The 72,089-nt window shown below is 32.7% G+C and overlaps 3 protein-coding genes and 1 long non-coding RNA gene across 12 annotated transcripts; all 4 read right to left on the reverse strand.

The window, feature by feature from the left end:
• Positions 1-4,941: 4,941 nt before the first annotated feature.
• On the reverse strand, positions 4,942-7,521 carry LOC107910061 (uncharacterized). 2 transcript variants are annotated; one of them, XR_001687459.2, is made up of 3 exons: positions 7,508-7,521; positions 6,305-6,382; positions 4,942-5,294 (listed from the first exon to the last, which is right to left on the reverse strand). It is a non-coding gene; the product is annotated as an uncharacterized lncRNA (long non-coding RNA). The 2 variants fall into 2 exon arrangements; XR_005917242.1 differs by lacking the exon at positions 7,508-7,521 and having other exon boundaries at positions 6,305-6,549.
• Positions 7,522-12,591: 5,070 nt separating this feature from the next.
• LOC107910068 (ubiquitin-conjugating enzyme E2 10) lies at positions 12,592-15,549 on the reverse strand. Its single transcript, XM_016837815.2, has 5 exons — positions 15,387-15,549; positions 15,186-15,265; positions 14,328-14,455; positions 13,190-13,294; positions 12,592-12,910 (listed from the first exon to the last, which is right to left on the reverse strand). Exons 2-5 carry the CDS (start codon positions 15,253-15,255, stop codon positions 12,767-12,769), a joined length of 447 nt encoding a protein of 148 aa, XP_016693304.1. The 5' UTR covers positions 15,256-15,265; positions 15,387-15,549; the 3' UTR covers positions 12,592-12,766.
• An 8,088-nt stretch (positions 15,550-23,637) lies between these two features.
• LOC107910076 (putative glucose-6-phosphate 1-epimerase) lies at positions 23,638-26,068 on the reverse strand. 2 transcript variants are annotated; one of them, XM_016837834.2, is made up of 8 exons: positions 25,725-26,068; positions 25,143-25,643; positions 25,012-25,068; positions 24,765-24,928; positions 24,530-24,664; positions 24,323-24,425; positions 24,158-24,257; positions 23,638-24,052 (listed from the first exon to the last, which is right to left on the reverse strand). In XM_016837834.2, exons 2-8 carry the CDS (start codon positions 25,308-25,310, stop codon positions 23,883-23,885), a joined length of 897 nt encoding a protein of 298 aa, XP_016693323.2. In that variant the 5' UTR covers positions 25,311-25,643; positions 25,725-26,068; the 3' UTR covers positions 23,638-23,882. The 2 variants fall into 2 exon arrangements, with proteins under 2 accessions (XP_016693323.2, XP_016693330.2); XM_016837841.2 differs by having other exon boundaries at positions 25,012-25,056; positions 25,143-25,925.
• Positions 26,069-27,787: 1,719 nt separating this feature from the next.
• LOC107910096 (ACD11 homolog protein) lies at positions 27,788-31,678 on the reverse strand. Of its 7 annotated transcripts, XR_005917244.1 has the most exons (8): positions 31,170-31,678; positions 30,898-31,070; positions 30,709-30,777; positions 29,406-29,470; positions 28,793-28,885; positions 28,582-28,658; positions 28,398-28,470; positions 27,788-28,153 (listed from the first exon to the last, which is right to left on the reverse strand). XR_005917244.1 is itself a non-coding variant. In XM_041099261.1 (7 exons), the coding sequence occupies exons 1-5, from the start codon at positions 31,172-31,174 to the stop codon at positions 28,860-28,862; spliced, it is 351 nt and encodes a 116-aa protein (XP_040955195.1). In that variant the 5' UTR covers positions 31,175-31,678; the 3' UTR covers positions 27,788-28,153; positions 28,582-28,658; positions 28,793-28,859. The 7 variants fall into 7 exon arrangements, 2 of the variants coding, with proteins under 2 accessions (XP_040955195.1, XP_040955196.1); XR_005917245.1 differs by lacking the exon at positions 29,406-29,470; XR_005917247.1 differs by having other exon boundaries at positions 28,793-29,470.
• Positions 31,679-72,089: the final 40,411 nt, after the last annotated feature.

Raw genomic sequence — 72,089 nt, forward strand, 5'->3', positions numbered from 1 at the left:
TGTAATTAAGCTAATCTTACAGACCATTTGCAGAAAATTGAACACAGAACAATATGACATATTGGGCAATCAGTTCATTTTCAGTTTATAACATTGGCAACAATTGAACACAAAACAAATTGACACCTAAGAAACCAGTTAAAACAATTATAGAAATGCAAATTACAGTCAAACAATTACAGCAAAACAATCAAACTAATACCTTATACTAAATTTTAAATTCATGACAAACAATTCATTCTCTCATTATTTTTACAACCATTTTAGCCATATCAAACTTCTGCTAAATATAAGTTACAACTATTTGATTAACATGTATGTGAAAATTTTGGAAATTAACTTATGCTAAATCAATTTAACCATTTAAAGAAGTCATTAAAGTAGAACCAGATACAAGTGATTGACAGGAGATATTTGACATAGCTGACTTGTGTTGAAATAGAAATACATTTTCATGAAAAGTAACATGACGAGAAATGTATATTGTACTTGAAGAATCACAAAATCGATACCTTTTGTGGATTGGAGAGTAACCAAGAAATGTGCAAGGTGTGGAACGAAATTGAAGCTTGTTAACATTATAAGGCCGAAGATTAGGGAAACACAAGCAACCAAAAATTCTAATAAAATAGTAGTCTGGTTTGACATTAAACAATTTTTCATAGGGGGAGACATATCTTAAGAGAGCAGAAGTTAACCTGTTTATCAGATACACCACACTACTAAAAGCTTTATTCTATTATGTCAATGGCATGGAAGCATGCTCAAGTATTGAGAGGCCAGAAAAAACAATATGTCGATGCTTTTGCTCAACCAACCTATTTTGCTCAAAGGTATAAGAACATGTTAGCCGATGTATAATCCATTATTGTGTCAGATACGAATTCAACGCTTAAAACTCACTTCTACCATCTGTTTGAAGAACTTTAAGCTTGTACCTAAGCACTCTTTCAACTTGTCTATGAAACTGAGAAAACACAGTGAACACCTCGGACTTCATCTTCAAAAAATAAAGCCAAGTGTATCTAGTGTAGGTATCAGTAAACGCAACATAGTACTTAAACCCATTCAAACCAATTGGAGCAGGACCCCAAACATCAGCAACCACTAGTTGTAGTGGAGCATTGTACTTAGATAAAGATGAAGAAAATGGTAATTTGTGTTATTTTCCCAAGTGGTATACTACAATGCCTTGACGCCTTTTGAAGTATAGTATTACAAGGGTGGCCTAGTCTAGAATGCCACACATTCAAAGGAAAAAACCTAGTAACAACATAACACTATGGAGAATTAGCAGCTTCAGGAGTATTAACAGTACTGTTTAAATGCAACCTGTAAAGTCCATTATGAACGAATCCAAGAAGAAGCACCTTTCGAGTCTTAGATCACGAACCTGACATTAAGTGGATAGGAACTCAAACAATACCTGATTGTCCTTAGTAAATTTGGACACAGACAACAAGTTTTTGGTTATACCAGAACAAGCAATAAAGACCTCATAAACAATGGTCGAAAACGCATAATCAGAGATGATTGACCAGTTGAAAGAATAGGTAAAGTAGAACTATTGCCAACAAACACCTTACCTGGACCATTGTAGGGTACGCTTTCTCCTATTGAGGCAGTTGAATGTGTGAGGTGATAAGTTGCACCAGAATCAGGGTACCAGGCATTATCACCAACAGTTTTCGGTATGGCAATGTATGCTTGAGGATTGGAACTTAAAACATGAGCTGGAGAAGTAGGAGTATTTACAGACAATGGCATTCCATTAAATGGATTTGACCAAGAAGTTGTCAAAGGAGCTGAAGTTTGTGAGAATACCCAGCTACCATGCAAGTTTGGAACAGACACTGGAGAGGGTGCAACAACCATAGGTGGACTGAAGGAAGGCACAAATGACGGTACTGATACCTCATTACCAAACCACAAATATTAGCTTGCGGAGGAGGCCAATAACTAACACTTTTGTAGTTTGCATCAAAGCTATAATAACATCAATCAACAAGGTGACTAGTTTTCCCACACAACTAACACTGGATACGCGATGAGCAACCACGACCACGAAGTGCTCTAGTAGTTGAGGAAGGGCGATAGGCAAGAGGTTCTATGTTATCAACATTTGTCGCAACTTGTTGATGAGTAACAACATTGGTTGACACAGGAACATCAACCACTAGAACTTGTTGTCTTGCTTCAGCATCAAGAAGCATAGTTGTTACACCATGAACACTGTAGGGTATTTGGCTTGTCGTGATAAATGTGATAATAGACTCGTAGTCAAGAGAAAGACTGTTGAAAATGGTAGTGACATGCTCATGTTCACTAATAAGCTCTCCACAACTTGCAAGATTATCAGACTAACTCTTAATTTTCATTAAGATTTCCTTCATCGAAAGATCTCCTTTGCATTGAGAATGAAGGGAACGTCTATAGGACATCAATTGAGATATGGTTTACTACCATAATGATTAGCAAGAGCATTCCAGATTTGAGCACTAGAATCCATACCAATAAGATGAGGAAGAACACCCTGACTAACAGAAGACAAAAGCCATGAAGCAAGGGCACTGTCTTGCTGTTTATAGCGAACAAAATCAGGATTCTCTTGAGGCACAGCATCAGCATCGGAGACAAACTGCGAAGGAGGAACCGCCTGAATATCAAGAAACAGTTGTAGCTTATGAGTCTTGACAACAAGAAGCACCTGCTGACGCCATAATAGGTAATTGAGATCGTTGAGAAGAATATTGATCTTCTTGACTGAAAACCCATTATCAAATACAACTACTGATGTAGCAAATGGGCTAGGAGAGGCCATGACAGAGATCACAGGTACTCAGAGGATCAACTCCGCGTGGAAAAAGACATATGATACCATGTTAACCTATAGCAAAGAATCATAAAAATGAAAGAACCAAGAATAGTATCCGCATTGAAAGCAATATTGTTGAAAACAAAGCTTATCTCAAATGAATACAACAAGGGTTTTTATACAAACAAAACCAACTGATAGTAGTAATTGTTTTAACTAAACCTTAACAAAACTTGAACAAACTCAACAGCTCTACTAATCTAATACTCTAACAAGACTTTTTTAAAAATTTTACTTTTAAACAAACTTATTCTATCCCAAAAGTTTCTTCCTCGCAATCTTACAAATCTATTATCGTTCATAAACTTAAATATATTTTTAAGTTGTTTATATTTCATCAATAATTTTTATTTAATATGAATATTACAAATATATTATCTTTCATAAATATAAGTATATTTTTAATTGTTTATATCTTTAAAATCTTATTTCATCAATAATTTTAATTAATATATAATTATTTAAATAATAAAAATTATATAAAATACACGAATGATTTATGCATAGCGTGGGATAAAAAACTAATATACATTTAAAAGCAATGTTAGTATATACTAACAGTGAATTCGATAATTTCATGTGTTAAAACTTTTAATTATATGTATATATAAATTTATACATGCAGATAGAGGGTATCCAAGGGACTTTGTCCCTCTGATTAAATGGACACATTGTTTTTTTTAGCCCTTGTCAAAAATTAAAATTTTAGTTTAACTTTTAATTAAATGAAAAAAAGTAATAATTTAATTTAACATAAATTTCTTTTCTTTAGTCCCTCGAATTTTATAATACCTTCTCTTAAACAAAATTTCTATACATAAAAAAAAGGGTTTTCTATATTTTTTAAAACAAGATGACATTGATTCACTATAAATAAATAGATTTATATATAAAATATCATATATCTTATTTTCATTTTATGAAGTCGATGGGGTTTGATTTAGACTTGTTGGTTGGTGATGTAGGCTAGTCTAAGCTTTTCTATTCTGGAAATTAAATAGGTGTTCATTCAAAAGATTATGCTTGGTGGGTTTTCACAAAAACGACACAATTACAGTATATAGATGATATATATAATATTAAAATATGATAACAGTAAGTAATACACCTGTATATATATATTTTTGAATTACACGCTATATTTATATAAATATATTAAAATCTATTATTATGAATAATTAATATACAAATTTTATATTAAATATAAAAGTCTGTAAACACAAAATATACAAATACAATAAAAATGCTTTAAAAAAAATACAAGAGTTATGTTATATATAGTCACAGATATTAGTATTATTATCGAATGAATTATGATTACTACCTAGCAAAATAGTTTGTAAAAGGAAAAAAAGAGAGAGAGAGACAATTCTCCAATCATTTGCCGTTTTGTTTCCATTTTCCACTTTGGATTATCTCTCAACTATTAGAGCACGTTTGGTTCGCTGTATTGGATTAGAGGTGTATTGGATTAGAGGTGTAATGGAATAGAGGTGTAATAGCAAATCAACTGTTTGGTTGAATGTAATGGAATAGAGGCGTAATAGTAATCCTGTGTTTGGTTGAATGTAATAGAGGTGTAATAGCATAATGGAAAAAACTAAAATGACTAAAATACCCTTAGCAGAAATTTGTTTAGGTAAATGATTATTGTTATTGTTATTAAATTTTAATAAGATTATTAATATCAATAATAAATAATTTAATCATATTTTAACATAATTATTATTAAATATATTTTAATTAAAATATATAATTTAATAAAATTCTTAATAATCAATATTCTTATATTAATTTTTCATTTAATTTAGAGAAATTTAAATATTGTTTGCAATATTAGTACGATAATAATATTGATTTTGTGCCTTTGAAACCATTTTCTAACATTAGTCCATTGTTTTTAATATTAAACAATACTTTATGTTATAAACAATATTTTTAAATATAAAGTAAATTACGGTCAAGATTATTAAATTATTAGTAAATTTACTTTTTAATTACTCTATTTAAAAAAAATTATAAAATGATGATCTTAAAATAGGGCAGTAATTGAATGAACAATCCAATGAACCAAACATGATCCTCAATTCCTTCAAGTATGTTTTCAAATCAAAATTAAGAGTATATCTATTTTGTTGACAAATCTAAACTAAGCTTTTTCTAATGATTGGATCGAAAGGGTGAAGAACCCCAATAAACAAGAACAAGTATAACTATTGTTTTCTATGTCAGTGTGATCTTCTAATGCAATCCTATAACTAGGAAGAACCGCATATAATTGGTCGGATTGCGGCTTTGAGATCATCGTAAAATCTTTGCTCCGAAAATCTGCTAGCTCTTCTCCTTGCTGCTGTAGCTATCTTGAGTCTTTCAGACTCGGGCATCTTCACGATTTTCAGGACTGCATCTGCATCTGCATCTGCATCAATTTCAACCCCATAGTGTGGCATTGAAAGGGTTCTGAGCATGTTAACAGACTGATTTGATTATTGATGCAAGAACAAAAATGATAAGAATCGGGTTGAAAAATAGGTAGTATAATCCATGAACAAGCAACAGAATGTGAATCCCATGCTGCGAAATGTAATAAGACCATGTTTTTGCATGGGATAAGCAAACCAGATAGCATATACCCAAACCTTAAGACACTAACATTGCAACAAAGGATAATTATCTAGGCCTATTGAACAGAGGTTTGATTCTACAAGAATGAACATGGTGCAACTTTACGACAAAAACTTGATTGCGATTTCAAGCTGCATATAAAGCAAGCAAAGAAGCAGAATTGGGTTCTAACTGACCATAGTGCAGTGTCATAGTGAACATGTAGAAAGCTTCATAGCTTCTAACTTCATCCGAGTTCGAAAATTAACAGCCTATTGAAAAAAACATGCCTAATATGCCACAAAAGTGAGAACCCTATAGGCCTAGACTAAGGTCATGCAACTGAAAGCTGCAATAGAAGAAGCTGAAACCTATACTAGATGATAAGATAAAACCGATATACGATTTGTACGAGCAACGGTGTAAACAAGTCATCAAGTGAAAGCATTACAAATTGTTCTCTATCAGCAAACATGAAAACTTGCTCTAATGAAAACATTGTTGCAAACGGTTTAAACACGAAAATAGAATCTTCGTCGCAACCCCATGGTACAAATATGTTTCAAACAAAACCAAATAGTAAATGGGGAACAGATTCTGTCTTACAATGAACATGTAAGGCATATATTGAATCGACGTAAACGACATAATGTTGAATTATGATACAATATAACAAAGGATAAGAAAAACAAAGGATAACCAAAGTAACATGAATACAAACAAGAAAAATAGAAGCAATTCATTCAAACTTGTGCTTTAAAATTGTAGTGCACACTCAGCTTAATAAAGGAAAAAAAAGAAAAGGGAAAATCTTGAAAATAATACCTTTTCCTTTCTGATAAGCTTGCAACCTTCAATAGGATCAAAACCAGGAGGCAGATTTCCTCTTGGGATTGGCTCTATCTGCAAAATATAAAAGAGGAAGATGATGTAAATATTGACAATAAATTTTAGCTGCATTTGAAAAAGAGGAGACATCCAAGGAGATCTAAACAGGTTTTATAGTCAATTACATTTTGTTTTTCTTCTTTTGCTGCCCTATATTAGTTTATCTGTCTATATAGGGACACCTTTTCATTGACTTAAAGTAACAAAACTCTCATGCGCTAAGGCTGAAGATTGGTGAAATTTAAGATCCCTTTGATATAGTATTTAATTAGTTTAACAGTAAATGAAATAGACTTGATAGGATTTGCTTTTTGTGCAAACCTCTTTAATATTAAACGTGCCTATCCATAGCTTGATTCATTTTGCAGCCAAAGCCAAGCTATCATTCAATTAGAGAGCTCTATGGGAGAAACAAAACAAAAAACTTAAAGAATGCAATATTTCAACACAAATCCTCATGAGCATATACCCAAAGGTTACTCTAAGAATCTGCCCTGCTCTGTCCTCATAAGTCAAACTTTCCTTTTTCTTTTATTTCTTCAATTCAATAGCAGGAGAGGACCATGGTCATATTAATACTTGCCTTTGGAAATCATATTTTTAAATGACAACAGAAGCAGCAACAAAACTACTCAAATAATAGGGCACTTTACCTTACGTTAAGGCCCTAGATTTAAATTATACTTAAAAGATAAAAGATATTAGCATAAACCATGCACATGGTGACAAATGGAAATAACTTAGCATAAAAGAAGAAAGCTTCTTTGCATATTCATCTATGCTAGTTGATCAAATGGAAATAGTTTAGCATGTCAGAGGACCTAACATTCTTTAGGGCCTAAGATGAAACTTAAATGATATATGACTATGCATGCCAGGACTTTTAACATTCTTTCTCCTTTTATGTTACTAAAACCTTGTCCCTCAGAGAATTTTGCTCTTTTGATCAGGTGATGAAAAGCTAATTAGATCAGTCTCAGCCTTTAGAAGACAATTCTAACTCAATTTCAAACAATGGAATGCACTAAATCTAAATTTTAAACTAAATAAATTAAAAACACAAAAATTTAGGATAATCGGGAAACATAGATAAACATCTGAAGCGTAGAAATTAAAGGAAAGGAGAAAAGGTATTCTCACTGGTAGTAGAGGCGTAGGCGGCGGTGCTGGAAGGTCAAATATGTGAAAGTGATGAAATTTTTGGGTCCTGATAAAATGAAGAGCAAAAACGTATGAGAAGATGGAGCTGAGGGCAAAAATCGATTTTAAGTTCCCAAACGTAAGAGGGAAAAATCAATGAAGAAGAGAAGTAAAAAGATTACCTCTGCAATCAATGGAAGGGAAACGTCGGAGAGGATGAAGCTTGATGAGGGCAAAAAAAGATTACCTCCCTTCCCGCTACTGTTTCTCAGTCGCTGCAAGAACTGGAAGAATGGTGAAGCCCTTTGGCTGTCAGCATACCTTTGGCCGGAAGAAGATGAAGGCGAATCGATTTGGCTGGAAGAAGATGTGAAAACGTGAAGGTGAATCGATTTGGCTTGATTTGAGGATATGAAATCGATGAGAATTTTTTTGGGAGAAGAAGGCAGGCTATTTTGGTCTCAAAATTAAAGAAGAAAACGATGAATAGCCATTACAAACTAAAACCCAGGAATCCCTATTACAGCTGCTGAGGGAATAGGTAAGGAATAGCAAAACCTCCGATTCGGTAAACGGTGAACCAAACGACGTATTGGGTGGGGCCACCGAATCGGGGTGTAATGGATTAGCCATTACACCCAACCAAACATGGTGTTAATGTTTAGACAGACATTGGGACATGCAATTATATACACATATACATATATGTTTTGCTTTTCATACATTTTATTTGTGGTGTTAATATTCATTGATTTTAGCATATTAATAGTCAAAGATTACGGCTTCATTGTTCAGCTATTAAATTTGATTAACAGCAACCACCAATTAATTAAAGTTTGTCTAATCTTCCCAACATTACCTTCCAACCTTAACCTTTTACTCACTTTTGTCTTCTCAATATCCAAGTTTGTCCCTAACCTTTATCTTAAATTTTCACAAGTGATTTTTTAAATTTAAAAGAAGAAAGTCTGGAAAGTAATGTAAATTTTGCAAATTCGAAATAATTAAAAAAGAAAAAGGAGGTTGAGAATTGATGTCTAGAAAAGAGTGTTTTGAAAATTCAGAGAAAAAAGAAGATTAGAAGAAGAAGAAATCAAAGCATGCATGTTTTGGTAATTGCCAAAAATTAGAGAAACAAAACATTAGCATACAAAGCACAAAAGCTGTTAGCTTTCTCGGACATTGTCCCGTTTGCAAGCTGCTGTACCTTAATTATTAAGTCTTAAAGGAACCAACTCACGTAAAAACATGCACACAACAACATCAAATTCGACAATGGTCTTGCTCTCCCCCCCAACCCCAAAATATACATATTAAAATGTGTTCATAGTATTGCTTGTGAAAAGAAAAAGGAAAAAAAAATCACCATCAAAATATAATATATAAAATAGTATATGTAATTTTCATCAACGCAAGTGTAAATAAAAAAAAAAAAAAGATGTTTGATGTTGAAGGGAGAAGTCAAAGGAGCATCCATATTTAACATCATCCCCTAGATGTCAATTTAGCTTTGAGCCCACAAATATGAGAGAAACCCCATCATTGTTTTGGATCCATTTGAGACTTCCATATTCCATTTCATCTTTTATTTTTATTTATATGTACTATGACCTAGATTTTAATGCTATATATGAAACTCATATTGTATAAGCTCAATAAGAGATAAATATTATATTAATATTGTTATTTTTTTACTCTCACCCTTTTTTGGTTGTCTTTTCTTTTATTATATATAATTATTTCCCTTGGTTGTGGTTATATATATATATACATATTAATGGGTTTTATGATTTTTTAATTATGTATCATAAGGCCTGGAATTGTTTTATATACATTTGCTAGGCGAACTTAATATGACACCAAAGTTTTTGTACCTTATGTATTAAATATTCAAATGTAAATATGATCATGTGAATTGATAATTTATTCAAGTGATGAAACGTGTGCCTTATATTTGGTTAATTTCAAGTATTTATGTAAGATGCATTAAGGTAAAATCATGTTCTAGTGTAAGTAATAAGTTGTTTAGCTCAATTGGTTGTACGTGTTTGCATGCATTAAAGAATCCTCTTGCATTATTTTTAGTTTAAACGGATGATTTGAATTCTATTTTTTTCCAAAATGAAACTAAAATTAATTATGAATATCAATTCGCATTAAAACCAACTTTGTTTTCCATAAAAAAAAAAAGTGTAACTTTATTGAGTTAGGAAAACCATAGTAAGTAGTGGATCCTCCGAGTACTTGAAAAGTGGGGTTGATTTACCTCAAATTTAGGGTTTAGGTAAAGAGACAGGGACACTAAGAATTTATGTTGAAAACGGTTAGGTTCAACCTGTTCAGTTTCTCACTCTAATTAATACTCTTTTCCTTCTTTCTTCGGACAACCATAAATGCAACATAATTAGAAAGCAAAAAAAAAAAAATGCATATTCCCATGAAAGTTTTTAGTTGGAAGAGTAACTAATATATTAATTACTGCCATTAATAAATAAATAATTCTAAAATTGAAGCATTTTTAAACAAAAAGAAAAAAGAAAATTCACTAGCTTTAAATGTACGTAAAATTTGAGGAATATTTGCCTCAACGCGTTTTTTTATTTAGAGGGGAAAACTTTGGCATCAATCAACATCAAATTATCTATTATGATTGCCAAATAGACAGATAGGTCACATTCATGATCCATGCCCCATCACATTCCCATCTTTCAACTTATAAATGGAAAAAAAACATGGGATGGTTACTTGAAAAGATGACTCCAACATGCCACCCAAATTAAGCAACACCCATATATATATATCTTCCCATTAAATTTTTTTTAAATAAACGAAAATCAATTATTGGTTGAAATGAGAATGAAACTCAAAAGCATGATTAGAGAATCATTTAAGATAAGAACCAAAATCTTTTTAGATTTAAAAAAAAAACCCTTTGCACAGACCGTACTTACTTCCACCTCAGCAAAACCTGACATATCGACATGCCACGTACCATAACTGAGATATTAGAGTGGATTTGTCACTCATGTCGGCATTAAAAGACAAGGTTATGTTTTAGGTACATTAATGGAGTGATTAATTTAGGGGTTGGGGAGACCTTATTTTCAGGGTCTTACCCCTTTCCAACTCCTTTTGCCTGCTACACCTTACCCGATATTATTTTTTTTCAAAGAAAATGGAGAAAAACCAGTGTGAAAGATATTTAAAAGATGCATGCAATTTGTATAAAATTTCCATTATTTTAGTAATGAGTTTTGATTAAATAAATATAGTAATCGAAATGAAATGTTGTTAAGCATAAAAAGATAGATCACACTGCCCCATATAAAAATAACATATATTCAACTCACAAATTAGCTTTAATTTGCTTTTTTTTCTTCTTCTCTCTTTTCATTTTCATTTATAGGGAACCAAAAAGAAATATAATAATCATAATCATAAAGTAATAAAAATGCAGTATTGATGCAGGGGTAGTGCATGGTTTGATCCCTTACTTTCCGGGTTACCAACGTCTCTTGCCTTTATCATCTTCCTTTTGTTTCTTTCTTTCTCAATAACTATTCAAATTTTACCCCCTTTCTTTTTCCTTCTAATGCTTGGTTTTTCCTTGACCAATCAAGATTTAGAAAAATATATTATTTTCATGTTTAATGAGTAAATCAAAACATATAAATAACAATGATACATGTATATAAAATAGTAATCATATAAAATCCATTAACGGGTTAAATTATTAAATTAGAAAATAAATGTGAAGATGAAGATAGGTTGGACACTAAATATACAAGTTGAAAGGGTTGGGTGGGAAGTGGCCCTAGCTACTTCTTTTTAATAGTCGGCAGTAAGTTGTCAATGTTAAATCTAGTTTTATAACTTTACTACCCACACACCTTTTCGAAAGGCTTTAGAGGCAGACACCCACTTGAAAAATAAATAAATGAAACTGAGAAGTTGAAGCTCAGCTGTTCAAGTGGGATTTTGTGGGCATCGATTTTCAGGTTTAGAGGGATGGCCTTGTTTTATTTATTTATTTATTTTTCCTTAGGATTTGCAACAATATAATGCCCATATTTCAAGCGGCAACTTTTTTGTCATTTTATGCGGGAAACATGAATTAGAAAGAGAGTAAAGTTGAACGATGTTTATTCATCCACATGTCTCTCAGTTTTCATTTATGTACAAATGCATTGAATTTGGATTGTTTTTTCTTTTGAAAAAAAAAAAAGGAGAATTCACGACTCTCAGTTATCAAATTTAAAGTGCAAAGTACTTTTTATTATTATCTATTTTTGGTGTCCGCGTTTTCTGAAAAGAATGCAAAGCCTATCGAGATACATTACTTCCCCCAGCTAAATTCACTTTGATGGCAGAAGAACCAGAAGGGAAAAAGAGAAAGCCAACGACCACAGTTAATGCTAAAACCAAAAGGGAAATTTACTGCACCCAATTAATCAATCTTCCATAGCCTTCTCCATTTGTTTTTCCCACCACCACCAAATGTTATGTTAAAACAATGCATCTTAAACCCGGGCAGTAAAACCCAGTCCCGGTATAAATGAGCTCGTCCAGAAAGGGAAAAAGTTCCCCAAAAAAAGGGTAAAAAGATAAACACAACTCACTTCAAATGGTAAAGTAATTACATCTTTCATACAATATAAAGACTAAATTGAGGTAACACGAAACCCAACTCCATTCTTATATGTGAACCTACCGGTTTGCCACGTCGCAATTGCAGTAGCATCTAATAATTACATGAACATAAAGGAGCGCATGCGTTAAGCAAACATACTGGCTGGGCTAGCCATGCAATGGGCTGAACCAACCAAATGGAAGCCCATCAGAATTAACTTCTGCTGTCCAACAGAATGTTATTTTGTCAATTTGGGAATCCATCCATTCCAGCTTGGACAAGTCTTGTTAACCACAATAATATTGCCAAAAAGGTAAATAGTTTAAACTGCCTTGCTTTCAACACTACGCCATCCCTACCGGTGCTTCTGGGTTGATGCCAAAATTATAGCACCAGAACCTGATTAGTTCGTTTTCCGAATGAAAAATCAAAGTAAGACTGAAAACAATGAGTATTAAGAAAAGGGGATTTAAGTTTTGAAACATAATTTTCATACAAACAACTAACAAGAAAATTGTGTTTTTAAGGAGGGCTAGGTCCAGTATGTAAAGAGGAGACAAATCACACAATTAATTTAAAGACCAAAGTCACAGGGAATGAAGCCCTCCTATTACATACGTAGTAGCACTTTAACCCATAGCATATTTTTGGGTCCAGCTCCGAGCGGTTGTCTCATACTTGTTCCTATCCGTCTTGTACATGTGGGCAATCTCCGGCACCAAAGGGTCATCAGGATTTGGATCCGTCAGGAGTGAGCAGATTGACAGCAACACCTAGAATCAAAATAGATAAAATAAGAACATATCCCCACACCTTACACCGGTAAAGTTACATAACAGAAAAAATCTTATTGTAGACCAGAGTCACTGGATGGTGCAAACAACTTGGCCAGTAGATGAAACGCTAAATTTTAAAGGCTTGCTTTTAACCTTCTGATTTTAAACTGGTGCAATTTTTTAACGGCTTTACGAAGAATGGTTGACAGATAACGTTCAAATTAAAAGAGGTGTATACTTCAAGACAATTAGGACTTAGGAATATCGAACAATAACCTTGGATATGGTGAGGGCAGGGCTCCACTGTTCCTTTAAAATATCAAGGCAAATGCTACCGTTGCTGTTAATATTAGGGTGAAATACCTTTGTCCTGAATGCAACCTGAATGAAAGCAAAAATACAAAAGGCTAAAAGGAATAGTAAAAGAAGGGGAAAAGATTAGCTGAACAAAACTACTAGAGAAACTTGTTGGTCATGAATCAATGGTAAACAAGCATGTATATAGGCCATTACAGAGGAAAAAAGCATTAAGTATCTACACCACATTGGTTACTACTATTAAATAAAAATTTCTATCTGAAAATAAACTTTATGCTATTCTATCATTAACGAATGAGAACGATTACCATTCTCATATTAAGGTTATAATTTTGTTATCATAGCATCCATTGACAGTATTTTTGTTTAACCAAGAAAGCAAATTATAGAAAACCCGAGGAGCTATTACTAAATATCTACATATATGTAATAGACATGGCTTACCTGATACTGTTTACAAATGCAAAAATAACAATAGATCACATAAACTTTGGCACTGAAAACCACCTAACAATAGCCTTCCACTCAAACAAACCGTTAGACACACAGCATGCATAGATGCCCTAGGAGATTAAAGAATTTGTGTAACAGAATAAGCAAATAAAAACTAAAAGGAAATCAAGTAGAATTAGTGTTTACTCATTTCAATGCCAAGCAATGTTCGCACAAGTCACTTGCCCTGTCAGGACAACTTGTTGGCATAGTATTTGCAGTAAGGAATTAGCTAAATAATATGAAGGCTCTAAACAGTTATGTTAATGCATATTCCTCAACATTGAAATGTAAATTGGAAAAAGGTAGGGAAATTCACCACATTGTAACAACAGCAGTATTGGATTTCTGAGGAGATAATAGTCGTGTCTACAACACTTTATAGATGGTTAAAAAAGCAAAATTAACATGTTGAAATAATGAACTTGTAGTATACGGAGTGCTATGCAATTTTCTTGAAAAAACTTAAGACACAAAGTGGTATGTTTTAAAAGCAAAAGACAAGTCAAATGCAGATAAATATACAGTCAATAAAGGTAAAAGTACACAATATACAATAAAGTAAGAAACAAATGAGAATTAGATTGTTAAGACAATCAAGTACCTTGGGTGGTTTAAATGGATAATCCGGAGGGAAATGAATGGTGACTAGAAACACCCCACCGGCATACGGGCTATCTGGAGGACCCATAATAGTTGCTTGCCAATGAAACATGTCTTCAGCAACAGGGCCTTAATCAATAATAAAAAGACGTAAAATAATAGTTTGATGGAATAACCAATCAGGAAGTAACCTAATGAAAATATTTTCCTCAAATCAAATACTAATCTTTTTTCATATTTTCCTTTGAGAAAAATATAAGATGTTGCACTCCTAAATGATTTTAGTACCTTTAACAGAAATTACGAGTTTCTATCTGCAATAGATGACAATAGCATTACATGGTAATCATATGAATATTCATACAACTTCAGCTATACAGCAACAATTTCTTATGACCACATATCAACTTAAGAAAAGGATATCCATAGCAACCAATGAGTATAATAAGACGTGAAAAAGAAAAATAAAAGTTTTGACAATATTGCGTCAAACAGAATCCAATGATGAAAACCTAAAAATTGAAAATGAAGAAAATAAAAAGACGAAACATACAGCAATTTCAATCAATGAAACTATCAAGGTCAAACCTCAAAACCAAACCCCCTAATAATAAGTATAGATCCTTTATTCACAGCTCAAAATTCAATTGTACGGCAATAATGATCCCATCTCATGATTTACAAAGACAGGATGCAGGTAACCGGAAAAAAGGGCAAAATTTAAGAGAACAATAAAAAGAGAGAGAGAGAGAGAGAGAGAATATAATGGAAACAAGACTATAATGACTATGAGAAAGATCACAAGAAAAAAAAAACAAATCGGGGCAGGGAATAGATGAAAAGAGAGATGAAATTGAACCAGCGCTGCAAGAGGTAGGAGGATCTTTCTGGAGATCCTTGAGCTCCTTCAATATCCGCTTTGAAGCCATCACCTAAACCCTAAAAAAGAAAAAACAGATTTTTGTTTCTTATAGGAAAAAAAATCAAATCCAAGCTAGATCGCCCTTAACTTCAACAAAGATAAGACGAAATAATTTTAAATTTAAGAAGAAAAAGATACCTGAGAGATCCTCCCGTCCCGCTATTGTTTGTTAGTCGCTGCAAATAGCGGAAGAATAGTAAAGCATAGAAAAAAAAAACCCAGAGTTAAATAGAGAGATCCACGAAAATGAGTTGTGAATAATTAAATAAAAAAGAAATGGGCTGTACTTGTCAATTTCTCATTGGCTGGCTATCTTCGTGGACCTCATCCAATTATATATTATTAAGAGATTTTCCTCTTCTGGACACAAATAATTTAGGCTTATAAACTAATTCTGTATATAATTAGATTTTATCATTTTTCGTCTTTAATTTCAGTATTCTTTTTTACTTCTTGTGAGATGGTTTTAACCAAATCCAACAAAACAATGCAATTGGGCCTCAAGTTCATTGGCAATTGTTTTATATACCTTCCAATTTGCTATAAATATAAACAAAGTTTTACTAATGTTATGTTCCCATTTATGTTATCTTCTTCATGAACTTATGTTGATGCAATTATAGGTGAAGTGCCTAGCACCCATACCAGAACATGCTAAACTATATAGCCTTTGATGGCAAGCTTTTGATTCAATTTTTTTTCTCTACAAAATAACTTCATTGTTAAGTACAACTTTTGTGACGTCCATATGTAAATACGATGCTGACACAATTACTTTTTTTTTTTGTATAACAATAAATCCCAACTTATACTCTTTTAAATTTTTTGTAAAGGAATTTTAATATCACCGGTCAACTACTATTGAGACATTTGATTATTGTTGTGACTTGGCATGTTAAGAAGCTTGATAATCCACACTTTGTTGATGGGTGGGTGGCTTTGGTGTTGGGATCCTTTCGATTCAATGCGAAACGTTTATCATGCATCAAGATTGATGCAATCTCCTCAGAGTATAATTTTGGGTAAGCTCATAATCTGCAATAATTTGCTTTGTAACCGGACATGTAATGTTCTTTCCTGAAAACAACTATTTCTCAATGCTCTCCCAATTGAAACTGTAATTAAATGGGTACGATGAAATCTATTTCATCCATTTTAGAGGCCAAGATCAAAGAACTTGGTCTATGTTGATAATTTGCTACCAGAGGAAGACCTTATTCATCATTACAAAATCGTTTGTTGGTCTCTTATTAAATATTTGTTTCATAGCATGCATACATGATACAGTATCATTATACAAATTCTTTTATAACATATGTTCGGAGGCAAGTCATGTACATGAACCTATATCTCCAGTCTCTAATTTTGCACTATGCAATTTTCTCTTATTCCTTTTTAAAAAAAAAAAAAATCTTAAGAAGTTTAAAAAATATTTTCGATACATTTTTTAGTAACGTGTTTCTTCAATATATATTATGAAAGTTTGTTCAATATATTTGTGATAATGTCATGACCAAATTATCATTTGGAGAGTAGTTCAGACTTTGCTAGGTGATCGACTTGGCATTACTAATGGAGGATACTGTGTCTCCTAAGTTTGCTTTTCCTTACGGCCTAGCTTTCTATTTTTGTATAAAAAAAACAATATGTAAATATTATAAATTCTATTAAATATATAATTAAAAATCTCGGCGTGGAATGTGGTTATTATACTAGTATATAATAGTTGTATAGTTTTCATTTAAGTGCATGAAGCTTGAATCAAGCAAGGCATGAGATATAGCATGTGTTGGTAACTTTGATGTACCTTTCTTTATCAATTGCAATGAAATTGGAAAGTGAAAAACTTGGTTCGGTTGGGCTTAGGCCTTGGGCTTCACTCGCATTTTCTTGGACGACATTATTATTGTTCATTCTCTAATGCCTTGAGATATTTAATGAAAACTAGTTCATTGAGAAGGCGGACATTGTGGAATATTCTAATGATAGAAAATTGGTTGTTTCTCAACAAGATTTGAATTTATAAAGGATGGTGGATAATGAACAACATGAGAATCTCTTCCACACATGATGCATGATTCACAAAAAGGTGTGTCATGCTATCATTGATGAAAAGAGTTATGCAAATGTAGCCTCCACTACATTGGTGGAGAAATTGAACTTGTCTATTACAAATCACCCATGACATTATAAACTTAATTGGTTGAATAACTAAGGAGAAGTGAAGGTAACAAAATAAGTTCATGTGCCTTTTTAAATTGGGCGAACATATAAACATGAAGTCCTATGTGATATGGCTCCTATGAATGCTAGCCATCTTCTCTTAAGAAGGCCATGGTAGTACAATCAAATTGTCACACATAGAAATGTTAAAGGTTAGGTGCCATGGCAATTATGGGTAATAAATTAGAATTTTTTTTTGTTTAAACAAGTTCTAGTGTAAATTAATGAATTTGATGGATTGCTTGGCAAATAGTTAGATTTCAATTGTTAGTCTCGTTACATTAGAACTGAGTTTTCTTTAGTGGGAAACATTATGATGAGGAACATTAAATTTAATGTTGATGAATTGGTTTTGGTAAATGAGTGTGAGAAGGTTATATAGAGTGAGGCGTTATTCTCCTATGCTCATTCTCTCATTTTATGTATTCATTTTCTTTCTTTCATCTTCTTCTTTAGTTTGTTTTATGAGAGAGAAGAGTTAAGAAGTAATCTGCATGGAGGGAGAGAATAATGCATCAACTTAAATGATTGAGGATTTAGTAAATTGACAATCTTTCTAAGCTTTTTTATATCTTTTGATTAAAGAAAATGGAAGAAAAATTGAGGATTTCAGTTTAATTCATCGACTTTCTACGAAGATGTTTAGGGTTGCAGCTAACCTTTAAAATCTCTCCAGATACAAATGAATTATGGGGTTTTTTTTTTACATATGAATGCCTTCATTTTGATCTTGATATGGCTATTATGCTTAGCTAACCGAGATAGATGAGGCTCAAGTGATAAGGAAAAGCTAAGCAGATGTAATCAATACTAGCTTTCAGGTATTTTGCTGGTGAGTTCTTGAACTCAATTTCTCATTGGTTATTTTATTTGTTTCAGTACTGTGCTGTTTAGGTATGTTGGACTTTGCATTTTACTGATGATGGGGAATTATTCTATGGCAGGATGTTGCTGTATTGTTGATGCATGTTTAGTGTTGAGATGTAAATGCATGTTCGGTTGTAAATATAAGTTGGATGTTTTGTTGAGCTATTGCTAGTAAAGCCCTATCAAATATGATATTGTTGAATGGTCAATTAGGTGATATGTATGGTATTATTTGCCTTGTGTTACTAAATAACATGATTAGCTGAATGCTTGTTATATGTCAATTGTGTAAATAAATGATATTCAGAGTATGGAGGGATGAATGGTGGATGAAAGATGAAGAAAAGTAATGTTGTGAACTTTGTGCCACGTGTTATCTAGCTTTGCGTAGGTTTGGGCTGATCATACGGAAAACGTATATGCATGATACTTTGGTTTTGTAGAGGTTCGGTTGGATTGTACTAAGATATATACGCACTTGTATATGATAACCCTACGTGGATTCTTCCAAGTATGAGACTCTGCGGAGTCCAAGGTTTAAAGCCTCATGTATGTAAGCAAGTTCCATGGCCATGGGCACACGCAAGATACGATAGTTCGCTGGACCTATCTCATGATTCAAGATACGACAATCCGCAGGACCTACCTCATGATTCAAGATACAACAGTCCGCTGGACCTATCTTATGATACATGTTACGACAGTCCGCTGGATTTGTTCTCTAAGCTTCATAGTAAAGTTATACGTGTTATTTCTCCATGGGAAAGTCCGCGGAACAGTTCATGTATATGAATTCGCATCTATATGTAAATTTTCATCTATGGATCCACACGCATGAGTCTTTAATATATGAGTTCGTATCCATGAATCTTCTACATGAATCCATATGTATGATAGTCCACTGGATTTATCTTTATGATTCAAGCTATGACAGTCTGCTAATCTTATATTCATGTTTCAAGTTTAAGAGTTCAAAGAGACTATCTTTCGCAAGAGTCAGTACGAACTATTAACTAAGCAAGAGATCACATGGGCTTGTCCCCATGTTCAAGCTACCAGAGTTGGTATAAATTATTTTTCTCAATCCAAAAATTGCAAAGATTTTTTTTCATGTAGGAGCTGTTAAGGACTATCTTTAAATCGAGAGTCCGCAGTGACTATCCACCAAACAAGAGTCTAGTGGTGACTATCATTTAAGAATGAGTTCACACGTAACAACTTACATATATGAATCGGTGATTATGATTTCGCATGTAAAGGTTCTTAAGTATGGTCTGCAAGTATGTATTCGCCAAGCTCAAATCCACGTATATAAGACTTTATATGTAAATCTGCATGTATAAATTCTCCAAGTGTGAATCTCCATGCATAAGTTTTTTAGAGTCAATCTGTCGTTTGCTAATCCAAAATGAAAAAAATTGCTAAGGTAATTCACATATGTTCTGCTGACAAAAGAGGTAATAATCCATATTGTATGAAATTAGTGCAAATGGGTAAGCAAAATCATGCTGCATTGTAGCTTATAACACAAACGATAAAAATGGAAGATTGTGAAAATGCAAAAACTGTATAAATTTTCAAGTTGAGCCAATGCAAAGGAGGACAAGAGCACGCCTCGAAGATGTGCAAACTACACTTGTGCAAGTGACGTCAAACATGAGATCAAACCCTTGAAGTTCTAATTTATAGATTTATAAACGATGTATTTTATTAGTAACTCACTAAGTTCATTTGAACTTAGCCTTTGTTATGTTTTCTAGATATGATGGTTTATATAAAGACCTAAAGAGGGATCAAGCTAGAATTCGTTCTAGCTTAGACGGACTTGTGTTTTTATTTGTAACATGCATATAATGGGGTGACCTAGAGGTCAAACCTTAAGGTATAAATTTTTGTAACTACGTATGAACCTGCTATATTATATTCTATGATGAGTAATATTTAAATATAGTAAAGCCATTATTGTCAATCTTTTCGTAAGTTCGCATGTTAATAACTTCAACTACGAATTTGTATCTGTAATGTTTTAGTTTGGCGGAATAGCTAGTGAAACATGATAAGATTGTTGCAGATAATATTCGAATTAAGTTAAGTATGATTATAAAATGCTTAGTTGGTTGTCTTAGTCATGTTAGTCGTACAATTTAGTTGTAAATTGTTCAAGTTAGTTATGTAAGTACAATGCGACATCTTGTAACCGGACACATCGACCAGGTCGGGTACAGGGTGTTACATAAAAGGCTTCTGTGATAGGTTCAAAAACACCTACTTCTTTACTAAGGATGGCATAAAGATTGTTCTAGCTCCTTTTAGCACGAAACAAGTGGAAAATGATCAGATGGCCATTAAGAAGGAAAAGAAATCCATGTTGGTAACATAAAGCGGGATAGGAAGAAGTTTGATGATATCCAACCCAAATCTTATGCCAGTATTGAAGGAATCCATGCTAAAAGAGGAGAGTTCTTTGCGTTTACTGTTTTAAAATCAAATTGAAGAGTTTCCTGAAAAACTACCTTGACATTTCAACAATTTAAGCAATTGAAATTCATCAACACAAACATGGCATCCTTTGGTATTCTTCATTTTTATACACAATTCGTCAATTCAAACAATAGGTTAGGCCATTTACATATCATGAACTTATAATACACTATTCACATTTACAATAATTCATTTACTAACATATACTCAATAAATCATATTCAATTTACTAGTATGTGAAATTTCGTTATTGATCAATCATTTCAACCATCACATTTTCGTTTTAATATCGTTTTCACTCGGAGAACTAAAGTAAATTGAATTTGGATACCGGGCTTGTATGCTCACAAGATTTGACATATTTGGGATGCTCACACGAGCTTTAGATAATCTGCAACACATGCTGGATCTCAAGCCATCGTATTAATCTCTGATCAAACACTCGATTTCCTTTTTGGGACCCTAATGGCATGTCTTTCGTATCCTAATCATTTACTAAGTTCACACTAGCACCATTACAATATTCAAATCATTTCAATCCCTGTAATGCCATCATTTACATATCATTTTTCCATATAAACATTTCATTTCCATTCAATACATCATATCTATTTATGATAGCCATATCATTCGGTCTTTTGATGTCATTATTTATCTATTCCTATAGATTTTATAAATTATATTATAATTATATATATACTACAATACAAATTGCATAAAAAATGAATAGAGATGGGAAAATCGCATAAAATGCTTCTATTCTAGAACAAAAAAACAATATAACCCCTTTTTTATTTATATTCCATACACTATCCAGAAAAAAAAAGAAGAATTTGTATTTCATACTTTACGATTTAGTCCTTCATATGCCAAAATTAACAAAATTACATTTAACCTAAACTAATTAACATTATAACATAATTCAAACATAGAATAAAACAATACTATAAATTCTATATGAACTTACCTAACAAAACAACAAACAATTTAATCATTAAGGACCAATAAACAATTTTGCTTTTTTCCCCGATTATCTTCAATTTGGTTCAAGTCTCGATCTAAACAATAATTCAGTTCAATTTATTAATTCTAATCATCTTATATTATCCTATCATATACATATGTCAGTTTAATTTCACTTTTTGAATGTTACCTAAAAATTTTCATTTTATTCAATTTAGTCTTTAAAATCGAAATTGTCATAACTTTTGAATTTGAGCATGGATTTTAAAACTAATCTCAATTACATCCTTTTAAAACCCTCTATTATGTATAATTTCTGAAATTTAACATCAATTTCAAAATTTATGCACTTTAGCCCCTATGTACAAAAACTAACAATTAAACTTTAAAAGTAGTCCTTTTTCATTTCTAAGATTAAAATCTAACAAATTAATGCCAATTTCATCAAGTGTTCAACAATGACAACTTTTGAAAACCTTAACAGTTTTACAAATTGATGTATGAGCTAGCTAAATCAAGCTCACATGACCTCAAAAATATAAAAATTACAACAAAAAGACTAAATTGACATACCATGCAAAAGTGCGGAATGTTTGAAGCTTTATCAATCTTCCTAGGTTTCTTGATTTTGTTTTTGGTGGAAGAAAGAAAGATGAACAACAATGTTTCTTTCTTTTCACTTTTATTTACTTTAATATATATTTTATACATTATAATATTTTAATTGAGGTTTTAATATTATTTATAATTAAAATCACACTTACTGTCCATTATATTCTGAAATGGCCTAATTGGTTGAATTTCTATATAAGTCCCTAACTTTTTGGTCAATTATAAATCTATAATTATGAACTTTTACAATTTAGTCCTTATAGCATAATTAACTATCTATTTGAAAAAATTAAAAAAACCAAACTTTAATATATTTTTATACTGACTTCATAAATATTAATTAAAATCACCATTCCAAAATAACCGTTTCTGACACCACTAAAAAACAAATTGCTACAGGGTAAATTTGTAAATTGTTATTAAATTTTTAGGAAAGTATTTAATGAACCAAATGTGGTAATACAACTTTTCAAGGATTTTAATTAATACTTTTCAATGTACATCAAATATTGTAAAGTAATTTTTTCATCAATCAGATTACATTAAAATTATAACGTAAAATAACACCAACCGCTAGCTAAGACTAAACCTAAACCAACAAAAGCTATCTATCTGCCTAACCTAATCCCAACCTTGTGCCTAGCTACACATTGATGGTTACATTAAATTGTTTTGATTGGTCATTTTTACTAATTCCGTTTCATATTGAATTAACTTTTTATCGTAAAAAACTGAATATCAAATATGCTTTTACTTATTATACTATTCCTAACATTAGGAATGTCCTTGTATACTTTTATTTTAGGAATTCTCTTCATTTATTTTTTATTAAAAAATTCAGGTAATTAAAAATTTTCTATTAAAATATTTGGTGCAACATAATGAATTAAATTAATAAATATGTAATAAAAAAAGACATTATAACAAACCTAAATTAAAATAATTAATTTGTTAAGAATTCTTAAAAAATCACCTCAGTCCTTTAATTACAATAAATTATTTAGATTAACTAATGTGATTATAAAATTAAAATACTAAATTATATTAGAATTAAAATATAAAATTAAATTCGAATTTTAAATATAAAAACTAAAATTTGAAAATAAAAGATACGTATTTGGACATTTTTCATACAAGGCTTTTATATAGAATATAAATTTTGGTTAGCAGTCGATTTCAATTCAGTTGCCGAAGGCACAAGCCCAGTTGGCCGATAATCCACAGTTCCTAATATTGGAATAGCTTAGCTTGCAATTGATTTTTATTACGGAGAAACACTAGAACATATCTCCATTTGCAGGACTAGAGATTTTCATGACCCAATACTTGGGGTACAGTGATTATTATTTGCAGTATAAATAATTGAAGAGGAATTCAATTGACAGATACGTGTAAAGATGTGCCGTGGGGGACTTTATTTGTATTATTTGCTGTCATTTCTTTAGAAGCTGGTGCATGATATGGGATTAAAACATGATGAGCAGTGGTTCAACTTGAAGGGACAACCGAGAGCTCCAAGCGGCCTGTCCATTCCTCACCTGGTTTCAAGGTGATTGGTTTTTCAACTGCTGCCCCATTGACACAAAGCATCTCCTTGTATTCTTCATCCCCAAAATCAACCATGGTTTTCGATTTCTTTTCCCATGGATTCCAAACCCCTGAACAAACAAATAAAGTGGATCGACTTGAATCTGCAGTGAATTCATCTTCAAATGGCTTGGTGTTATGCTATGAAATATTGAAGAGTACAAGAGCTTAATTACCAACATCTGGAAGGCCTTGTTTCTGTATTAGAAAGGTCCGTTTTCTTTCATGATCGAAGATGGCAATGGTATCTCTAGAGCCAAGATAAACTCTGTCCACCTGCAAATCAATCAAGGCTTAAGCATCTACTACCTGTTTCAGCTCTAAAAAAGTGAAAGGTTTACCTCAGATTCGAATGTCAAGGCATCTCCTTGTTCTGTGAACCGTTCCCTTTGGCATAGGTTGTCAAGATAGTCAAGAGTTTCCAATCCCTCTACCCTAACTTCACTGTTTATCAGTAAAAGATAAGATATCCATTATTGACCATAAGATGAAATTGTCGGTGCAGTAATGTTGAGAGAATTCGCCATATATACCACTACATTCTTTACCTGATATCAGAGATGGAGAAATATGTGAGATAAGCAATTGAGAAACTAAAAGGCTTGTAATTGATATTCCTGATGCGTGACATCAAGCTTAGATTCCCATCTGCTGTCAAAGATATCCGAAGACGAAACTCGAAACTGGAAATGATAAAAAAAAAAAAACCAACTCCGTCATTAATCTTCCAGTAAATTTCAATTGATAAATGCTATAAGGATCCATGGCAGATTACGACATCACCTGTTTGGCCAAATCTTCAAATCGTCTTCTGATGGCTTCAACAGCAAGTCAGTATAGGCCTTCTCACTTGGATCATTTGGATGCAATGGTGGTGGATTGTCATCAATGATCCAAATCCTGTTCCTGGCAAACCCATGTTGCTCCAGCGATCCTCGCTGACCAAACTAACAAAATTGGAACATAACCCATCAACCAGGTGCATATCAACTCCATGCGTATAAGCATGGAAATATCGAAGCATAAATACCTGTGGGAAGCATATAGGTATTCCTCCTCGCACTGCGTATGGTGGCTTGAAGATTGCCTACAGTACATGGAACCAAAAGTTCATTGACTATGGCTTGTATATATCATCTACAACTTTAGAACTGACGTTACCTTAGTACTTGCGAATAGCAACTCTTCTCCTCGGTCAGTCCGCCATGAAAGGACCTGTCCTCCGTACAAGCTGACCCTTGCTGATGCCCCTCGAGGATTCCTAAGCACAACCTGATGGATTCCATTTCTATCTTTGGTGACTTCAACTGCTGGCCCCGATTGATTCATGGTGACAAACGCAGCAAGGACATCACAGAAGCAGATACATAGATCTCGGTCTCTCTGTCTCTGTCTCTGTTTTCTTGAGGTAAATAAAAGGCTGAATTATAACAATCAGTGAAGCAGTTACACTTGTTGTGACAAACCAAATTTTCACGTGATGTGAAATATAAACCCCAGCTACCAATTCAACTATCTTTATCTCTCTTGGCCACTAAATCTGCCAACAAGATAAAAATCCTAGTCTAGAAACAGAGTTCCGGATGACAAAGCTGTCTTAAACTTCAAAGAACCAACCGGCAAAGTAGTTCCAAAATCGAAACCAAATAAATGTTGAAGCGCCTGTTTATCAAACGAGAACGTTTATGGCAGAAACGGTTTTAATGAGTTGAGGAAAAAATTGTCTGCAAATGAGAGTCTGACCTTTTCGTTGAAGTAACGGAACGATTGAAGGGTCAGAGATAATTAGATAATCCTCATATGGGATAATGCTTAGGAAGGCGACTGACCAATTAGTCAAGAGAATTACGCAAAAAAAATAAGCAACAAGGAGAAACTTTTGGCTTGGAGCGGTGCTGGCTACCGCACATGATGTAAACTCTAATGTCTTAACATGCGACCTGAAATTCAACTGAACTAACGACCTGCTGAAAGTTAAATACTACAAATTAACAGAATTAAAAATGGATTTGTCAAATAATCTTTCTTTTTAGGATTGTTAATTCTGGTTCTGTGGGAGTAACTTCCCACTATCACTTTAACATTTGGTTTTAGGAATTTCATTTAAGATTTTAGTATTTCAATTGGATTTCGAAGTTTTTACTTCTTTGTAGACTTTAGGGGAATGCTACATGTGTACCAATTATACCTTTCAATTTTTATAATTTAATTTTTTGGACCATTTGAAAATGGATTTCCAACAACAGCAACATTATGGATCTCTCCAAGAAAGATCTATTGATAAATAGAAGTTAAAAGAATCCTCGCCCCTGGGCGAAGCCAGAATAATTTTTTAGGGGTCGAATGAAATTTTAATTTTTTAGGGTTTATATCTTTATAATTTTTAAAGCATTAAATTAAATTTTTATAATTTTAGGGGGCCAAAGTGCAATTTTACCTTTACTAATTTAAAATTTAAAAAAAAAATTAAAAGGCCTAAATGACAATTTTTCATTTTAGTGGAGGGCCTAGAATCACTTTCGCTCGCTCCAACCTTGCATGGAAGATGCTTCTAAGAAACAAAAAACAATTTTTGAACAAAAGAAAACTCGAAAAGAGTAATTTTATTTAATCAAATAATCATGGCTGCCTAAGCCAGTCGAGACTCTAAAAAACTTAAAATAATCTAAAAACACTCTAAATTTTGTAATAATTAGATCCCTAAAATATAAGATCTAAGGATAAATTATCAATATACAACTAATACTAATGAAGCACATGGTTAATTTGTACTTTTATTTAAATTCTTAATTAAGTTAGTGTCATGCATCAACTAGATACCAACTCAATTGGAAATCGTTAAAAGCTCATTATTTTTATAAAGTATTAACTATTAACATAAATTTTTTTATTTTTTATATTTTATATTAAATATCACTATTATAAGATTTGAACTTGAAACATCAAAATTTTTAAAGCTTTAACTTAATCATTTCAACCAGAGCATCATTTGTTATTTTTATAAACTTTTATAAATGTATATTTTACATAAGTGTTTCTTTCACATTATGAATGTACCATAATCTAGTTACCATTGTAGCATTAATAAAAACAAATGTATGCCAAATGATAGGTAAAATACTTGATTGGGCTTACAATCATGTTTAAAAACTTATCCAAAGCCTTTAACTTGAAAAACCCATGAATTCATTTAAAAATTTCTTGCGTTGTCTTCATTAAAACAACTATAACTTGAGCTTTCAAAGTGCATTGCAAAGCTACGAGACAACTCTAGATCCATAAAAAGATAACTCACACTACTCCAAAACAGGCTTTTAGCGAACGCCGCTATTGAACGCGTCACTAACTTTTGCGGCGTTTTTAGAAATAAACGCCGCTATAGACCATGACCTTTAGCGGCACTTTTCCCACAAACACCGCTAAAGACCATGACCTTTAGCGGCATTTTTCCACAAACGCCGATATAGACCATGACCTTTAGCAGCGCTTTTCCCACAAACGCAGCTAAAGGCTATGACCTTTAGCGGCGCTTTTGTCAGAAATGTCGCTAAAGACCATGACCTTCAGTAACGATTTTTTATCACAAACGCCGCTATAGAACAAACTTTTAGCGACACTTCTCGCAAAAACGCCGCTAAAAACATATCATGCAAAAAAAATATTTTAATCAAATAATATTTATTTTTATGATAAATATTATATTATGTTTTGTTTTTTAAATTTAAACTTTAAATATACTTTTTAAGGATAAATAAAAAAATATTACTTAAATTAAATTTTCTATGAAAATGATAAAAGAAGGCAAATAAATGAAGCTTAAATAATAATAAAAATTAAAAATTGTAAACCTCGAAATTTAGGTAAAATCAACACCAATGCAATGCAAGCCATTTTTGAGTCTAATACAAGTGAAGAAACTAAGATCCTAAGAAGAGAATCCTATTTTACTAACAGTAGTAAATGCAACTGACAAGAAATATCCATACTTTGTCCAGTATTTATATCGAAAAATCAGATCAGAAGAAGCAATCTCTTTGCACACCATTTCAATTCCTAGTAAGGCCTTCGAAAGTAGTTGATGAAAGCCGGCATACACATCCGATCAATCAGCTTTCAGTTTCAGAATTTCCTTGGCGGTCTTTAAACAAAAATAGGGCATAGGGCATGTGTTCCTACATAAGCACGGAAAAATCCAACTCATTTCAAAGACAAATAACTAGATATCGTGTTTGAAACGAATGAATGTGCATGTAGGAGTATCTCCAATATGTACTTCTGCCTTTTGTTATATATTTAGGCAGATAGACAATAGATTTTACATCCCAACAACTACTGCCCTGAGTACTAGAGTTTAATCATAGAAAAATCAAAATAAAACATGAACTACAAGGATAAAAAATTGTTCCATGGACTTACCTGCTCAAAACAAAGACTTAAGCCTCTGCTATAGAAGTTGATATATTTTAACATAAACATGCCACGATCAAACCTGTGATTAAATTCCAAATCTTCTAACATTCAAACTACGTAATGACCTTTGGATCAATCAATTAAATGCATCGAAATAATATGAAATCTGAAGAGAAAAAAAAGATCATACCAGTGCTCTCAGCACATTAGGATCTCTTCCTTTTAGTGAATCAAGATATTGGAACTTCTGATCTTTCTTATTGATAACTGCAAAACACCAATGTACGTCTTTGTGTATAAGGACAAATATCTGAGCAAAATGGAATAATCGATACAAGGAAGAATAAATATATCATGCAAAACAAATGATTGATTCAAAGTGTTAAGATAAATATACTTACTTTATCACAGTCCAATAGGCAGTAACCCAGCTTCCTTTGTGAAGTCCATCTTTTGACAGCTCTATAATTATAGCCACTCTCCAGATTCACTAACTGAGCATCATAATTTAGAAACGAAAAAGTAGTTTAGAAAATGATAATTACAAAGACTTACATGAACAAGCAAAGTAAAGTATGGGAAAACTGAAGGTAGAAGCAAGCAACTACCTTTTTATAGAAGAAGGTATTGAAGAAATGGCATAAGAACATTATGTAAACATGACAGATTTCAGAAAAAAATGTACATTTTGCTTGCTTGGTATAATGTACATTATTTTCAATAAATAAATAAATAAATGGGGCTAAAAGTATGAATGAAGTTATGAAGCTAAAGGATTGTAAAATGTTCTATTTGGTATAATGTGCATAGTCAACACAGTTAGCAGTTTAACTTTTATGATTTCCATAGTCAACACAGTTAGCAGTTTAACTTTTATGATTTCCAAACACATTTTCCCTTCCTTTTTTCTTACTATGTAAACCCTAACCATGCAGTCTCTGGATATATTCAAGATACTACACTTCTTAAAGCAAAATTTTCAAGATATAATACACTTCTATTTGACAAACAAACCTAGCATATACTGACTAAGAAGTTTTGGTTTGTCTTCTGTTGAAAATGTAACTTCATGCATGGGCCTGCATCAGCACCAAAGAATGTAAATTTCACCATCCAAATGGATAGAAAGTATATATAAAGCTTCACCAAAAATGACAGAAGCATCGGTATGTGAATGGTAAAGCAGGAAGATGAAAACTAAATAAGAAATGGGCATATGCAACATGATTATAGGTAAGAAATGGGCATATAGATGGAAATCACCTATCCATCTCATTTTCATTAATCATGATTCACGATTTAAAAAGCCAACGCATATGCAACATGATTACAGGTAAGAAATGGGCATATAGATGTGTTGTAGTACAATTAGCAGTCATACAGTACAATTATCAATAAACAAGTATTGAAATATTACACGATTAAAATAACCAATGTACAGCCATTTTCATAAAGTGTTCCCAGGTAATTTAGACTTCTTTTACATGTTAACAATTAAAAAGATAAAAAAAAATAAATAAGAGGGTAAGTTAAAAAGTGGGGGTCCAATTAAAGAGATTGTCCTACAGTACCCATTTTCGAAAATATTAGTCTAATCTAGTAAACTCAAAAAGAACAAGTTTGCCTTTTTCACTCGTATGCACATCTATTCCGCCTCTAAAAGGATACAAGAAGTCAAAAAACTATAAAGGATACAAGGGTTAGGAAATTTCAAGTTCAAAACTCCAAATTTCAAAAATTTCTTGATCCAAAGCTACCAAAAATCAGAAATAATAGAAGTACTTATAAGCTACACCATAAAACGTGAGATAAACAGAAAACACATGTAACCCTAAGAAAACCTAGAAATTAAATAAAACTTATATAATAAATTCCTATAAAATTCCAAGTCTTCAAACTTCTTTTTACTATGCTTTATTAAGAAGTAATATTGCTAAGTACAAGGGCTAAATAAATCATTGAACATTCCAATTGGCCAAGTAGATTTTACACCAAAGGAAGGTAAACCATTGCAATCACAATTCACAAGTAAAACATAGACAACAATAAAAGAAATTCCAATTTTTTCTATTACAATTTCAGACAATTTCTTTACATGATAAACAAGAATGCTAAATCAAAACATAGCATCTATGATAAATTAAAATGTATTTTTCAATCTTCAGATCATATATATAGGTTAGTAAAGGATGGGTTTCATTTCAGTTATAGATTATCAGTTAAATTTATTCTTTTCTGCCTTTTTAAGAAACAGTTTCAGCAAAAGTTGTTCTCTTGATGGAAGTGTATGCATTCCAGCAGAAACAACAGTCCTTACCGCCCATGTGTGATACGGTGCAATACTTGAGCATAAGCTGTTGAAGCTGCGTTTCTCAATGAGTAATCCCTACAACAACAACAACAAAAAGAGGTAACAAGCACTTAGAGATGCTCACATTCAAGGATAATACCAAGATTCCCTCGAGAGAAAAATAAAGAGTTAAAGATGGAAGGGCATATAATGTACTTGGATGACAAAAATTGTTCAAATAAAGCTCGTACGAGGTCAAGACCCTGTCTAACACGACGCAGATCACGCGAAGGGCTTTTCTGTTTTTTCACTGTCCCATTACCTATATCTACATCAACTATATTTTCTAAAGTGGCAAACCTCTTTGATGCTTCCACAAGATTACCTACCTGATTTAAACCATCCATCCATCATCAATTAATAAATTAAAGTTTCAGTGATTGGTTCGAAATAGAGAGGGGGAAATCAAATAAACCTTGGTGACGTACTCCATCTCCGCGAATTTGAAGGCGAGACCGAGGGAGTTAAAAAGAATAAAAACCAAAGAATAAGCATCACAGAATTTATCCAACAGAAACCCTTCATCCTTGGTTCCACACTGCGATAACTCTTCAAACGCCTGCAATATTTGGAGTTGAAATTTGAAGTTGGAGGAAGAGACAAAAAACCCTTGTGAGTTTGGGTTTGCTGGTTTGTTTTCAAAAAAAAAAGATCTTGGGGCATGGAAAAGAGAGTGAAGAAGCCATTTTTATTGTGGTTTAAGGCAAACCCAGAACTGGCTTCAGCTCTCTATATATAAACAAGAAGGAAAGAAAGATATAAAAAGAAGAAGAAGAAGAAGAAGAAGAAGAAGAAGAAGGGGGCGATGAAATTTAAGAAATGGGAGAGAAATCTGAGGAAAAAGCAAAGAAAAAAAAACCCAAAGAAGGCATGATTTTAGGGGTTGCTCAGTAAGAATTAGGTGTTTTGAGGATACCGATTTCTCTTTAGGGGAAAATTTTAGGGGTTTCAGGGGGGAAATTTGCGATAAAACCACCTGATTTTTTTAAAAATAAAATATCTTTCTGGCGTATTTTATAAAAACGCCGCTATTGCTTATCTTTTGCGGCGTTTTTCATAAAACGTCACAAAAAATTATTTCATTTTAAATAAAACGATACCGTTTTGCTTTGCTAAAAATCCTTTATTTTGTTGCTAAAAATTATTAATTAAGTAATTTTATAAAATATTTATTATTACTATTTTTTATAAATTAGATTTTTATAAAAAAACCAAGTATTCTCAAAGTAAATATCATATATTTTAATAAGAAAATAAATGATTAAATGATTGTAATTAATTATTAACTTAGAATTATCCAATATAAATAATCAATCTCTCACATATCAAATTTCTATTAAAGATTGAGTCGTTAATCAAGATTTTAAATTATTCTTTTCTGATCTAATCTCCATTTTATTAGAGATATTTTTTTCTAACTAAAATATAACTATTATTTTGCTAGATGTTCGACGTGGAATGATTTTAGTTTTTGTATTTCATTTTTATTTGTTATAATTTGGTCCTATCTAAAATAGATAGTTGCCTATTCATATTAATATGTTACTTTATTTATTTATTTATCAAAATTTTTAAATCTAATATTTAAATATATCAAATAGTTTAGATTAAATATTTTTAAATATAAAAGCATTAATTGATTGTATAAAATTTCAGCATTTAACCAATCTCAAGTAAACTTTAAATCCTAAACCATTTAATATATATAAACTTTATCTATTATATCTTAAATAATTTAACTATAATCATAATTTTAATATATTAAAATTAATATTATTTCTTTTACAATTATATAAGAAATTACTTAATATATAAATTAAAAAATACTAATTAATCTAAACCCTAAACCCCTAACCCCTATTCTCTAAACCCTAAACCCTAAAACATAAATAATAAACCCTAAACCCCTAACACTTAACCTCTAACTCCTAACCCTTAAACTATAAATCATAATCTCTAAACCCATAATCCACAAGCCTTAAAATGGTAACACCTAAACCTTAAACTCTAAACTATATACCCTAAACCCAAAACCCTAAACTATAGTGATAATTAATTCAATATTTTAAAATTAATACTATCTCTTTTACGATTATATAAGAAATTATTTAGTATATAGATTAAAAAACAATCAGTAATGCACCAAAAAAACTTTAAAATTATTTTAAATAATAGTATTTTAATTTTTTTCATTTTTAACAAATATTTTTCTATATTTTTTATTTCAAATTATTTCTACGTGTCATTATTTTTTTCTAAAGATTTTAAATATTCAATTAAAAATAAATTAAATTTTAATTAATATAAATAAACTAATTAAATAGTAAATAGATAGAAAAGATGGTTTTTCCGGCGCTTTTTAAAAAACGCCGCTAAAAATAGAGCATTAGCGGCGCTTATTGGAAAACGCCGCTAAAGCCCTGAGCATTAGCGGCGCTTCTTAAAAAATGCCGCTAAAACCCCAAGCACTAGTGGCACTTTTCAAAAAATGCCGCTAAAGCCCCAAAAGCTCAGAAAACGGCTTCGTGGGGCTTAGGTTTTTTGCGGCGCTTCTTGGAAAACGCCACTAATGTTCTATTTTTAGAGGCATTTTTCAAAAAGCGCCGCTAATGCTCGATTTTTAGCGGCATTTATTGTCCAAACGCCGCTAAAAATGCCCCTAAAAGCCTGTTTTGGTGTAGTGTCAACTAAGAAATGCCTAGATCTTATCCAAAAAAATGTTGCAAGTTTGTTGATGTTCCAAACTTGAAAAATAATATATTTGGTGAATTTAATTTAATAAATTTCATGCCATCTACACATGTATCACCAACTCAATCAAGGACTTAGTATAGATTATAATTGTTGGTTGAAATTTTCTTAGCATTTTCCTATTATATTAGATTTTGCAAGTTGTATTACCTTAATTTTTGTGTGTGAAAAGAGTAGGCTTACTAGTAGTATCCTAAAGAAACACATGAATTCATTTGTTATTTCATGAGACATCATCCACAAGGAATCTTCAAGCCATAAGGATTGGTGTCTCATAGAGTACTCGTTTATATGCCATGCTTGAAGTTCATTTCATTACATAATTTTAGGAATGACAAAATCCGAATCGCCCGATGGATTCCGAACCAATCCGCTTCGAATGGATCAGATCTTTTCTTTTGAAAAGTGGAGTGGATTCTTTCTTTTGGATAGTGGGTATGGAGTGGTTATGGTAATTGCTTGTCCCACCTCGACCTGCTCCGCTATATGAAATTATTATTTTATCTTTTATATATAAACTATTAAAAAGATAAAAATGAAATAACGTAATATGAAAAATCCATATATTTTATGTTTAAATAAATTTTTTGAAGATTTATGTTTAAATATTTACTTGACTTTAAAAAAATTGAAAATATTAAAGATAAGTAGTAAAATTTAAATTGAAGTGGAGTGGGGTGGGGTGGGAACGGATGTATATCCATGGAGATGGTAGTGGTTTTCAAGATTATACATCCATAGTGGAGCAGGGTGGGTGGTGGAACGGAACGTGCCAATTGTGGAGCGGTGATGGATTTAGCAAAGTTCGCCTACGCCTTGCTTCATTGCTATCCCTACATAATTCGCAGCTTAATTTTCCTCTTGTGGAATATGTTGTATTGAGATCTCCCATTGCCTCTTTCACATTTAAACAATGTTTTGCACCAGTTTTGGAATTATCTAGCAATTGGAGAAATATTGTGTTAACTATGTTTCCATACTTTTCTTGCATCAACACAACTTCAATCAGTTAGAGGATGTAAGTTCTAGCATGACGTCTAATATCAAGGGGAGTTTGCTTTGGGAGCTTATCAAAGTGGTCGTCAACATGTTAAGTTAATTTGAAGCCCATCAACCTTTTTAAATGGTTTAATAAGTAATTTTCACCATATTGTATTTTTATTTTCTTATTACTAGACACTCATTGACTAAAAAGTTTATCAATTACACTAAATCTTACGATGTTATTGTAAGTTTATTTTAACGACTCAATTTTCAATGGTACCAAAAAATGCGATTTCGAAACCTTATTTCCATAAACTAAGTTCATAAATATAAAATATGAATATTTATGGAGTTAATACAAAAATATATTGAAGAATGATTGAGTAAATTTGTTAATTAAATAGTTAATAAGGCTTAAGGACTAAATTGTAAAATTCCAATCGCTACTGAATTTTAATTGACAAAAGGCTTGGGGACCTAAATAGTAATTAAATAAATATCCAAAATGGTAATTAAACCATTTTCCAATAGGAATTAGTGGAGGATGATGACATTTTCCACTATGTATATGATTAAGAGATAATTATAGTAATTAAGGCATGATTAACTTAATTAAACTATGTTAATTAGTGAACAATCGAGGTATAAAAACATAAGATAGTGGAAAAATGCATCATCTTTCTCCTCCTTCACCATTCACTAGTATTGTAACCAAAGAAAACCTTCCAAGCTTTTAAAGCATTTGGCCAAGCAAAAATTCAAGGTAATTAAGTCCCTTTTCATGTAATTTTTATATATTTGGGGCCATGAAAGCTTGATTTAGCTAGCCCATGTACCAATTTAATAAAATTATGAAGTTTTGGGTAGTTTTCATTGTTGATAAATTGATGAGAAATTGATATATTTTAAGCTTAGATTATGAAAATGACTAAATTGTAAAGTTAATCTAGCTTCTTTGTTAACTTTGTAACATTAGGGATCAAATTGAATAAATATAAAACTTGTCATGAGATTATGCTAGAAATAGAAAGCACAGGGTCCCTAATGAAAGTAAGTGAATTAAATTTTAATCCGAAGCTAGGAATCGAAAGTTATGCCTATCCCGAGTTTAGGAACTAAATTGAATAAAATGTAAAATATGTGGGAAATCAAAAAATGGATTTATTTAGGATTATTCATCTCATGATATTGTGTAATAATTTTTTGTATTGATTTGGTAAATAAAATGTTTATATAGATCAAAACTTGGATCAAAGTGGAGTTAATAAGGGAAAAATAAAAATACAAATTAGTCCCTGAAGGATCTACCCGGTTTATATTTTGAAAAGGTAAGTTCATATGGAACTTACTACCCTTCTTTATGTTAAATGTGTGTGCTTGTGTTTATTTCATTATAACAATGCTTGGACATGGCTTGAATATTAATTATGTTGGCATACATGGGTAGAAAATGAAATGAACTTGTATTGAATTGAAATGAATTAAGATTGTTGACTGATATGAAATGATACAGGGTATGAATATAAAATATGAATGATTATAGGGTATGATTATATGGAAAATTAAAGGGTATAAACATGTGAAAATGATTGCTTACATGGAATCATAATGAATATATGTATAATTGATCCTCGTGTCATTATGGTAAAAGGTTAGGATATGATTGGCATGCCAATAGGGTCATATGCGTGCTTGTATGAGATATGTGATTACACAAAGATTATTAGAGGTTATATCGAGATCCAACATTCGTTGCAAATCATCAAGTGTTATATGTCCCTACGGAGACTTTGGTATGGTAGAGGGATGTATTTGAAAATGTTTATACATTTGATGCCTATGAGCTTTGCACTTTGATGCCATGGTGTGGTGTAATTTAAGCTCTTATGAGCTATTTGGTGTGGTGTATTTCACCCGTGTACCCGAGTTCGTTTTACTAGGTTTCCATTGGGCGAAACATTATAATTTTAATTTGGAAACTAGAAAATGTAAAGAAATGGATTAGATAAACCAATTTTATATAACATTAAAATGAATTATGTGAAATTAGTATGATCTTATAGATTGATAATAGAATACGACATTGAAATGAATCATGTGAAATTTGTATGATCCTATAGATTGATAATAGAATGTGACATTGAAATGAATTATGTGAAATTTGTATGATATTATGGATTGATGATGGAATATGAAATTGAGGTGAGTTGTAACACCCTATACCCGACTTGATTGTCAGGTTCAGGTGTTGAATGATACAATAATCCAACTCACTTAGTAGGTTTTTTTTATTCTGATTACACTACACGCTTAAACACTTAAATTAAAACTCGTTTCGGACTAAAATCAAGAGCTTACAATTCTAATTTCCCATAATAAATTACAGATTTAAAATAAGTTGCGAACACATTATGTGACCAACTTAAACTCTAAGGCGTGACCTCCAAGGATGCCCCTCTACATATATGGTACAACTACCACACCCAACTTTTCGCTTTGGCAGAGTCTGGCTTGGTCCTTCATCTTGATTTCTGAGTCTTTATCTAACTGCATTCAAGCATAAATTTTATAAGTTTAAGAGAACTTAGTGAGATATGCATATACTATGTGTAAAGTTGCATGTATCTTAGGAAATTAAGGTTCTTAACTTAGAATTTAACTCATTGAATTTCATAAGAGCATTTGTGAACTCAGTTGGCAAGACCAGTGCCTTAGTCAATCTGAGTTGTTCATTAGTGGACCTAGATCCTAAACTGGTTAATTTTGTGTTCTCTCATATGGTTTACCCCATTTACCGTTATTCCACAGTTTCAATACTCGTGATCATCGCTTTTAGCTGGTGATGCTTGACGTCTACCCAAGTACTTGCCATAACTGCGGTTCTTTAACCGAAATGCGATCTCTCTTGAGTATCCTCCTTCCCTTGGAGTACTAGTGCCCATGACGCAATTCCTACAACACTATTTCTTTCAGTATATACCTTAAAGAGGCTTCATTAGACATGCGATTCATACCTTTGGTAGAACAACAAGATCTTTACTATTTTCAAGGTCATGAAAGACTCCTATTTTCCACTATTCTTTAGTTGACTATATTGGTCAACCAGCCTTATGCATGCATTTCCTCCCACAAAGGCTCTTATTGGCCTACACAATCTTTCGGCTAACTCTTTGCCGACTTATAAATTAGGACTGTACCTTATTATAGTTTCTTCCATAATTGCTTAAATAGTGTAAGATCTACGACTTCCCTAGCGGACTCGTTTTGATGAAAACTACATTTACCTCTTTTCCTAAGGAGTGTCCTTCTCCTTTTTATCCTAACTAGGTTGAGACACTTACTTGGTTCTACTCATCCTTTGGCAAATTCCTTTTTATCTTGATAGTCTATATTTCTCAAATGCACATAGCTTATTCGTTCTTGTGACTTATCACACCAGTCACACCGCAAACTTTAATTTAAACCTTAGGGTCTCTTCTGCAGACTTCTTAAGTGTAATCCATGTTTATGTCCTGACAGACTACCCCATGTTTATTATCTTGGTGGACTACCTGTGTTTACTGTCCCTTTGGACTATCTATGTTGCCATGGCCGAGCCAAGGTCTTACACATTATTGCCCATGTCTAATGTCCTGGCGGACTCCATTGGTGGCCATAGTCGAGCTATGGTCTTACACCTTAAACCTTTTTAAGGTGTTGCCCCGAAGGACCTTATCGTCGTCACGATGTTGCTCTATAGGGCCTGTTGGCAATCGTTGGAGTGTTGCTCTATGGAATTTAAATACAATCGTTATGGTGCCGCTCCAAAGGACCAGTCAATATTATTCCTTTTCACATTTTTACCTTGATGCTTGAACACCAAAGTGTCCTCCCGCAAGGCCCAGAGCTTTGTGCAACACGATTTGCACTTAGCAACACCGTATGGTGGTATCTTAACAAGATTCTATTTCCCTATTCATCCGCCCATACCTCTATTTCACCAATTCTATACCTTGATGCTTGAACACCGTAGTGTCCCCTCTGCAAGGCTCGGAGCTTTGCACATCATGGTTTGCACCCAGTAACACTGTATGACGGTATACTAAAACCCCATTTCCCACATCCTAACTTCTTCTAACTTCTCAAATATTTCCCTCCGCACCTATAAACTCAAAATTATATAGGATTTTTCTAGTAATTTTTACCATCTTTTTACTTAAAAGAATATTAATCTTGAGTATTTGTTAATTAATTAAGTGAATTTTTCTTAAAAGTTAATAATGGGCATGAATTTATAAAGTATGCTAATTTGTGCCTTTTATATGATTTTGTGTATAAAATTAAAATATTTCATGTTATTTATTAATATGTTAAATTTACTTATGCAGCGGGACCATAGAGTTAAGTTTATTATAATGTTGTATGGACATGAGCTATTATTCTCATGTGTTGGATGGTAAGACCAAGCTTAATGGGTCATTAAGATGCCACATTGACCCAATAAAAAATATGATACATGTTGGTCAAGTGTACAAGCTAGTTGGGTCATTAACCGTCTAGTTCAAAAGAAGAGAGGCCCAATTCGACAACCACAATTGGGCAGCTGAAAAATCAATTTTGGGACAATTATTTTAAGGTCCTCTCACACTTGGGAAGAACATTGGAAATCAACACACAAGAGTTGCTTGAGAAACCATCCACCTCTTACATGATTCAAGCTTGAAATCATGCTTGAATCAAACAACCAAACCACATTCTCTTCCACATATCATGGTCGACCATAGGAGGGAGAAATCCAAGGGATTGCTGCTACTATTTTTAGTAAACTCTCCCACCTACTTCAAGTATAAATACTCATCCCTTAATCAGCACTTACTCATCTCTTCATCCCTTATTTTCACAACATTCTTCATTCACTCTCTTGCTCTCTTCATCCACCACGCCTATCATTCCATTTCTCCCTTAGTTTTTTAGTTAGCAAAAGCCTTGAAGAGATCAACTCTTGATCGACCACCTTGAGGAGCCATTAGAAAAAGTGCAACAGGAGGAGTGGAGGAAAACAACTTCAATCAGAGTCCATGAGACTGCCGAATTGAAATAGAGTTTATTCTTCTCTTACTTGTTTTAAATTAATTATGTTTGCAGTGTGTTTTGCGATCTTGACATCAATAATGGTAGCTTAAATCGCTTTAGCTAGGTTAATTGCATCAATTCAATGACATTTGTTTGATTCATGTTTAAACTGTTTATGCCTCATTCGATCATGTTTTCAATTAAATTCAAGTATGTATCATTCATATGTGATTGGATGCATTAGAATTAGCTAAGTGATCTTAACCAGATGATGGCTAGTTGACACTAATTAAAAAGTGCATGCTTAATTTAGATCCTAACCCGACTAAACTGAAGGTTCATAATAACTTTAACAAGCTCTATTATCTTGCATAGTTTTTAGGTTTATGTGATTAAACTGTTTCAAACCTAACCCATCCCTGTTACTTCACATAAATACTAAGAATCCCTTAGTTTAATATGATCAGTAAAATACATGTTTCACTAAGTAAAAAAATTCAAAAGGACTTAATTTGGTTTCCAAACTCATGAAAGATTGAGTTGCCATGGAATATTTTCCAAACATTGTTAAGCATGATGAAAATGAATCAAGTTAATTAATGTAGTTATCCTAGCCTAATTATGTTATTGATTATTAAAGTTGTGTTTCTGCTGCTAAATTCATTCATACATTTAGATAATTTGCATACTTAGATTAAAATTGCATTAGGGATCAATTTTGCATCTAGTTAAATTAATCTAGTTTAATCATCATCATTCAAATTATTGTGTTTTTATTACCAAATTGTTAACTTATAATTTTATAATTAATCGATTAACATACAAAGTCCTTGTGGAGACGATAACTCATTTACTTATTACTTGAACGACCGTATACACTTACACAAACTGAGCGTTACAGCACCACACATACATTACTCTAACACATCATAATACATATATCACGCTGATTAACCAATCATCAACTATCTACCATAAAATAATCAACATACAACTGGAAAGCTCACACAATACTATACACACAACCTACTCTTTCTTCAATCACATACACACCACAACCTTAGGCAACCTCTGTACATAAACAAGGTGATACATGGACGTCATATGACATCATCTATTATTCTGAAAGTAAGGTAAAAATACTCACCTTGCTTCCTTATCTTTGACAGCTTAGTTGGTCTGAACGCCAGAGCCTCATTTATCTCAACAGCTAAGCATGAAAATCATTTACCGGTTAAACTAAAGGTGCTCAACCCTTAAAACCTAGAATCCATAATTACAAAAATCTTTTAAGAGTTCTTACACTACCTCTTTCTTTAATTCACAAGCATAAAGGAGTAAGAAAGCTTACCATTTCCCAAGTTCCTCTACTTCCAGACTTTAATTCATACGATAGCTGCAACATGTAGAGTTTCCTTCAACCTCATCCTCTTATTCTTCAGAGTGAACAAAAAAGACAGTGCTACAGAGGAAGAAAATTTGATAAACAAAATTGAAAAGAATCCTGTTTCCACAGTCACCTATATATAGCCTTAAGGCATTGTCTCCACAGGCCAAAACAACCACTCATTCCTAATCATCCTGTCTTACACTTTGGAACCAACCAATTCTAATATAACTAAACTAGAATTAAAATCCTACTAATCATAATTCAGCCACTAGAATTTTTGAAATTCCAAGTGGAGTTCGTCGATTTACGAATCCTTTCAATTAAATCTTATCTTTCCTTAAATTTTGGGTCGATAAGATAATCGAGTGTTACTCATATGTTAAAGTGATATAAATTGGTTATATTTTGAGTTTTGCTTATAATGTCTAATGTTCATGAATACTTATGCTCATTTTGTTGTCATTTTAAGTGCCATGTCCTAGCCAAATTTATGCCTAAACTATGGTAGCTAATATGCTTATGTATGATCAAGGTAAACATAGTATTTTCTACTTGAACTTACTAAGCATTTCTATGCTTACTTTAGTTGTTTCTCCTACTTGTAGATCTTCATTTGCGGAACTCCCAAAGTTGATATTTGCGAACATCACACTATTGTTGAAACAATAGAAATATGTTCATTTTGGTTCTTTAAGTTGTGGCATAGATATAGGACCATTATGTCTTATAAATGGTCACCTTGATATGGATGCAATAGTTGGATTGTGGTTAACATTGAAACTGCATGATTTTGGTCATGATTAATGCTAATAGATGTGAAGATTTAATGCTTTCATAAGTTAGATATGTTAAAGATTGCATTGTGAATTGTTTTGGTAAGTTAGGTTAGTGAATGGTTTGAAAATGGTTAAGTTTTGGTCATGAATTTTTATGCCATTGGAACTTTTGTTTTCAAAGGCATTATAGACTTGAATTGGTATGAAACGGCATGAACTGATATTGGTAATATTGGCATGTGCAAAGGTGAAATGAAAGGTATTGGTTGAAAGCATGAAATATGTACCAAATGTGATTTTTGTCAAAACAGGGGTGATGTCGTGACCATAGGTCCTTTAACATTGCGACATAGATCGACAGTGAGTGACGTTGCAATCTTAAGATTTCAGAAGTCGCGACATAACTTACTGACAGATGATGTAGCGACGTGAAAACTCTGATGTCGTGACGTCAACTCGCAAACTTTGCAAAATTTTTAATTAAGTATTTATCCGACCTCGGGTTAGTAAAAGAGCTTTCATAAGCTCATATAAGACCTGGAAATGATTTTACGTCATATCAAAACTTGTTTTATACTAGTAAGCATGTTGTATTGATTGAAATGTATCAAAATGTGTTGTAGTTGCTCTGGCAACGAATGTAGCATCTTGTAGCTCAAACCTGACGGTCGAGTTGGGCAAGGGGTGTAATATTTAGTGGTATCAGAGCTACGGTTTAGTCGATCTTAGGATTAAATCGTAGTGTTTGTCAAGTCTAGAAATACATGCCACAATAGTCTGTGATAGTGTGATGCATCTTGATCCAAATTGGTTTTGATTTTCAATATAGATTATCCATGTTGATTAATTCAAATCAAGATGTGAATGACAAAGTAGAAAGTAATAATTTTGGCTCTGATCAGGGAGCTCAAAGTTTGCCCGTTCCGCAAGGGTTAGGAGGTGAGATTAGAGACGTCTTTATGAACATGATGAACTAGTGGTTCAATCAGTTTATGGGAGCTACCCCTTTAGCTCCCCAACAATAAGTGCCACCTCCTCCACCTGTAATGCCTAGTGGCACAACCTCAACCCAAGCTCATATTCCAGTACCTATTGCCCACCTTCCATTTTAGAAACTTCACAAGTGCGGGGTAGAGGGGTTTAAAGGAAAAAAGGATGACGTCCCAACAAAAACTGAGTATTAGTTAGAAAATACCAAGAGGATCTTTGGTGAGCTGATTTGTACCCCAAAGGGCACTGTAAGTGTGCAATATCCCTACTCAAGGAGGCAACGTATCTATGGTGGACTACTTTGATGTCTATAACCCTGAGATATCGGGTAAATTGGATGTTCTTCCAAGTTAAATTTAAAAACAAATACATTAGCTGGCTATATTTAGAAAAGAAGAAAAGAGAGTTAATGGAGTTGAAACAGGGAGATATGACCGGAGCTGAATATGAACAAGAATTCATTAGCCCGAGTAAATATGCTCCGGAACTCATGACCACCGAAGCAAACATGTGCACCAATTTTGAATAGGGATTGAAAGAAGACATTCGAATGTTGGTTGGAGCTTTTTAGGTAAAAGAGTTTACCGTTTTATCTGAGGGAGCTTAGAAAATAAAAAAAATGCAAAACAAGGAAAGGAAAGCTAAGTCCAAGACTCGAAGTTTCAATAAACGTAGTATGGCCAGAACATTCTCGGTACCACCAGCCAAGAAGAGAGAAGTGCCAAGGCCGAGTAATCCGCGACCTCAAAATATGTTAGTAGGTAGTGCGGGAAGTGCCCGTAATGTGAGTAGACGAGTTTGTGAGTACTGTGGAAAGGGTAATGAAGGAGAGTGTAGGCTGAGAAAGGGAGCTTATTTCAGATGTGATTCCACAGAACATTTTATGAGAGATTGCTCGAGAAGGGCATATATTTGCAACTGGTGGGCTACAAAGTCAGTGCCAGCCTCATAGAGAGGTAGAACGCCAGGAATCAATAGTAGTGCTAGTGGCAATCAGGGAGGATCAAAGGAGACATCTCTAAGATTTGACGCTCGTGCATTGAGTTTTCGTAAGTTGATATGACAAATTAGGCTTTCCTGATATACTTAAGGACCTTATTCTTAAGCAAAGTAGCGTCTTTTCATATTTTTTTTGTAATTTTTAGATTTTAAATTAATAAGTGTAAATACCTTAGTTTTACTCATTTTGATACCCAAATTGGCTAATGGTGCCATTGGGGGCCTTAATGTATGTTGGGTGATGTAGGAACGAGTTAGAGGTTGAAAACGAGTGAGAATGACACCAAATGAGATGATATTGCGATATTCAAAACTTGGAATCGCGATACCTCCAATAGACTCGAGATTAGAGACCACCCTTTAGTGGTATCTGACTGCCTCCCTATGTACCAACCCCAAAAGTGAGAATGCAACACCCCTAACCTTTCTCCGTCGCTAGATTAGGGTTACAGAGCATTACCAAACATTTGGAATAACGTTTAACATTACAATATTAAATAAATTAATCTTGTTAAAAACCAATCAAACATATGCACTTGGTCCCTAAATCGAGCCTTCCAAAATAGCTTAGAAGCAATTCAGGACTAATTTGAAGAAAGACAAGGGATTTGGGAAAAACATGCAAAACTTGAAAACAGGGGTCACACGGCCGTGTGGCTAGGCCGTGTGATATAGCCCAGGCCGTGTAACAATTGAACAAAGGAACACACGACCGTGTCCTATCTCGTGTCTCCACCCATGTAACCCATTGAGTTGGGTTACACGGCTGTGTAGTGGGTCGTGTAGCTCTCTAACTGGCAATCCATGGTCGTATTGTAGGCCGTGTAACTCACTGACTTAATATACTAGGAATTTACAAATGACAGACGACTGTGTCGCCAAGACGTGTGTGTCACACGGTCGTGTGACAGCCCGCGTCCTAGGCCATGTGATCCATAAATTGAGCCTAAAACAAGCCATTTTAAAGCCAAAACACACCTAACCATCCATTCTATTTGTGCAAACATTCAAGAGATTTAAACGTCATTTAATTACACCTAAACATACCATTTTAAACATTCTATTTCATCTAACCAATATGCTATTCAAAGACACTGCATTTGTGTCAAAACATCATTGATCAAATGAAAGGAACATAACCACATTTTAAGCATAGAACCTAGTTCTTTTATCTACCAAATGATATCACATATGAACCTTTACATGCCATCACAAACATACCAAAAGGATCTTATATACAAGCACTTAAAAGTGGCCAAAATGACCTAACTTGGTAAGGCATTAAAGCCCGTCAAACCAACATAAACTTCAAAGCATATGCATATCAAAACATCCATTACACATTCAAGAAATATCGTTACAAAAGATCCTATACATGCCATATGTAACTTTGGCCAAATTACTCAAAAACTACCGAAATGGTTGCTGGATAGTGAGATTGATCCCTGACAAGCTTCCAATCGGTCGAGCTTCCGATAATCTATAAATTAAAAGAAAGTAACTACGTAAGCAATGAGTGCTTAGTAAGCTCGTATAAACTCAAACATAACTTACCATTTCTTTAATAGAAACTATAGAATAAACATGATATCATTACCGAGACCATAAGCTTAGTAAAAGCCTATACAAATACCATCAAACTCACAAGTTAGTAGGCTCATCCATGATGCATGTGAATTCAACCATAATATAAATAGATTTTCATATGCACATCATTTATTACATTAGCCTTTTCATGGATCATGATTCAATATCCCATTGTGTACTTACCATGCCATTGCTTTACTTACCCATTGAACCATCTAGAATTACATCAGATACTAGGGAATGCTCACACACATAGTCTACCTGTCCATATAACCGTAACCTTTTCTTTACAATAGTTCTAACACGAGCTGTGGGTCGGAAAGTTAGCTACATGATGCTGCTCCCATGAGTTGTGGAGAATCCGCAACAAATGCAGCACCTCAGCCATCGGTAGGACATTCAAGACCAGCACCTGAAACATGAAATCCCTAATGACATGTTATTCGTATGCTAAGAATTCTTAAGGTTCAAATGAGATTAGTTATCCATGAATTATTCATAACATTGATACATTTATATTCAAGTCCATTTATAACTAACACAATATAATAAATAGCCAATTTAACTAACATTAATATGATTAAAATTCATACGAACTTACCTCGACAACTATGGTCGTAATAGTTGAGTCAAAGACTAATATGGTCTAAATAAATAATTTCATTCGATTAAGTACTTCAAGTATTCAATTCAATTCAATTCAATCCATAATTCATATTTATGTAAATTACAAAATTACCCCTAATATTTTAACCTTTAATAATTTAGTCCTTAAGCTCATAACTTGAAATTTAACCATTTTAACCTAAAATCATGTTAACCAATTCTACTAAGGACCTTGGTACAACCCATAATTATCAACATTTCACAATAAAACCTACAGATTTACACTTTCAACAATTTAATCCCTATTTCAAAATTCATCAAAAATCACTTAACAAAACAAGTTTGTTTTACAACAAAGATTAATAATCTATCAAATAACTTCATAACCTATTAAAAAAACCATGGCAAGTCCCTCAACCTTTAACAATTTTGTAATTTAACCCTCAGGCTAGCTAGATTAAGCTAAAACGAACTTATAAACATAAAAATCACTAAAAGCTAACCTTAAAAACACAAGCATGCAAGAAATGTGTTTGGCCGAACCTTCAATACTCTCCCATAGAATTTTCAGCACTCATTTTACTCAGGCAAGAAGATGACCTTGCTTGTTTTCTTTTAATTTATGTTACTAATTTTCTAAATTACTAATTTGTCCTTTAAAAACTAACCAAATTTCATGCATTTACTCATCAAAGTCATCCACCATAAAAGCAATTGTGATAATTACCATCTAAGTCCATTATTTTGTCTTTCCATAACCATTTAATCCTTTTAACTAGAAGAATTCAACTTTTACACCTTTTACGATTTAGTCCTTTTTACCTAATTAACCATTTAAACTTCAAAATTTCTTAACGAAACTTTAATACGACTTTAAGATAATCTCATAAACTTTAAATAAATAATAAAATAATAACCCAGTTGTCAGAATTGTGGTCCTGAAATCACTATTTCTGACACCATTGAAAATGGGCTGTTACAGAGAACACTAATACAAAAGATACGAATTAGGCAGTGTTCGCAAGTATGCGGGTTAGGTTGTAATATAGATTTGTACAATAAAGTACTGGAAATACTTTGAGGATCGTACTTCAAGGATCGTACCCAAAAGAGGTTTGACTAAACTAATATTAACTTATACTCTAAAAGTTTTAATTAGTATTTTAGTTAAATTATATTACGACTAATCATAATTTGATAATAATAAAAGGGTTTAATAAAGGACTAAACTAATGAAAAATATAGATTGTAGAATTTATCAGAATTAAATGTAAAAAAACTAACTTGTTTCAGTGTCCATAATTAACTCCTACTTCAGGTTTTATTCAATCATCTAGTAAGTAACCTAGCAGGGGCTCTCGGCCTTCGACTAACCTAATGAGTCAATAAGAACTACTTATCTCTTGATGTCATAAGTTAGACCGGGTCAGGGTAAGGTTTTCACGGTAGTTAATATCGATTTCAGGTTCATTCCTACCTACATGACTTTTTGGGGTCGTCAATCCTAGGGTTTTAGATTCTTCCTTTCCCAACCAACTGGTTTGTTAAGAAACCCCACATAGGTGTTAATTAATCCCAAATCCACTTGTTAATATCCTTAACGGATTAGTTTTTCATGGATCTAACGCATACAATAGAATTGATTTGAAAGATAAACATTTGTTAAAGATTAAGAATAAAGATGAAAAAGATCCTAATATAAATATATATATAGCGGTGTGAATAATAATCCGTTATGAGTTGATAGATCTACAATCCAAATCCAGCAAAAAATGAAATAAAAATGAAAATAAAAATTACAAGTGAGAAATCTATACTAAAATGAAATAAAATTAAACTAAGGAAAAAAAATCTCCTCTAAACTATTATGAGCAATTATTTTTGTAGGCCTAGGGTTAGCAGCTGGTCCTTGACCTAAACTGGGTGACTGATCTTCTTTAAAGTTCATTGTGCAAATGAAAACTCCCGTGGTCCATTAAATGACCTTGTTGTCATGACACCTTCTGGCCTGTGTCATGACACTAATGATAGTTTGCTTATTAGGGCATGTCTGTGTCGCGATACCCTTTGTTCTATGTTGCGACATCTTTGGCAAACTTCTCTTTGTGTACTTTGCTTGTTGTATTGTGACATCCAAGCTTCATTTTGCAATATTGCGAGTAGTCCACTGTCTTTTTGCCTCTGAATGATGTTCTATACACTCACCAAAAATATTAGTCTACCTTTAGTCCTACCTTAACCCACAAGGTCATATAAATGGCCTAAATTGCTTGTTTTATTACATAAGTAGTAAAAGTGAAAACTAAATAAAAACATAACGAAATTGCTTTCCTACGAGCTCATTAAGTACAAAAAGTAGTTTAATTTGCTACAATGAATTATGGTAGATTAGTACCACAATACCCACGTTAGATATCGCAATATCCACCTTCCACAAAGACCCTTAAGTTTGAAACTGTTTGAGGTATCACGATATCTCCTTCCCTAGTATCGTGATACCGATATCGTGAAGGGACAAAATTGGACAAAAAAGGGTAGTCTTTGTCCACCCGAAGCACCAATCATTGAAGGCCTATTTAAGGGTGTTTTGGGCACATAAATTGGGTTAGAATAGCTTCTATATAAGAAAAAATTTGGCTGAGAGAGAAAAGAGGCCAGGTTACCTTAGTTTAAGCTTAGTTTTCCTTAGGTTTTCTCTTAGCTTCTCTTCCTCTTCTTCTAGGGTTTCTTATTTTCATTTCCTTAGCTGTAGATTTTAGATTTCCCAATAACTTTTCTTCATGTTTTAGTTGTTCTTAGTGTTAGTTATGTTAGTTACCATTGTAGCTTAGGTTTATTTGCACCTTTAATCCTTGTACCTTGGTTGTAAGACATTTCCAAATTTAGTTTAATGTATTTCAGTTTCTTTTACTTTGCATTTGTTAAAGTTTGTTCCTTTTATGTTTATTTCTTTAGATTTTCTTGTTGAATTCTTCTCTTTACTTGCATTTTAGCTTTTCTTGCATAAAAATCTCAACTTTTATACTTTTCTCAAGCTTTACTTTAATGGCTTCTTTGCTTTCTATTTTCATGGTTGTTAGTTTTATTTCAAGCATGAGTAGCTAAACTTTTAAGAGGGTTGCTTAATGAAATGTTATGAACTGATTTTTGGATGAATGATTAAATTGTAATAAATTGGACTAATTTTAATGAATATAAAAACTTAGGATTTATGACCTTAAGGGAACATTTAGGCGAGTGAGACCGAGAGGAGATCTTGTTGCGCACCAATTCATTAGTCCTGGGTTAACCTGTAACACCCTTGACCTGACCCGATCTACCAGATCCAAATCTCGGGTGTTACGTCCTTCTTACTTATGTAACTGAAAATTTCCTATTTCTTATTAATTCATTCATGTAAACGCCTTTCTATAAATGTATGAATATTTTATTGGTGTACATTGTATGGTTACACTTACATTTCGTTTACGTACAATTGATTATCTATGGCTGCTACAGATTTTCTTGTAAAAATACAATGTATGGTTATTGTTTCGACTCAATAAGATTTCAGACCTTTTTACTTTATCTCTTAGTCTATTGGGTATACTTTTGGACACTACTTAACGAACTTCAGCACAGACTTTGACAAGCCACTTGTTTTCCTCTGTATGCATAACTGCCTAGCACACTGCTTCCTTGGCGTAGCCTTGGCATTGTCTCTCGGTGCTTATTCCTTTATAGACTTGAAAATAAAACAACTTTTTTAAATTCGTAAGAACTTAGTAAGATAAACCTTAATATAATTTTTTCATTCATTCTACATCGTATATGTTGTTTTACGCATCCTTAGAGTGTTTCTTGACCTTTCTACCTTTTTTGTGGGTACAATACTGAGGCTACCTTATTTATTTATTTCTTTCTTTTGAACTATTTTCCTTCTCTTGTGCGTACTATACTTAACATCTCTTTACCTTTTATTTCATTCCTTAAATCTTATCTTTACATAATCCTTAACCTCTTCACTTACCTTATTATCATGCTTAATAACTTATTCTATACTCATTAGTATTATCATAATCTATGGGCGGGGTAGACTGCACCCAATACTTATCTCAAAATTTTCCTATATCTTCCATACTTTAGAGCACTTCCTATTCTTACTTTTAAATCATATATTTTCCTCACCACGTACTTTGGCGCATACTAGCCTTTCTATTCATCCCTTGTAACTAAAAAGGGTTCACCATTCATTCGGTGTTCGCCCAAAGGCATTATCTTTAGATGGCCATCATGAGATGCATTCTTTAGATTCTGCCATGAAGGTGCTCCTTTCCAAAAGTAGCCAAGAGGCTTTCCTTTTAGAGTCTCACCATGAAGACGTCCTTTTAATAGAGATAGCCACAAATACATCCTCTTAACAAAGATAGTCACAAAGACTTCCTTTTAATAGAGATAGCCACAAAGGCATACATCTAACTAAGATAGCCACAAAGGCATCCTTTTAACAAAGATCACCACAAAGGCTTCCTTTCAGAGATTACCAAAAAAGCTTCCGTATTATAGAGATCGCCACAAAGGATTCCTTTCAGAGATAGCCACAAAGGCTCACTTATACATAAATTGGTGTTTTTGACGATAAGGATTTGCCTAAACTCACCGTCGTGAGTATAACACCCCAAATTCGGTCTAAACGTTATGACCGAATCTGGCGATGTCACATTGTAACACCCCTTACCCGTATTCGATGCCGGAATAGGGTATGAGGCATTACCAGAACACATACACTTATAAACATGTTAAACCGAGTTATAAAGTTTCATTCAAATTTAAACTCTTCAAAATTTTAACATGCTTTTATAAATCTTCACGTTATAACTTCAAAATACTATATTTGTAACAAATAGGGTTTTTGAGACCCAATACATACTCATGCAATTCAATACTTCATTTCCATTTCATTTAATTCACGATTTTCATGTTCATGATTCAATTCAATTTCTCAATCCAATATACATTTCAATACCACAATAATTCATTTAATTCAAATCATATCATTTGCAATTTCCATTTAATTCACGTACAATTCAATTTCATTAAGTTCAATACTAATACATATTTATCGTTTAACTTAACATCCCTTTTTTGCATCATTTTACACTTCAAGCATGAACCTAGTATTTCATTTCCTTTCCACTCTCGTTTCCTATGCATATCACACAAGATATAAACATTACACTCAACCATAGTCGCAAGCTAGTCTTTTTGAAGACTAACCACATGATAAACCATTTTAATAAAGATTACAAACTTTAAACCTTACCACCCTTTTATGATCACAAACATATTTCCATCTAGACATTTACCATCTCAATGCATAATTTTATAAATTTAATGTGGCGGAATCCAACCACAACTTGGCCAAAGCCTAAGCATACACACCAAACATGCTAGCCAAATAAACATATAGTATAAGCATTATAAGCATGGATAAACACCACATTTATTTATGTATCAAACTTATCAACATAAGTTAATTCATAAACCATTTCTGACATTGCTACATACCAAATCATATACCAAGTATACCACATACACATACTATTAAACTTTATTTTCTCACATGAACTTTAACTATAACTAATAATGCACAATTATTCTTTAAAGTTTCCCCTATTTTTACCCAGAGCTACAGAACTCCAAATTAAGATCTGTAAATTTTCCCCAAAACTAGATTCACATATATTCTTACCATAAAATTTTTAGAATTTTTGGTTTAGCCAAATAGTACAGTTTATTCTTTAAAGTTTCCCCTATTTCATTGCTCGACAATTCTGACCTCTCTTCACTAAAAATTAATTATCTCATTTTACAGAATTCAGATATTGTTTCTGTTTGTTTCTATTGAAAATAGATTCACTAAGAATTCTAAACATATAAAATTTATACCATAATTATTTTTTGTAAAATTTTTGAAAATTTTCCAAAGTCAGAACAGGGGATTCCTAACTCATTCTGACTTCATCTAACTAAACTTCAAATATCTCAAAATATATAACTCTTTTGCTTGTTCTGTTTCTTTTATGTGAAACTAGACTCATTCAGATTCCATTTCATATATTATTCAGCCTCTAATTCAATCTTCACCATTTTTGGTGATTTTTCAAAGTCACACAACTGTTTCTATCTAAACTATTTTATTGCTAAATGTACTCTTTCATAATTTCACTTTTTCGCTTTCAATCACAATTCAATTCAAAATTCACTTTTCCATTTCTAAGTCGATATTCAATTCAATTCCACACCTATATTCGATATTCAATTACAATTAGTCAATTTTCCGATGAACACTTCGGAATAATAACAGATACTCGGTGGATTCAGCACATAGCAACCACCTTATTAATCAATGAAGTCCAGTGAAATCAGCACATAACAACCACTTTACTAATCAATGATGTTTGGTTCACATCGTAGCCTGCACATAGTATTACACATGTGACCATTAGCATTCGATACGCGTAGAAGCCTGCACATAGTACTACACATGTGATTGAAACTATCCGGTACGCATAGTAGCTTGCACATAGTACTACACATGCGACCTATCATTTTGATACACGTAGTAGCCTGCACATAGTACTACACATGTGACCATCACTTTCACTTTTACATAGTGGCCTACACACAATTCGTGCCACACATGTGATCATTTCTGTCACTTCATTCGTATCCCTCTTTATTCCAAAGGTTCATTCGGGAATTTTTCACTTTTTCTCTCACTTTTCTTTTTATCGATCAATTTCAATTTCTCGTCTTTCTTGATTTATAACATTACATTTAACTTATATAACCTTCACACTATTCATTCCAGTCCAAAAATCATACTTCAAAAAAATTACATTTTTGCCCCTAAAGTTTCACAAAATTACAATTTTGACCCTAGGCTCGTAAAATAATTTTTATTCAATTTCCTTGCATTTTAGGCCTAGATGAACCATTTTCATAACTATAGCAGTCCACAATACTCACTTATTCACACACTTGTGACATATTTTATAACTTTTACAAATTAATCATTTTAGGCATTTTCATCGAAAATTACTTAGTACAAATCGTTTATCACACTCCAAACATTCATATTCTTCCATAAAACATCAAAATACATGCATATCATTCATGGGTAAATTTTTAAACACAAACCCTAGTTCAAAACAAGGGTAAAAATAGGTAAATCTTGTTACGAGGATTTCAAAAACGTAAAAATCATTAAAAACAAGGATAGAACGGACTTACAATCGAGCTTGGAAGCTTGAAAAACCCTAGCCATGGTTTCTCCATGCAATATTCGGCCTAGGGGTTGAAGATGGACAAAAATTGGCTTTTAATTTTGTTTTTACTAACTAAATTACCAAAATGCCCTTAATGAAAAACATTGGAAACATGCCCAACCATACCGATTTTTGTCCACCAACTGAACCAATGGTCTAATTACCATATAAAGACCTCCAATTTAAAATTTCATAACAATTGAACACCTTTAATATATAGAACTCAACTTTTGCACTTTTTACAATTTAGTCCTTTTGACTAAATTGAGTGCGAACGAAATTTTCTTGAAATCATTTTGTGAAATCGTAGACCATAAAAATATAAGGAAAATAATTTTTTTTCTCGTCGAATTTGTGGTCCCGAAACCACTATTTCGATTAGCCTCAAATTCGGGTTGTTACAACTCTCCCCCCTTTAGGAATTTTCGTCCTCAAAAATCTTACCAGATAGTAGATTAATGATTTGCTTCCACACAGTACATTTCAAATTCACACATGATTTTGGGCTTTCATATCTTTTATAAATAATCACATAGATTCATAAGATAATCAGGATAGCAATATTTCAGCATCTGAAGCTACACAAAGTATCAAAAAAATCCATATAGAATGATATCCATTCCGATGATAAAAAAATGTCTAGAAAGATCAATGTCACTCATAATTAATGGAATCCAAAGTAACAAAAGCAATATAATCTTTACGTATATTCAATAGAACAATAACCAGTAGAAACAAAATATTAGCCTCACTCAGACTTTATCGTCGATTTTCATATTCACACAAGGGAATATGTAATAGCCCGATTCTGGGCCTAGTCGGAATAGTGGTTTCGGAACCACAAATCTGACAAGGAAAAATATGGTTATTATTATATTTTTATGGTCTACAATTCCACGAAAAAAATTCGTTCGAAAATTTCGACGTTTGGGCACTCAATTTAGTCAAAAGGACTAAATTGTAAAAAGTGCAAAAGTTGAGTTTTACATGTTAGAAGTGTCTAATTGTTATAAAGGTATAAATTGGGGGTCCTTATGTGGTAATTAGACTATTAGTTAATTGATGGACAAAAATAGACATAAGAAATGGGTGAAATCGATTTTTTTAAATGGGGGTATTATGGTCATTTGGTAATAAAAAGAATAAAAAGGGAAAAAGATGACAAAAATCATCATCTTCTCCATAGTGAACGAAATCAGCAAGGGGGAAGCCATATTTAGGGTTTTCAAACTTCCAAGATCCATAGTAAGTGATTCCAAGCCCCGTTTTTAATGTTCTTCGCATTTTTGGAATCCTCGTAGCTCGGTTTAGCTTATTTTATCAATAATTCATGTTAGGGTTCATATTTGGAAAAATACCCATAGGTGAAATGTGTTTATTTTGCTGTTTTATGGTGGAATATGAAGCTAGAATTTATGTTAAACAACTTTTTCTAAGTGATTTAAAGCAAAAACGAGTAAATCGACAGAATCGTTAAAAATATTTATTGTTCATAAGTGTATCTTAGAGTGAGAATTTGATGTTGCCATAGAAGGGAAAAGTGTTCAAAATGTTGTAAAACATAAGAATAAGGTGTGAAATTTAATTTTCGAGCTTGGGGACAAAGATGTAATTATGCAAAAGTTTAGGGACAAAATTGTAATTTTTATAAAATTTGAGTCGAAGCTTGTTTTAATAAATGTGAATATTATACAAGTTCAATTTTCTGTTATAGATCAAGAAAGACGAGAAATCAACCTTAATCGGGGAAAAGAGAAGATTGAGGATTAAATTGCAAAATCTTTACATTTTGTATCGAGGTAAGTTGTATGTAATTAATACATTGTTATAATTATTTTTGTTATATTTCATGACAATATACGTGAAAGGATCGATATTATAATATGTTTTGGACAAATTGTAAATATATTTGGAAAGTAAGAATCTTTGTGAAATTGTCGTAATAGTAAAAAATTTGAGTAAGGATATCGATGAACACGTGTGTAGTACTGTGTGAAGGCTACTACGTGTATCGATAAATAATGGTCACATGTGTAGTACTAAGTGAAGGCTACTATGTGTACCGAGAAGTTTTGAGCACGTGTGTAGTACTGTGTGAAATCTACTACGTGTGTCGGTAAACTATGGTTACATGTGTGGTGCTAAGTGAAGGCTACTATGGATACCGGAAATATTTGGTCACGTATGTAGTACTATGTGAAGGCTACTACGTGAGCCGTAAAACTTGATCACGTGTGTAGTACTATGTGAAGGCTACTACGTGAACTGTAAAACTGATCACGTGTGTAGTACTATGTGAAGGCTACTACGTGTATCGAATGATAAAAATAATATGAGTAGTACTGAGTGAAAAGTTCCGAATATTATTTTTTTATACCGTCATGACGATGAAATATGAGTATGTGATCGGAATGTGATAAGTTGTGAAAGTGATTGAAGTGATGAAGTTTGCGTTGTGTTATAAAATAAATGGTTATAGTGCTATCTGAATAAGGAATGTTGGAATAGAGCAGATTTGGACAATGACGGTGATATTAGTTTGAAAAATCACCAAAAATTAGAGAAATTTAGTTAGAGGCTGAATAATAAATGAAATTGAAGCTGAATGAGTCTATTTTCATATGGAAGAAACAGAGTAAGCAAAGGAGTTGTATATTTGGGGATATTTAAATTTTATTGAGACAGGGTTGGATTGATTTCGAAATCCCCTGTTCCAAATTTGGAAAATCACCAAAAATTGTACAAAAATAATTATGGCTTGAAATTTACATTATTGAATTACTTAATGAGTCTATTTTTAAGAGAAAGAAATGATAACATTTTTTGAATTTTGTACAAAGAGTTAAATAAATTTTAGTATGGAGAGGTCAGAACTGTCAGGCAGTGAAATAGGGGAAGGTTTAAAGAATAAACTGTACTAATTTGCTGAACAAAAAAATTCTAAAAATTTTATGGTGGAAAGGTATATGAGTCTAGTTTTAGGGAAAATTTATGGATCTTAATTTGGAGTTCCGTATCTCTGGATAAAAATAATTTAGCGACTGTGATGCAGAAAAACAGTTTGCTGGAAATTGAATAAATGATAGATTTATGTGTGATAGAAATTTTATTATATATGATATTATTCTAGAAATTTATTTATCGATTACATACATAGTTTCTAAGCTATAAGCTTACTCCTCTTTATTTTTCTTTTGTTTTATAGTGATATTAATCAGCTTAGGAATTGGACGGAGTCAGGACATCATCCTCACTATCATCATCATCTTTTGGGTATTTTGCAACCAATACTTTTGAAAAATGGCATGTATAGATGACTTTATGTAATGTGGTATAAATATGTATATATATAGTATTGTTCGGTTAAATATGTTGGAGTTTATTAATGGATAAATTATGTCTGAATATATATAACTATAATTGGTTGGAAATATTGAAGTTGGTTGAAATTGTGTTTGGAAATCTGCAGGGGGTTTTATGTAAAAATAAGCAGAAATGCTGCCGAAATTTTTACAAAAAAAAGTAAGTGTTTGAGTTCTAGTAATACCTCATACTCTGTTTCGGTAAGGAACACGGGTAAGGGGTGTTACAGAATAAATACCAAAAAAAGACATGGCAATGTCGAACATAACCCAAACAAACCAATAATTCTTTCATCTATTAATATGTTTAGCTAATGTTTTCATACGATAAGAATTCTTTTTGAAACTAAACAGTCACATATACCTCTGAGGATAATTGTACACACAGAATGTCAAAAAGGAATCATAGTAATTACCCCATTATAGCTATTGTACTCAGCTATTAATACAATACAAACATTACTCAATTGTCTAATTCTGTCATCAGAATTTTTACATTATCGCTTTACTAACAGAAATTGATCCAGAAAAACTTCCGGTTAATTCTTTCTTTAAATAACATACCTGAATAAATCATTTAATTGGATTTAACTTTTTTTGTGACAGTAACTTTACATAATCTGAGTAGTTTTCAGAACTATCCAATATCTCTCTTTTTATATTGTCTTCATTTGCTAACTCATTCACTTTTCCGACCATATTATTAATCTTCCGCACACAAACTTCTGTAACACTACACTCGTAAGCTTATTCAACCAAAATCTTACAAATTTCATTGTAACATTTTATTGATATGGGGGGTAAGTGTAGTAAAGCCTCAAATTTATCTTACACATAAATGCGCATAACACATACTATCACAAATAGCCAATTCATTACTAATTTCACATTCTCAAAGCATTTAATAAACTTTTGCTTTTAATCACTTTTGTTCTCAACACATAATTCATATGCCAACTTAAATCACTAATTCACAATCGAAATTTCTATATAGCATCATAATCCAAATATCATAACTCATGTGCTCATATAATTGTAACATTTATCAATAACAAAATGTTATACTCTTTGATCCATACCTTTATGAGTTTCAACTCATAATCAATACATTTTCACTCAAACATTTAAGTGTTTACTTCTATACTATCAAAATTAATTCAGTTGAAAAACATATCTGTCTCATCAAGATAATTTTCGTCATAAAACAATACTGATAAGGGGGTGATGGTGAGGTCATAAAGCTTCTAACTTGCTCTCTTAGATACATATATATATGACTTTGCATTCATCATCAATGTAATACCATCATAAACATGTAGTTCATTCCAAGCAAATTAACACATCTATTTATTATGAATATTTTCTGTCACCCACAATTTCACACAATGAATTTACTTATATCTAATTAAATTCCAATACTTAGCTTCCATTTTACTTACCGACATTTATTCAATTAGAGAACGTCTTACAGAATTGAGTACTTCATTTTCTCTATGCCATAGTCCAACTATGGTCTTACACATATTTATATATTGATGCCATAGCCCAGCTATGGTCTTACACAGTAGCACATATCACACTGATGCCACATCCTGGATATGGTCTTATATGGAAATCACATATCACATGTTGCCATGGTCCAACTATGGTCTTTTTCGTCAATTCATCACATATCACTGAACGAAAGTACTCATTCCTGCGTTCTACTCAATTTAATCTTCTAATTCAGTTTTCATACTATTATAATATTCATGGTTCAATAATAAAGACATAAAACAAAACATCATATTGCCTCTAATTTAACAATTAAATATAAGATTCTATTATATGAACGTACTGAGTTCACTTATTCAAGAAGATGTACATAAACACACATTCCATCTATTTAAGTAAATTCGCTTACCATATTCACTTAATCAAATATGTTGAGCACATAGCATCATATAATTACCAACATACTTGGATGAGCTTATCACAACATAAACTTTCATTTCGTTTTTTTTTCTTTTTTTCAACTTATGATCATCTCTTTTCATACATGAACACATACATATCACGAATTTTTATTCTTACCTTTCCAAATTCCAACATAACGTGAGCATATTTCATTTATGTCAATATCATTTTCAGCATTATCGAAAATAGCTTGGTTGAAAATCATCTCTGTCTTAACAAAACAATTTCGTTAGAGCCTGGAGATATCACACCATCATGAGTCATAACATGGCATGTATAGCTGGACTCACATATGCTATGTTTGGTCTGAGAACCGACTAAACCGTAGCTCTGATACCACTAAATATAACACCCCAAATTCGGTCTAAACGTTATGACCGAATCTGGCGATGTCACATTGTAACACCCCTTACCCGTATTCGATGCCGGAATAGGGTACGAGGCATTACCAGAACATATACACTGATAAACATGTTAAACCGAGTTATAAAGTTTCATTCAAATTTAAACTCTTCAAATTTTTAACATGTTTTTATAAATCTTCACGTTATAACTTCAAAATACTATATTTGTAACAAATAGGGTTTCTGAGACCCAATACATACTCATGCAATTCAATACTTCATTTCCATTTCATTTAATTCACGATTCTCATGTTCACGATTCAATTCAATTTCTCAATCCAATATACATTTCAATACCACAATAATTCATTTAATTCAAATCATATCATTTGCAATTTCCATTTAATTCACGTACAATTCAATTTCATTAAGTTCAATACTAATACATATTTATCGTTTAACTTAACATCCCCTTTTTGCATCATTTTACACTTCAAGCTTGAACCTAGTATTTTATTTCCTTTCCACTCCCGTTTCCTATGCATATCACACAAGATATAAACATTACACTCAACCATAGTCGCAAGCTAGTCTTTTTGAAGACTAACCACATGATAAACCATTTTAATAAAGATTACAAACTTTAAACCTTACCACCCTTTTATGATCACAAGCATATTTCCATCTAGACATTTACCATCTCAATGCATAATTTTCTAAATTTAATGTGGCGCAATCCAGCCACAACTTGGCCAAAGCCTAAGCATACACACCAAACATGCTAGCCAAATAAACATATAGTATAAGCATTATAAGCATGGATAAACACCACATTTATTTATGTATCAAACTTATCAACATGAGTTAATTCATAAACCATTTCTGAAATTGCTACATACCAAATCATATACCAAGTATACCACATACACATACTATGAAACTTTATTTTCTCACATGAACTTTAACTATAACTAATAATGCACAATTATAAACATCATTTCTTTTAAATTGTTTATCGATTATAATCGAGCATATGGCCAAATATACACAAATAATTCATATGTTCTTCCAATTTTCCTCCCCCTCCTCTCCATTCCACATCCTTAATGTGTATAACACATTTAAAAAACATTAACTACAATTTCACTATTCACTCACATGTATATTCAAAGCTGTCTATTCGAGTTAGAGGCACTAAATTATTTTTACCTGGAGATATAGAACTCCAAATTAAGATCAGTAAATTTTCCCCAAAACTAGATTCAAATATATTCTTACCATAAAATTTTTAGAATTTTTGGTTTAGCCAACTAGTACAGTTTATTCTTTAAATTTCCCCTATTTCATCGCTCGACAGTTCTGACCTCTCTTCACTAAAAATTAATTATCTCATTTTACAGAATTTTTATATTGTTTCCATTTGTTTATATTGAAAATAGATTCACTGAGAATTCTAAAAATATAAACTTTATTCCATAATTATTTTTGTACAATTTTTGAAAAATTTCCAAATTCAGAACAGGGGATTCCAAACTCATTCTGACTCCGTCTAAATAAATTTCAAATATCTCAAAATATATAACTCTTTTCCTTGCTCTGTTTCTTTTATGTGAAAATAGACTCACTCAGATTCAATTTCATATATTATTCAGCCTCTAATTCAATCTCCACCATTTTTGGTGATTTTTCAAAGTCACACAACTGTTGCTGTCTAAACAGTTTTATTGCTAAATGTACTCTTTCATAACTTCACTTTTTCACTTTCAATCACAATTAAATTCAAAATTCACTTTTCCATTTCTAAGTCGATATTCAATTACACTTAGTCAATTTTCTGATGAACACTTCGGAATAATAATAGATACTCGGTGGACTCAGCACATAGCAACCACCTTATTAATTAATGATGTCCGGTGAAATCAACACATAGCAACCACTTTACCAATCAATGATATTCGGTTCACATCGTACCCAGCACATAGTACTACACATGTGATCATTAGCATTCAATACACGTAGTAGCCTGCACATAGTACTACACACGTGATCGAAACTATCCGGTACGCGTAGTAGCCTGCACATAGTACTACACATGCGACCTATCATTCTGGTACACGTAGTAGCCTGCACATAGTACTACACACGTGACCATCACTTTCACTTTTACATAGTGGCCTACACACAATCCGTACCACACATATGATCATTTCTGTCACTTCATTCGTATCCCTCTTTATTCCAAAGGTTCATTCGGGAATTTTTCACTTTTTCTCACTTTTCTTTTTATCGATAAATTTCAATTTCTCGTCTTTCTTGATTTATAACAATACATTTAACTTATATAACCTTCACACTATTCATTCCAGTCCAAAAATAATACTTCAGCAACATTATGTTTTTGCCCCTAAAGTTTCACAAAATTACAATTTTGACCCTAGGCTCGTAAAATAATTTTTATTCAATTTCCTTGCATTTTAGGCCTAAATGAACCATTTTCTTAACTATAGCAGTCCACAATACTCACTTATTCACACACTTGTGACATATTTTATAACTTTTACAAATTAATCATTTTAGGCATTTTCATCGAAAATTACTTAGTACAAATCGTTTATCACACTCCAAACATTCATATTCTTCCATAAAACATCAAAATACATGCATATCATTCATGGGTAAATTTTTAAACACAAAACCTAGTTCAAAACAATGGTAAAAATAGGTAAATCTTGTTCTGAGGATTTACAAAACGTAAAAATCATTAAAAACAGGGATAGAACGGACTTACAATCTAGCTTGGAAGCTTGAAAAACCCTAGCCGTGGTTTCTCCATGCAATATTCGGCCTAGGGGTTGAAGATGAACAAATTGGCTTTTAATTTTGTTTTAAATTCATTTTAATAACTAAATTACCAAAATACCCTTAATTAAAAACTTTGGAAACATGCCTAACCATACCCATTTTTGTCCACCAACTTAACCAATGGTCTAATTACCATATAAAGACCTCCAATTTAAAATTTCATAACAATTGGACACCTTTAACATATAGGACTCAACTTTTGCACTTTTTACAATTTAGTCCTTTTAACTAAATTGAGTGCCCAAATGTCAAAATTTTCGAATGAAATTTTCATGAAATTATTCTGTGATATCGTAGGCAATAAAAATATAATGAAAATAATTTTTTTCTCGTCAAATTTGTGGTCTCGAAACCACTATTCCGACTAGCCCCAAATTCGGGCTGTTATAATACGGTTTTCCTGTCATCGCAGATACTTACCTAACCATTCTTTACATATTCCATATGATTCCATGGCTCAAGCATGGTCTTACAATATATGATCTTCAGAATGCCATTAACTTTTCGTTTTAGAGATTTGTGTTTTCAGTCCCGATGGACCCCTTTAGACGATTTCGAAGACAAACACAGGCACTTCATGCAAACTCATACTTGACAGACTTATTCCTTTTAGACTTCTTCATGACAGACACATTCATGCTTACAGGTGCAATTCACTTCATATTAGACTCGTTCAAACCATGACTAACTCATGACAGACATGTTCATGCTTTCAGACATAAATGCAAGCATACCATTCCTTTGCTTCTTAGAGTCATAGAGTCATGCTTTACTTGTTTCAATTTCATGCTTTAATAACTTAGCACAGAAATATCTAGACTACAAACATACATGTAAGATTCAGTATTAGAGACTCACTTTATAATATTAAAGGTTGTTAAGCTTTAGATTTAATCCTTCCTTGTGACAACAACTTGAGTTCTAGATCTTTCATTCAACAAGATACTATGGCTCCCTCACCTCATCAAATAGAAACATTTTGTTAGAACTCATTCCGGTAACCTTTTACCTCTACTTTAACTCAAACATATCACTAAGCCTTAGTTCTTCAAGTATACTCACAGATCTGTGTTTCTTTATCAGACAGAGACATGAAATGTACCTTGTAAGGAGGGAGCTTACTAACGGAAAACTAGAGTTCCAAACTTGTCTTTTTGGGAGGCATCCTCCATCTGCTTAGCCCCTTTTGTCCTTAAGAAAGTAGACAACCCGCTTAACTTAACTTGAGTGTCCTTTTAACCTAACTCAAGTTTTCATGGGGACTTGGTGAATGTCATGTCAAGACTGAGTGGCTTATCAAAATCTGCCACGTCTAAGAAACTTACCTGATACTCTTTCAGCCTTTGACTCTTCTAGTTCATGTTTGGTTAATTCTCAACCATCTTTCCTTACAAATCAATTGGTACAATACCACATTGGTCACTGGAGGTATTATGCCTTTTGGCTTGGCCTTATACCTCATAACCATCACTTTTGTTTCACTTATCATCCTAATCTGATTAGGAATCATTGCCTACTTATATCCATATCAGAGTCCGCCCATTCTATACACCAAAATGCACTTGGTCTACTACTACTACTACTCAGTCAAATATTCCTCTCTATGGTTCCTTAACTGTTCCTATTACAGAGGGCCGTATAAACATGACATTCTTGGTTCGCCTATGCTATACACCAAGGTGGGCCTTTTGGAGCGAACACTACTTAGCTTATTGTACGTCTTTATAACTAGATGTCTTATTCACATACATATACCCTTACTATATTCTTGATACACCATACTTAATTTTTCCCGAGGTTGGCCATAGGCTTTGTTCCTTCAGAATCCGCCAGACCAGAGCGTCATTGGAGTACTTGAAAGGTAACTTATACTTAATCCAATCTTATCATTGGACAACTTAAATCCATCCTCTTAAGCCTTATTCCTATTGACTATATTTCAAACTTTTAGGACTTCACCCAAGGGAGTACTCGTGAACTTATGTTTTTTAAATAAATCCATAACTTTACTTACTCAGAATCCATTCTAGAATTTTTACTTCTTAAACAACACTTGAATACTAGGGCTTTGCCGGGTGGGTTGTTACATAACTGGTGAGATCGAGAGATTATCCAAATGAATTTGTCCAACTTGGTAAAGTGGAGACTGAGAGGTAAAACGAAGCCATTTTTGGAGTTCAAGCGATTTGGATCCCTAATTCAAGGATTAATAAACCAAATCAATGTCAACCAACCACCATTTATTAGTTAATTGTTAATTTCGTAACTTTGCATGTTATACGATTTAGTCTCTGTTAGTTGGATAGAAAAGTAGATTAATTTCTCTTGCTTTTATGATTTACCGTAATATAAATTCTTGTGATTATTTGGTTAGACTCTTTATTTTAAACACACGTTATTTACCATAATATAAAATTCTCTTGACTGTTGATCTTTATATCTCTCTCTATTTGTTCACGAGGATAGAGAGAGAGAGAGAGAGAGAGAGAGAGGCGATCATGCGCCTGCCAAAACTTATGCAATTAGGGCCAGAGATGAAACTATTGCTCTCGATGTTATTGTTGATACATTTTCCTTATTTGACATATCTGTGCATACATTAGTCCACTCTGGGTTAACCCATTCATACATCTGACGTCATTAGTTACAGAGAGAAATATACCAGTAGAAACGACAGAATTTGATATGTGTATGACAAACTCATTGGGTTAGTGTGTCATCCTTAATAAAATTTGTAAGAATTGTTCACTAAAAATTCAAGATCGTGAAGTTTTGGCCAACCTAAAGTTATTACCGTTTGATGAATTGAAGGTAATTTTTGGGATGGATTGGTTGGCTCTCGACAATGCCATGATCAATTGTAAAAAAAGAATCTCGTTGAAAGCTATGGGAGGTGAAATAGAAAATGTAGAAGTTGGTAGGTCTGAATGCTCAACCAATATAATTTCTACAATGTATGCTTGAGAGTTTATTAGAAATGGATATCTAGCCTATATTCTAGACAGTGAATCTCGAGATCCAAGTTGGATCAAGTCCTTGCATATTGAGAATTCCCAGATGTACCCTAAGGAATTTCCATGTTTACTGCTTGAAAGAGAAGTTGAATTTTTTATCGAGGTAGCATCTAGAATTGCACCAATTTCTATTGCACTGTCTGGAATGAATCCAGCCGAGTGAAAATATTTGAAAGGTCAATTGCAAGAACTTCTGGATCGAGGGTTTATCAGGCTGAGTGCATCATCGTGGGGAGCTCCAGTTCTGTTCGTGAAGAAAAAGGACAAAAACTTGAGATTATGTATCGATTATTGAAAATTGAATGAGGTAACAATAAAGAACAAATATCCACTTCTTTGAGTTAATGATTTGTTCAAACAACTCAAGGGATTGAGTTTGTTTTCAAAAATTGATCTTCGATCAGGATATTATCAACTTAGGTTGAAGGAGTCAGATGTGACAGAAACTGCTTTCTGAACTCGATACGGACATTATGAATTATTGGTAATGTCATTAGGGCTTACCAATACTCTTACTGCTTTTATGGATTTCATGAATAGAATCTTTCAACAGTAATAGGACTAGTTTTTTTGTTGTGTTTATCAATGACATTTTAATCTATTTGAAGAATGAAGGAGATAATGATTTACTTTTGAGAGTTGTGCTACAAATTTTGCGAGAAAAAAAATTATATGCTAAATTTAGAAGATGTGAATTTTGGCTTTAAGAAGTGTGATTTTTGGGGCATGTGATATTGGCTAAAGGTATTGGGTTGATCCCAAGAAAAATCTCAACCATTTTGGATTGGACACCCCCAAAGAACGTTACAGAAGTGAGAAGCTTTTTAGGCTTAGCGAGAAATTACTGGCTGTTTGTAAAAGGGTTCTCGATGATAGCCCTTCCATTGACTAGATTTCTGTAAAAGACTGTTAGTTTCGAATGATCTGAGAAGTGTTAGCAGAGTATTGAAAGGTTGAAAGACATGTTGACCAAGGCACCGATTCTATCTCAACCTGAAATGGGAAAAGATTTTGTAGTGTTCAGTGATGTATCTTACAATTGTTGAGGGTGCATATTGATGCAAAAGGGGAAATTAATTGTGTATGTTTCCCTGAAACTTAAGGCAAATGAGAATAATTATCCCACTCATGATTTAGAACTCGCAGCTGTGGTTTTTGCCTTGAAGATTTGGAGGCACTACTTTTACAGGGAAAGATGCCATATTTTCACCGATCATAAAAGTTTGAAGTATATGCTCACGAAAAAAGAAGTAAATTTGAGACAACGCAGATGGCTCGAGTTACTTAAAGATTATGATTTGATCATTGGCAATCATTCGAGAAAAGTCAATGTCGTGGTTGAGGCTCTAAGTCGAAAATATCTATTCGCTTTGAAAGAAATGAATGCACACTTGGTTTTAGAGTGAGATGACTCTACTTTAGTAGAATTGAGGGCTAAACCCGTATTTATTCAAAGAATTTAAGAATTGCAAAAATGTGATAATGAGCTAGAAGTAACGTGGAAGCTTGTTGAAAATGAGCAAACCAATGAATTCAACATAAGTAACAATGAGAGTTTATACTTCCATAGTAGATTGTGTGTGCCAAATGATACAGGATTGAAATGAGATATTCTCCACAAAGCTCACTACATTACCTATATGATGCATCTAGGTGGCAACAAAATGTATAATGATTTGAGACTACTTTACTAGTGGCCAGACATGAAAAGGGAGATAACTAAATACATAGCCAAGTGTTTCGTATGTCAACAAGTAAAAAAGAGAACATCTAGTTCTTCCGAGATGGTTGCAACCTATAATGATATCTGATGTAAATGGGAGCAAGTCACTATGGATTTTGTAGCATGATTGTTGTTATTGCCAAAAAAGACTCAATTTGGGTGATAGTTGACAAATTGGTGAAGTCTTTTCATTTTATTCTTGTGAGAGTTGATTATTTGCTTGAAAATTTGGTTGAATTGTATATGTTTGAAATTGTGAGGTTGCATGGAGTGCCAATGTTTATAATTTTGGATTGGGATCCAAGATTTACCTCCATATTTTGGAGTAAATTGCATGAAGCTTTGGGCACTAGACTGAACTTTAGTACAACATTTCACTGTTAGACTGATGGTCAATTAGAGCAAGTAATTCAAATACTTGAAGCTATGTTGCATTGTTGTGTAATTGAAGTTGAGGGAAATTGGGAAAGTTTTCTACCTTTGGCTGAATTTGCATACAATAATAGATATCAATCAAGTATCAAAATGACACCTTACAAAGCCTTGTATGATTATAAATTCGAAACTCCTCTATGTTGGATAGAGTTGAGTGATGAAAAGCTGATAGGAATTGATAGTCAAGTTGTAATAAAATAGTTTTAACAATGAAATACTTATAGTAAGTACTCCAAGGATCATTCTTCCATAGAGCATAATGAATTGTGATTTATTTAATTGCTTTACTACTAAGAAACTTCCAACCTACTCAATTTAAGAATTATTAGTAAAATCAAATTATGTATGCAATAAAAGGTTCATAAGCGAAACTTATGTGTGACTGTGATAAGGTTATGGCTAAAGGAAAAATAAAATTAATTAAACTTCATTTGAACATTCCATAGGAGTCGCTTATCTAAATCATTAATGTGATCGATTAATGATCATTAATATGTAAGTTGAGCCTTTATAATTTGGTAATTAGAAATGAATCGACTAGAAATGCTAAATTGTTGCATAAAACCTGGCCTGATTGCCAAGCCCGAGAATAGGTTGCTACACCACCATCTCATATCGAATACAACAATAGTTGACACATTAATAAACATGCATCCTTTAGTTTCCTTTATTATTATGGAATTTATACGAAACATAGGTCATTCAAACTCCAAGGAAGTTGATTCATGCTAAACATTCATTGAATAATCATAAAACAAGCACTAAACATGCATTAGGACCATTAAGCAAAATTTCCCTAAACTATTACGTAGGAATTGATACTGGTAATGTGGTATCGATAATTTTCTCAAGTTGTATCGATATCGCTTGGAAAATTGATACCAAATTAGCTTACTGTTTCTTGTCTTAAAAACACAACTTTCAGAAAATATCGGTACCATTGACGAAGTATCAATAATTTCACCCCAAGTATTGATACTCGAGATAAAATATCGATACTAACCAGCAAAACATCCTGCACTGAAAAATTTTCAGAGGTATCATTTTTAAAGCCCAAATATCGATACCTTTGTTCTAGAACTTAAAAACTCAGTATATAACATCACATAGATCATTCAAAACCATTCCCTAACATCATGCATCGAATACCACATAAATTAAGTGCCAAAATGTCCCAAATAACAATCCCAAACATCATATTTTAAGTCCACAATGTCCAAACATAATAGACATGCAACCAACTAAAAGTCATAGCAAAACCAACATAAACTCTACCATATTGCCTTTTATTCCCAAAACACAAATATTTAAAAGAACACCTACTAAAAGCAATTAAAGTTTCTGGCTTGGATCACCCATCAAGACCACACCGCTCACATCGACACTACTTATCTGCAATGGTTAAAAATGAGTGGGTGAGCTTAACAAGATAAGTGAATGCTCAGAATAATCACTACATAGACAAGTCAGTATGCAACAACGAAACAAACATACAACATATTAATAACATCTTCAACTCTTATGTCACATTTACACGTTTAATAATCTTTCATGAATTCTTTTACACATTAATTACATGGATATTTAAGCATATGTTACAACACATATAAATCACATTTAATCACACATAGTCATGTTTTATGATAGTTTGGCTCTTGAGGTTATGAAACATAAAGTGGACTCAATCCTTATTCATTGTACACAGGGATCTCCAACACACCAAAATGACTCGTAGAGTCGAACAAGTCCCATAATTGAAGCATATAGCTAACACTCTCCAACACACAAAACACACATAACCCGGTGAATGGAGCTTAGCTCACATTCCCTTATCTCTTCGAAAACTGTCCCTCGACCTTAACGCCCAGAAATCACATAAAAAAGGTGAGTACTCACAGTCTTATGGCATTTTATTCCAAAACACAACTAATTAAAAGAACACCTACTAAATGTAACTGAAGTTTCTAGCTTGGATCACCCCTCGAGACCTCATTGCTCATACCGGAACTACTTATCTGCAATGGTTAAAAATGAGTGGGTGAGCTTAACATGCTCAGTGAATGCTCAGAATAACCACTTCATAAATAAGTCATTATTCAACAACAAAACAGGCATCTTCAACTTTTATGTCACATTTACACATTAAATCATCTTTCATAAATTCTTTTACACAATAATCACATGAATCTTTAATCATATGTTATAGCACATATAAATCACATTTAATCACATTTAGTCACTTTTGATGATAGTTTGACTCTTAAGGTTATGAAACATAAAGTGGACTCTATCACCACTCATCGGATGCATGGATCTCCAACACACCAAAATGACTCATAGAGTTAAACATGTCCCATAAGTGAAGCATATAGCTAACACTCTCCAACACACCAAACACACATATCCTGGTTAATGGAGCTTAGCTCACATTCCCTTATCTCTTCGGAAATTGTCCTTGGGCCTCAACACCTCAAAAATCATATCACAAAGGTGAGTACTCACAATCCTATGGCATGCTAACTATATCGAATAGTCTCATAAAATCACAAGCCCAAAATATCCACATTATTATCTCATATTTACTTATCGATTTTTCGCACATTTTCACTACATATTCACATCATTAGCACATTATAATCAATGCCACATGGTATGAAAATATACCCACATATTTACTGTCACATGGCATGAATAACATGCCCACATATTCTCTTTCAAACAGTTATCACGAGCTTATAGCACATGTCATAGTATCTCATATATGTTCACATTTTCACAATTGCACAAGCACATACATATATTACATGTAGTCATAGGCGTCAGAACACTTACACTCGTAATTTAGAGTAGCGGTTTAGGTTACCTCTAAATTCACAAATACAAAATGAATCATCTACGGGTAGTGATTCTAAAACACTTACAAAAATTACGCTTTTGCCAGAAAGTCGAAAGCTCAGACAAGCTTTCCTTTGCCTTTATCTCTACTTGTTAAAGGTCCTACTGATTTCGACACTTTAACGAGACAAGCCATACACAAATAAATCAACAATCGGTCATTAACTCACCTCAAACAACAAAAAAATAGTCTAAGCTATGTTCTCTTTTAACCGAAACCTTCGACATAGAAAACTTTAAATAAAGTTTAAATTTGAAAATCTCGGCCTACACTTAATCTTTTCGCATGAAATGAGTTCCATTCATCTACATATTTATCTACGACTAATTCCCAACTTTTAAACTACACAAAACTACATGTTTGAAGGTATCAATATTTTTCAACAAATTTTGGCCATTATGACGAAAATTCATTAAAATTTAAATATTGTTAACGAAACTTCAAAGTAACTTTAGAAACCTTCTAATCATGTTAAAACAAGTTGAAAAACACTTTGAAAGCACATTTTAATCCACAATCTTGAAATCCACTATTAACGACCTAATTTCAGCTTTTATTTAAAACATGCGTTTTAATGTCTATAAATTCGATTTAAAAGTCTAGATATCATTTAAAACTAGTAGAAAGATGAATGGTTACCTTCGATGGAAGAAAAATGAACTTTGAAACAAATCCAGGAATACCCACTCTTGAAGAAGATGATGAAATTAATGAAGTTTTAGGATGTTTTCTTGAAGATTAATGTTATGAGAATTAAGGGAAGCAATGGAACTGAGGTTTGAAGAAGAAAAAGTGAAGGAGTGGAGGTCGGGAAGCAAGGGAGGACACAATAATGAAATAGGGAGAAACTATCGTGAAACAAAACTGTAGGTGGGGGTTCTTTAGGTTGAATTTAAAAAATTGACTAAACTGCAATATAAATGCTCACAGTTTTGACCCTGTTACAAACCAGTCCTCTTCCTAAAATTAAAGGTATTTAAAACTCATTTTCAAAAGTTTGTTTAATTTCCTAATAGCCATTGTCGAAAACATTATAAAATTCTGCGCACTTAAAGGCTAAAATTCCTAAAATACCCTCAAAACTTCTTGCCCCAATTTTGGGGTGTGACAAGTCTCCCCCACTAAAAAATAATTTCGTCATCGAAATTTACTTGAGCTAAACAAATAAGGATATTGATGTCTCATCGCTTTCTCGGTTTCCCAAGTAGCCTCTTCCATTTTGTGTTCGCGCCACAAAACCTTCGTTGACGAAACTCTCTTATTTTGCAAAACCTTTTTTTCATGAGCTAGAATCTCAACTAGTTCCTCTTGATAAGTGAGATCAGGTCGAACCTCGATCTCCTCTACTGGCACAATATGCAACAAATTTGAATGATAATTTTGTAGCATAGACACATGGAAAACATCATGCATTCGCTTAAGTTCTTGCAGTAACTAGAGGCGATAAGCTACCAGTCCAATCCTTTTAAGAACTTTATAGGGTCTAACATACTTAAGACTCAACTTACCCTTCCTTCCAAACTTCAAAACTTTTTTCCATGGAGAAACTTTTAAGAACGCCTTATCACCAACTTGAAACTTGATCTCTCAATGTTTCAAATTCGCATAAGATTTCTTTTTATATGTTGCTGCTTTCAACCTCTCACATATCAACTTCACTTTCGCTTCTGTCTCTCAAACTACGGTCCAACGACCCTTTTTTTTATTATCTAATTCCATCCAACACAAAGGAGTCCTACACTTCCTACCATACAATGCTTCAAACTATGTCATGCGAATACTCGATTGAAAACTATTGTTGTAAGCAAACTCTGCTAAAGGCAAATATCGCTCTCAACTACCATTGAACTCAGCCATATTGCTTCGCAACATATCTTCTAACACTTGAATTACCCTTTAAGATTGGCTGTTAGTTTGGGGGTGATAAGTTGTACTGAAAGTAAGATTTGGCCCTAAAGCCTCTTGCAAACTCTTCCAAAACCTCAACGTAAAATGGATCTCTATCGAAGATGATAGAAATCGAAACTCTATAAAGACGTACACTCTCTACAATGTACAACTTTTCCAAATTCTGTAAAGAATAATTGGTACGCACTGCCAAGAAATGCGCACTCTTTGAAAACTGATGAACTATAACCCAAATCGAAACCTTCTTCGATGGCGTCAAAGGCAAACCCAAAAAGAAATTCCTAGTGATCTTTTCCCACTTCCATTCAAGAAACACAACCGATTGCAACAAACTTGAAGGAAATTGATGTTTTGCTTTCACCTTTTAATAGACCAAACATCGAGCTACGAAATTCATAAAATC

The sequence above is a fragment of the Gossypium hirsutum genome, chromosome D08, assembly GCF_007990345.1.
Source record: "Gossypium hirsutum isolate 1008001.06 chromosome D08, Gossypium_hirsutum_v2.1, whole genome shotgun sequence".
NCBI lineage: Eukaryota > Viridiplantae > Streptophyta > Magnoliopsida > Malvales > Malvaceae > Gossypium > Gossypium hirsutum.

Excerpts from the sequence above, each read along its gene's own strand:
- LOC107910076 (XM_016837834.2), bottom strand. The coding sequence starts at position 25,310 with ATGAATCAATCGGGGCCAGCAGTTGAAGTCACCAAAGATAGAAATGGA. Across the intron at positions 24,665-24,764 it reads TTGAAGATTTGGCCAAACAG|TTTCGAGTTTCGTCTTCGGA; the intron begins GTGATGTCGTAA and ends TATCATTTCCAG. Across the intron at positions 24,426-24,529 it reads TTCTCCATCTCTGATATCAG|TGAAGTTAGGGTAGAGGGAT; the intron begins GTAAAGAATGTA and ends ACTGATAAACAG.
- LOC107910096 (XM_041099262.1), bottom strand. Across the intron at positions 30,778-30,897 it reads GAACAATTTTTGTCATCCAA|GGATTACTCATTGAGAAACG; the intron begins GTACATTATATG and ends TTGTTGTTGTAG. Across the intron at positions 28,886-29,405 it reads TCTTAGTCAGTATATGCTAG|TTAGTGAATCTGGAGAGTGG; the intron begins GTTTGTTTGTCA and ends TATGATGCTCAG.
- LOC107910068 (XM_016837815.2), bottom strand. The coding sequence starts at position 15,255 with ATGGCTTCAAAGCGGATATTGAAGGAGCTCAAGGATCTCCAGAAAGAT. Across the intron at positions 14,456-15,185 it reads TCCTACCTCTTGCAGCGCTG|GCCCTGTTGCTGAAGACATG; the intron begins GTTCAATTTCAT and ends TTATTGATTAAG. Across the intron at positions 13,295-14,327 it reads ATCCATTTAAACCACCCAAG|GTTGCATTCAGGACAAAGGT; the intron begins GTACTTGATTGT and ends GCTTTCATTCAG.